Source organism: Lotus japonicus, chromosome 4, assembly GCF_012489685.1.
Source record: "Lotus japonicus ecotype B-129 chromosome 4, LjGifu_v1.2".
In the NCBI taxonomy this organism is placed as follows: Eukaryota; Viridiplantae; Streptophyta; class Magnoliopsida; order Fabales; family Fabaceae; genus Lotus; species Lotus japonicus.
Genome location: NC_080044.1, coordinates 63,767,200 through 63,839,288, shown reverse-complemented (window position 1 = coordinate 63,839,288; position 72,089 = coordinate 63,767,200). Strand labels below are relative to the sequence as shown.

General features: G+C 40.4%; 3 protein-coding genes and 1 non-coding gene across 6 annotated transcripts; 1 reads left to right on the top strand and 3 right to left on the bottom strand.

Moving 5' to 3' along the window:
• Positions 1–513: 513 nt before the first annotated feature.
• Positions 514–4,417, bottom strand: LOC130715293 (uncharacterized). 3 transcript variants are annotated; one of them, XM_057565371.1, is made up of 5 exons: positions 4,098–4,417; positions 1,861–2,122; positions 1,420–1,510; positions 906–972; positions 514–813 (listed from the first exon to the last, which is right to left on the bottom strand). In XM_057565371.1, the coding sequence occupies exons 2-5, from the start codon at positions 2,096–2,098 to the stop codon at positions 760–762; spliced, it is 450 nt and encodes a 149-aa protein (XP_057421354.1). In that variant the 5' UTR covers positions 2,099–2,122; positions 4,098–4,417; the 3' UTR covers positions 514–759. The 3 variants fall into 3 exon arrangements, with proteins under 3 accessions (XP_057421354.1, XP_057421353.1, XP_057421352.1); XM_057565370.1 differs by having other exon boundaries at positions 4,117–4,417; XM_057565369.1 differs by having other exon boundaries at positions 1,861–2,117; positions 4,117–4,414.
• A 7,783-nt stretch (positions 4,418–12,200) lies between these two features.
• On the bottom strand, positions 12,201–15,961 carry LOC130716197 (uncharacterized). The gene is made up of 4 exons (XM_057566397.1): positions 14,907–15,961; positions 14,717–14,810; positions 12,991–13,625; positions 12,201–12,885 (listed from the first exon to the last, which is right to left on the bottom strand). Exons 1-4 carry the CDS (start codon positions 15,897–15,899, stop codon positions 12,373–12,375), a joined length of 2,235 nt encoding a protein of 744 aa, XP_057422380.1. The 5' UTR covers positions 15,900–15,961; the 3' UTR covers positions 12,201–12,372.
• A 32,261-nt stretch (positions 15,962–48,222) lies between these two features.
• Positions 48,223–48,329, bottom strand: LOC130716324 (small nucleolar RNA R71). Its single transcript, XR_009011943.1, has one exon. It is a non-coding gene; the product is annotated as a small nucleolar RNA R71 (small nucleolar RNA).
• A 6,978-nt stretch (positions 48,330–55,307) lies between these two features.
• On the top strand, positions 55,308–55,781 carry LOC130713139 (uncharacterized). Its single transcript, XM_057562935.1, has one exon. The coding sequence runs from the start codon at positions 55,308–55,310 to the stop codon at positions 55,779–55,781; it is 474 nt and encodes a 157-aa protein (XP_057418918.1).
• Positions 55,782–72,089: the final 16,308 nt, after the last annotated feature.

Below are 72,089 nucleotides of genomic sequence, written 5' to 3'. Positions count from 1 at the left end.
GGAAGTCCATTAAATAGGTTTTTTACATAGTTGGGCCAACATTAGGTCCATTAGTACATGGCCAAAACTTCCTTGCTTCTCCACTAAAAGGAGTAGCGTGGTGCCAATTCAGCCACTCCCTCTCCACCTTTTGATGTTTCTTCACTCTTTTTTTGTGACTTCTACATCAAGCAAGCTAGATCCAAAACAGTTCATGAAGATTCAAGACTTGGATGACCATGGATCTCCATTATAATGAAATTGATAAAAAGACAATTTTACAACCGGCACACCCAGCCTACATGGTATTGTTGAAACATAAATCCACCATGGTCCTGGTTAAAGTGCTTGTAAGAGGAAGCCAAATTTTGGAATAAATTAAAGAACATGGAAGTCTTCAAGTGTTAACACCATGTGGAAACATATTCAAAAGGAAAAAATAACAGGTCTCTTATTAGTTATTACCTCCAGCACCATGGAGGGGCCTGGGGAAGTGACACAAGGGCCTGACTCATATAAATGCATAAATACAAGTAACAGTAATAACTTCTGCATTCAGTCATTCAGATTTTAGTTTGAAAATGGTATAGAATCATATACATTAGGGAAAAAACAAAAGGATTGCCTTTATGTTTAAAATAACAATGGGAGAACAAACTTTTGTTTGATCTTTCAATCTTCTCTGCACAACTATACATTCAAAGCCTTTCATCAGTTAAATACAGCATTCAAACGTAAGCAAACTTAAAAGACATATTCAGCATTTTAGCCTCTCAAGTCTCAACCATACATCCCTTCGCGCTCCCAAACATCAACGAGGAATTCGACCATTTCCTATTAATTGAAAATCAAATTGTCAATTAGTAATTTTGCATTCTCACCTCAAAATCCCAGCAAATAAATACAAATATACACAGGACACTTACGGATAAAGGTACGGACTTGGGGAATGGTTGTCTGGTCCCAATCAAACTTTCATAAGATGTGTTCCAACTACAACAAACACAATGACTAGTTAGTCATCTACAGGATAGGAACTGAGAATGGCAAAGGTAAAACACAAGTGCTGGAGATTTGAGCCTTGTATAAAGCAATGTAAACAGAATAGATATCAATAAAATATTTTGATTAAGATAAGTATGTGCTTCAAGAGCTAAAAAAATATGCCTTGTGCTTTCAACCATTGTGAAATTGCAGAGACAAGAACTGAAGAAAGAAAAACTAGAATACAAAAAAGGAAACAAAAAAGAAAGAACATTGAAAAATACAAGCAAATGGAAAAACTTTTGATGATTGTTAACTAATAATTACTCTTTCCACCAATGACTCAACAAAGAAAAATAAGAGAATTCAGCTATCTAAGTTTATGCTCCTAATTGTATGAACAGTTAGTTAAAGAGTATTTAATGAATTGAGCCATAAGTAAAGCAGTTGACATACTTTAGTTTGGGATCTCGTTTTTGTTGGGTTTGCTTCTTAGATCTTCCACTTCCAACCCACTGAAGCCTGCTCTCATTCCAGAGAAGAAGACCTGCAATGAACAGCATGCATGTGGGATATAAATTAACCATCATTTACCCTTTAAAGCACAGAAATCAAATCTTACAAATAACAAACAACAGTAAACAAGTAAACTGAACTAGAATGTTGTTTGTAGTTTGAACTATGTTGTATCGAAAATTCGTAATTTAATATAATAAGGAAAATCAAACCAAGCAAAAAATATCATATGTGAACTTCCCCGCTTCCTATATTGACCCCTTAAGGCTTCATTATATTACCAAAAAATAATCTCATATCCTATGCTAAGAAAAGATATGACCTTATGAGTATTCTGGTATCAATCACAAGGAAGAAAACAAAAGTGAACTTAAAACTTGCCTTCGTTTACAAATTCAGCAGTGGTGCCAGCAGATGAAGTTCCATTGCTATGATAGAGAATGTTATTTAATGTGCTGACTGATGAGATACTTTTTTGAGATTGAATGGTGCTGTTATCCAAATCACAAGTACTCGAACTCCAGAACCCATCTGATATGGTTGGTTTTCTCACTGACTGGCCCTGAATTCTTAGTCCCTTTGCTGGCTCATCCACAGCAATAATTGGTGTTGGTTTCATACAGCATCCAAAACAACCACTGCACTGTTATAAAACAAGTTAAATAACAGCAAAAGATATAAGGCCAATGTAAAGTCTACAAATGCATGTTTCCCTCACTGTGGTTTCTCTTTTCCAAGATTATTTACTTATAAAGCACTACTACAAAAAGCATTATTGAAAAGAAAGATCTTTCTTCAATTCCTTATTCTTTCTTACACCACTTTCTTGCTTCTGTTTGATAGCAAATCTTCTGCTTTTGTTGATTTAAAAGAATTTTCTACTTTGGCCAACACCTCAAAAGTTTTCCCAAACTAAAAAGCTGTTTCTGTAGAATTCACATAACAGTCAAATCCTCTAAATCCAGAAGAAATTGTTACAAAATCAACACTGTTGATCTTGATCGTTTAACAACCTTGTAACACATGAATGTCACCACTTCCTTTGTTTGCTCTATCCACAATAGTTGAATGCTGAAAGATATTGTTGTCTCTTGATAGGTTCCCGCATATAGTTGGTTAGTTAGCAGTTGGTATTAGTCAAGTTCTGTAAGTTAAGAGAGAGTGGAGCCTCTCGAATGCTCTACTGATTCTGTATCTTTCTCTGACTCCCTAATTGGGGAATCAGGGTTCTTGTGAATACAACACAGTTTCCTTCTTCTTCTTGGCTGATTCTATCATCTATATAAGCCCACAATGTTTCATCTTTACCAACTTAGCAGTATATTGAGGTTAGCTCTTTACAATGCTATTCCAAGGCAACTAGTGGTTAATTATGTGCGATACAAAAATTAACTCTCTTTAAGAAGCTTCAATAAAAAAAATCATGTAGGAAATGATTATGTAAGGAACCTAGGGAAGAGAAACGGGAAATAATCAAAAGAAGTGAACAACTTATATTGAATAATGAGAATAGGAGAAATAATTTTCCTTCAAGAGTTTCACCTTACAACAGAGTTGTTGCTAAGCTCTCTCATTTATTGTCCTGAACGCCTCTCTTCTATGTTGCTCCTGCTATTAAAACCCCTCTATCTATTTCATAACTTACGTATCCCCTTTGCTAGATTCTAACTGTCTAATTAAATTTAACAGACATCCAAATGTCTAACAAACTCTAACCCTGCTCCCATTTATTCATGAAGCCGCTTTTTTTTAAGCAATTGTGATTAAATAAACCTCATCCTATATTGGTACTTAGAGCTATTCCATTAAATCAGAAAAATTAAAGTGGAAGACAAGGTTTCTGCTTACAGCTCTCTTGGAGTCTGAAATAGCAAATACTACAACGCTGGAATTGGATATACAGCTAAGCAATGCTGGAGGTAGAAATTCACTCTTCTATCAAAGTTGTTAACTTATTAAGTGCATGTTTGGAAATCCTTCTACAATTAATACTACCAGAATCAATTTTGGGGAGGAGCTTCTATGAGCAGCTTCTGGGTTCCCGAAATGATTCCGAGTAAAGATAACTTAATCCAAACATGCTATAAGTTATCATTCAACAGTTACATCGACTATTCATTGAGACTTCTTAGAGTCTAATGTTCAGCACCTGTCAATAAAGAAAAGCATGTTCTCTTCTTCCATCCCTCATTTAATCATTCATTGAGAAACAGCATAACTTTAAACCACTCAGGAATTTATTTTTTTCAATAGACAAAGCATATGATTATGATTAGTCAACGAATCATAAGCGAACTCCTCACAGTTTACCTCAATTTATTAAGCCAAATTGGATTGCTCTGAGAAAAAACCAGAAAACACCAAATTGGACTTCTCAAGATGACTTGGCTACTTTAATATGAAATCACAATCTATTATAACACAAGTCCACACTTGAAATAACAAGGCAAAAAAGTCCTGAATTGATACCAGACAACAAGTATTTAGTAATTAACACAAATGTTGGCTTATTCAGCAGTGATTCACCAGAAATGGAAAGTCATGCATTGAATTCAATAAAGCAAGCAAAAATGAAAATGAAATAGCAATAAATCTAAAATTGTATGTAAGAGGTATACTGGGAAAGGAGGGGCTCACCCCATGCAAGCGAAGAGGTCAGTGATCCAAGCAGTACGAATCATCATCACCATCACCAAAAATCAACAACCCCACAACAATAACAACAACAACAACAACATGGGTTTGATTTTCCCCCACCAACACTACAAACAAGAAGAAGCTGGAAAGCAAAAACGAAAGGAAAGGAGAGAAGAAAAAGAAGAAGAAGATGAAGAAGAAAGTAAACCACAGGAAGGAAGAAGAAAGGAACAAGGGCAAGTTTCGCAGCGACCGAGGTGCTTGGCTTTTATCGTGTGTTGTTGCTGCACTACTGTCACTGTCTCCTTCCACTGTCGTTTAATATCACTTAGCTCTCTTTCTTTTCTTTTTTCTTTTTCCTTTTTATGTTTTATATTTAGGCTTTGCTCCCTGAAATATAGAAAATGTTCATTTTAGCCCTTGCTCATTTGCTCTCCCTATTAAGTTTTGCTTACCTGACTCGTAAAATGATGACTAACCCTTCCTACTTTTTGGTGTTTTTTAAATCTAATTTGGCACTGTGAGACCCATCAAAATGCACAACTCACTCATTGTCGTTAGATTTTTTTTACGTGAGGTACATGTGTTTCTCACGCAAAATCTGGTGACACCGATGATTGATTCTCATGATGCCAAATCAGATAGAAACACAAGCATGCAATGTAGGAGTACCAATAATTAATGTTCTCTTTATTGGCTCTTTTTTAATCTAACCAATACCAAGACCATGAAAATGCCAACTGGCACCTGATTTAATTTAATGTGATAATTTAATGGTTGAATTTTTTTCATAATAATTCATGAATAATATATTGTTTATAGAAAAATAATTCCATTTAACATAATTTTATCATTTCTCGTGTCCATCTATGGCGTTGCTTTTCAAATGCTCGTTTCTTTCCTCTTTACCAATTTTGTCCCATGCACGTTATGTCAACTAATACACTTTCAGGGCATTCATGCGCAAAGGCTTTTATCCTTTCTACTTTTCTTACAAAAATATTGTTTTTGCTTTAATTTTATCCCAAAAAAATAAATTGTTAAAATAAATTTAAAAAATGCTATGCTTTTTTTTTAAAGAGGCATGAATAGCATTTGACTTCTTAAATAATCAAATCACATTTGAGTTACAAGAGGAAAAAAAATTCACATTTGAATTATTGAGTACCACACATTTTTTGCTCTATGAACAGCTCAGTGTGCAGTTTGTTCTTCTCTTGTGCTTATTTTTTCTTGGTCAAAAGACAGACTTTAAGTTCCATAAATTTCAACATAAGTGACGTTTTTATGTCTTTCTATTTCTTTTTTTTTGCTAATGTGGAGGGCTAAAAGCCCAAGAGAACTAAAGAAGCCTAGAGGTACCAACACCTCTTACATCTTTCCTTAAGCAAGGAATGAGCCAAGGAGGGGCATTGTCACAATCAAAAACAAAATCAGTAGCACTATGTCTTTCTATTTCTGTATGGTTTGTTTCGATATGATTGGGTTCAGCCCAAAGAAAATCCACAGCCACATACTAGTTGGACATAGTGGTTTAGTCAATAGGATTCCCCAGCAATGAGACAATAACGACTCCAATTTTCTTGTCTGCTAGGGTTTGCAACTGAACAGTGTTGTTTCTCCCCTTTGGGGGCTCCTCCCCCTTTGGGGGGCTTCTCCTCCTCTAGGGAGGCTCTTTTCCTACTTTAGGTAGGTCTTTCTCCCACAACAGGTGGGTGTTTCTCCACATTAGGTGGATTTGCTTACCCAAATAAGTGGGTTTTTGCTTAGTTTTTGTTTGGATCCTCTTGGCCACCATAGCCTCCGCCCTTGCCATCCCTCCCTCCACCTTGGCCGCCTCTCCCACCTCCATCTGCCAACGTTTGCCTTGCTGCAGATCCAGTGCTGAGAAGGTTCGACCACCACCTCAATGTCTCAGATGCCGTAAGAGCCACTGCAACACAGGCTGCCGCCGCAACCCAGATCTGAGGCCATCCTCTTCTTCGTTTTTTCAAGCAGAGATCTAGGCAGAAAGGTGAAAGCTTGGGTTGAAAGGTGATAGCTTTGGTTTTGTTTTGTTTTGAAGAGGAAGTGGAAGTAGGGTTTGGGTCGTCCTCTGCGTGCTCTTCCTTTACTCCACCGGTTGGCTTGTTATTATCACACTCTTGTTGTTGGCTCCATCAACTCCCTGTTCCAGATCTACAAAAGCTTCCCTATTATCCCCTCACTTCTCAGAGATGCTGGATTGTCCCCCTGTTGGTGCCGCTGAAGCCGTTCTTGGGCTTTCCCGATAGCGGACTATTTGCAACTACGGCAGAGCCGAGTGAGTTGTGTTTGGGGAGCGCCGGTTAAAACTGAAGATTGATACTTCTCCGCTCAGAAGTCAACCAGGCTCTTTGGTATTTTGGGGTTTAGGGGCTTTTGAATGGCCCTTAGGGTTTTTACATCATGTTTCATGCGGATGTTTCAGCTTTATGTTTGAGTGTGCATGCTTCTTGTACTTAAATTGCTCATGTTTTGCATTGCGATATCGCTCGTTGAGATTTATTCTCGCATGTTGTAAGTGTCGTTAGGCAACCCTTGGGTTATGAATGAACTTTGAACATTTGACCAAAAAAAAATAAAATAGGATTCCCCATATCAGATGTACCCAATCAAAAAATAATCAACACACCAGTCAACTATTAATAATTTGTCTGGATTTCACCCACAATCATAAAGAATCAAATCACAAGCAAAAGCCAAACATGTTCTCCCTTCCAATGGAAAATTCCTTTACACTATGGCAGTAATGTTCATAGGTAATCCTCAGGATTCCTCTTGCAAGGAAAATTCTACCCTTAAATGCTAGTAGGCCTCGCTAAACACTGATAAATAAAAACAGATTGAAATGCTCTCCTCAGTCCACACCTCCTTGGCTATAAGTTTAAACACTTTGTCAGGGAGGGAGAATAAGAGCACCAATACTCTTACTCCCTCAATCAAACAACAAGTAACAAAGAATGCAGGATATGTAGATAACAAAACATTACAAAATCTCGTTTTTTGGTTCAAGCGATAATAAGGCATATAAATTGTGTTCCACTAATTCACTGAAAACCCAAACATGCTACAAGTGTACATTTTGTTGACCATCTTCTTAGTGGAGAAACAAATCCATGAGGTACAACAAAAATGGCGCAGGAAAAAAGTTAAGTACAAGTAGATAACTTCATCAACCAATACAAAGAAAGAAGAGAGGGAGATAGAGGCTTTAGTCCAGTACCGTTGACGATATCAACTTCTTCACATTTATTGCTTGTGATATTTGGATAGAAACTTGCTAATCTCCTTTCCTACTTCCTGAAGAGAATAGAGGACAGGCCCACCCTCCATCCATACAACATGGACAAGCTGTGCCTCTGTGGAAAAATAGAGGCTGGACCTGGTCGCAAAGTAAGAGGTAGCCTAATTTCCTGCTTGGCTGAGCTTATCTCCAAGGACCTGAATTGATTTCAAATTTAAGAAGTCACATTGATAGAATTCAACAACAGATTAAGAGTGAGTGCATGAAACAGAAATGTAAGAAAAAGAAAGAGTGCACGAAACAGAAACAAGTAGAGCAGCATTTGGATATTCACAAGCTAATATGATATGGTTATCAAAATAAATCAATCATCTCTGTGATCTTGTGAAAAAAAGCAAAGTAGAAGAAAACTCATGCTGAACAGCTACATCATTTCCATTAGTGTTGTATGCAACCTAAATGGAATTCGGGCAAGAAAAATGCAAACATTAGTCACTGTTGGTTACTTGGTTTGAATCTAAACATGCCCCGCCAAGTAATAAGTAATAACTAATAACCTAAAAGTTACGCATACCACACAGCAGTTCAAAACCAGGAAAAAAGAACACATACACCGGATTGGATGGCCCTTCATTTGCAAATGTTGACATGCCTTGTCTTTGTTTGTGCTTAGGATTGGCTGAGCATATCACATAGACACGTCCGCGACGTTTAACCGTCTTACAAAATTCACACATCTTCTTCACAGATGACCGCACCTTCATGACTTCTGAATAAGTAAAATCAACAAGCTATTACTAAAAAATAATAATACAACACAATCATCAACAACCAAAACAACAACATGATAACTGATAGGAACTAGATATATTGAATGTAGAAAAGTAAAAGTTGCTGAGTAATTGGCGAGACTCGATCACTCTCCCTAATTCCCAACCCCCAAAAGATCCAAAAGATACCAATACTCACCCTAAACTCTCTATTTATAGGCAACAAGCCTCACACACTAACCCTCCCAGTAATTAACAAACTCTAACTAACTGAGTGTGTCTAACATAAACAAATACTTATGAGCCCCAAATGGAGCTTTTCATACTACACTAGACCTTGCAAGGGTATAGAAACCTTTAGAAGCATAAAATTCTCCATGTAGCATATGATTATGAACATATATTATCTAGCAATTGAATTAAGCACATAGCTAGAAAATCAAAGCATATATTATTCCAGGCCACGTTGTTCTATACATCCAGTACATTGATTTTCAATGTAAATTATGCTAAGCAAGAATCATAAACAAGAAGAAATAGAAATGAGATTGAAATTGAAAAGATGTGAAGGAGATGAATCGTGCGATCACAGACCTTGTATGCGAGAGAGCGAAGGGTAACAGTGAAACGGCGGTGCTCAACCTCCAGAAGCGGCGTCGGCGGCGTCAAGATGAGGGTGATGTGTAGATGTGGAGACTGGAGAGTGAAGGAGGAGAGCGAGGACTTGGAGGAACATGGGAAACTGGGCTTTTTTGTTTGTCAAAAAGTCATAGTATGTATGGGCCTACACACATCAACCTATGTGAGAGTGAATTAAGATTTGGCCCATCTACATTTTATGTTTTAACATGAGACGATTTCCACGTGAGAGTATCAAAGATCGATATTTTGAATTCTTATTTTAAAAATTGAGGAGGAACATATTATTGTAATTAAAAGCAGGACATAAAGGTCACAAATTGATTTATTTTGTGTAAGGATCTTAGATGAGATGGCGTGCAAGGATGATAATGTAATTTCGGGAGAGCGCTTCACTACATAACATTGATTCTTTTTTTTGGTACATCGAAAAATCCATAACATTGATTCTTATACTTGATGTTTGATTTAAGAGTTGTAGATAAAAAAAATGACAAGTTGTGAACGACAAGTTGTGAACTCAAGAAGTACGTGGTGACTGGCAACTGAAGGGTGAGAAACTTTTGACTTTAAAGAGAAAATTAATTGGGAAGCACAAGGTATAATGCTAATTTCATTTCTGATGATATGTCTCAAAAGGTTAGGAGGGTTGCAAAATAAGCTTCGGACATATCTAAAGGTTTTGGATTGAGAGATAAAGGATTTTAGGTAGTGCAATGAAAGTGTGCAAGAAAATGTAAAATGTAAAACGGGGTGTTTTAAGTTGGATATGAGCAAGGCCTATGATAGGCTAGAATGAGACTTTCTGGGAAAATTTCTCCAGGCCTATGTTTTCTCTACAAATTGGGTAAAGATGGTTATAACACTTGTGAGGGGAGTATCCTATAGATATAAGGTGAATGGTTTCCTGACCAAGAGGCTAATTCCTCAACGGGGTCTGAGGTAAGGAGACCCACTCTCCCCATACCTCTTTGTACTAGCCATGGACACACTCTCCCACATGCTACTAAAAGCACTTAGGGATGGCTCTCTCCAGGGAATTAAGCTTGCACCAATAGCTCCGACACCCACTCATCTTTTCTTTGTCGATGACTCCCTCATCCTAGCTAAGGCCTCCCTTCAAGAGCTTTACCAGATTATGCAAATCCTGAATATCTTTTCTCAAGCTTCGGGCCAGAGAATAAACCTCAAGAAATCTGGTATCATTTGCCACAAAGCGCTGGACATTGTGACTAAACAGAGTATGGCAGCCATCTTACAAATGCAAATATGGTCTAACCCGAGCTTTTATCTGGGGACACTATATATTTGGGGAAGATCCAAAGTGGAAGCTCTTCAATGGGTTAACGAACGAGTTCAAAAGAACATAGAAGGATGGAAAGACGCCTTGCTTAATTAGGTTGTAAAAGAAATTCTCATCAAAGCAGTCATTCAAGCAGTGCCCTCGTATGCAATGGCGGTAATTCAATTTCCTAAAACCTTCTGTGCTTCCTTATGCTCAATGGTGGCTAAATTTTGGTGGCGCAGCAGAGGAAAGAACAAGGGAATTCACTGGAAAATATGGAGCACACTAACTACTAGCAAGGGCAACAGAGAAATGGGCTTTAGAGAATTCTCTAGTCAAAATCTTTCCTACCTGGGTAAGCAAGCGTGGAGAGCTTATACAAACCCTCAAGCCCTGTGGGTTCAAGTTCTAAAGGCCATATATTACCCAAACCAAGACATCCTAGATACTCCAAGCAATTCTAAGGGCTCATGGATGTGGAAGAGCTTATTACATGGCCGGGATTCCCTTAAGAGACAAGGAAGATGTGCAATTAGCAATGGCCAAACAGTCTCAGTTTGGTCTGACAAATGGCTTTGTGATGGACAAAAAATAAACCATCAGGGTAGTGATCCATTGTTACGCGTGAAAGACCTGCTAAGGAATGTATCGGGGTCCTGGTCTTACACTGAGCTACGAGCCAAACTACCCCTACCTTGGTCGAAATCGCACTTCAGACCCCAGTAAGGATCACTGAAGGGGAAGATGAGCTCGTATGGCAACACTCAAAGGATGGGACATTCACCGTTAAATCTGGTTACCATGTAGCGAATGAGGAAGCCACTTCCCAAAGGGTTCAGACTTCAGACTGCCAACCCAGGACCCTCATTCATACAACCAAAGGAGCTATGGAACATGATTTGGATCCTCCAAGTCCCCCAAAAGGTAAAACATTTTGTCTGGAAAATCTTCCACAATGCAATTCCAGTAAGAGAAAACCTTACAGAAAAGAGAATCTTAACATGCCCAACTTGCACCATCTGCAACCAAGAACCTGAATCAGCTGAGCACCACTCCTAAAGTGCCCCTGGACCCGCTCGATCTGGTTTGGATCCCCCCTGAACTGGATTTGGAGGGATGTAAATAGAATTGACCTCTGGATCTTAGATAGAGCCTCCATGCTAAAGAAGGATTCAGATAGTATGAGCCACATTTCCCTCATGGCTTGCATCTTCTGGCAGATTTGGAAATCCAGGAATGAGACCTTATTGGAAGGCAAGGCACCAAAGCCGATGCAGACCATCCTCAAGCACCCTCCACCAGCTAACCATCTCAAATTGAATGTTGATGCAGCCTGGTCTAAAGAGAATCTCATAAGTACCATAGCTGGTTTAGTAAGGGGCAGAGGAGGAGTGGTGGTGAGTGGTTTTGCCAAAAGAGTCCATGCTCCTTCTCCGCTTACTGCTGATGCACTAGCTGTTAGAGAAGCCATATTGCTTGCAAGCAACCGGGAGCTAAAACACATAACCATTGAATCAGACAATCTACAAGTAATTAAGGCTTACAGAGAAAATGGAAGCATTGGACAGATCTAGAATATCTTACATGATATCCACTCCTTGAGGAGAGGTTTTGAGGAGTGTACCTTTTCCTGGACACCGCGAGATGGTAATCAAGCAGCCCATGAATTAGCTGCAGCCACAGCCACGAACTCCCTGCCTCCAAACTGGTTTTGCCATAGACCACCAAGTCTCAACCGGACTCTCAATAGAGATATTCAAGGACTTAGAACTCAGCACCAATATAACACAGATCCAAGTGGAGCTCACATTACCCGAAGTGATCTCGTGAAACTTAGGGTCAGGCCACCATGAGACCATGTACAATGGTTTAAACAAAAATTTTCCATTCAACACCACTTTTTCTCTTCCCAACACTCCACATCATCTTCTCTCTCCAATTCAACACACTTTCAACAAATACCCACTCCAATGGTTTTCTCTCTCAACACCCTACCCCACCACTCACCCTACCCCACCACTTTTTATTTCATATTTTTATTTAATTTTATGTTTTTGTTTTTTTTATTTACATAAAATTACAATTATTATTTTAAATTAAATTAAATAATAAACACTTAACGAATTAATTTTTTTTAATATAGATAATAATTTATTTTATTTCCTTAACTAAAAAATGGAAGACGATAAACGAAGCACACAATAATATATTTTATTTTCTTAACTTAAAATGCAAGACAACAAACTAAGCACACAACACACAAATAACGTAATTAGTACGATACAAATCATCTTCCATCACGAAGCATTTGCAAACTTTGTCCATATGTGCTTCACTAGATCTGCTTGCAGTTCGTGATGAACGTTCGAATCACGCAACTCGGATCTAGCACGCACATGATTTGCAAAAGCGGGTAACACCTCGGTCGAGTATGGTTGCAGTGTACTAGATCCACCTTCCCCAGATTGCTCAAAATCGGTCCAACGTTGAGCAAATGTATCTCGTTCATCCTCAACAATCATATTATGTAATATGATGCATGACCTCATAATGATACCCAAATCAGCTATGTCCCACAAACGAGCTGGTTCACGGATGATTTTAAAACGAGCTTGAAGAACTCCAAATGCACGTTCGATGTCCTTCCGACATCTCTCCTGAACTTGTGCAAACAACTTATCCGGTTCACTTTGAGGAAGTCTGATCGATTTGACGAAAGTTGGATAAGAAGGGTAGATACCATCAGCTAGATAGTATGCCATATTATAGGGACGTTGATTCACAATGAAACTCACAGTTGGAGCCTTTCCCTGTTCCACATCATCAAACACTGGTGATCGATCTAGAACGTTTATGTCGTTCAACGTTCCCGGACATCCAAAAAAGGCATGCCAGATCCATAGATCATGAGATGCAACTGCTTCAAGAATAACTGTAGTGGTTCCCTTATCCCCTCTAGTAAATTGACCTTCCCATGCTTTAGGACAATTTTTCCACTCCCAGTGCATGCAGTCAATACTCCCGATCATGCCTGGGAACCCCCTTTGTTCACTAACCTGTAGTATTCTTTGCAGGTCCTCTTGAGTTGGTGCTCTCAGGTACTCGTGCTCATACAATCGTATGATTCCATTACAGAATCTACGTAAACACTCCAGTGCTGTAGTACCTCCTATTTTGATGTACTCATCGACTGCATCTGCTGCCACACCATATGCTAACATTCGCATTGCTGTGGTACATTTTGCTAAGGGTGATATACCTTCTTTCTTGGCTGCATCAACTCGCTGGGTGAAGTAGTTATCACTACTTGAAAGGTCCGCAACGATTCGAAGGAAAACGTGTTTTTGCATCCGGTACCGACGACGAAACATTGAATCGTCATATGTAGGCTCATTGGCAAAGTAGTCGTCAATTAGCCTTCGGTTTGCTGCTGCATGATCTCTACGGACATACTTTCTACGAGGTGCACTATCTTCCAAATTTTGGTTTGGACCCAACCCTAATTGGTTGAGTATAAAAGCTTCTTCAAGTTGAGAATTTTGAAGGTATGTTGCAATATCAAAAGGATTTTCACAAGGATTCTCAAAAGGATCAAAAGGATCCATTTGTTGTGAAATTCGAAGTAGAAAGTAAGAGGTTTTGGATATTGGTACATAAATTGATCTATGAATCCATATATATAAGTAAATTGAATGGTGGACACTGACGGATTCAAAACAAGTTACCCACTAGAGTTAATAATCGGAAAAGGACTAGATTCGAATTGAGTGGAGCATATTCAAACCCAATAACCCATACACTAAAGCCGAACACTGCAGACTTGACACCACTGGCAAATTATTAAAGCAAACCCCACCGACTTGACACCACTGACAGATTCGAAACAAGTTACCCACTAGAGTTAATAATCGGAAAAGGACTAGATTCGAATTGAGTGGAGCATATTCAAACCCAATAACCCATACACTAAAGCCGAACACTGCAGACTTGACACCACTGGCAAATTATTAAAGCAAACCCCACCGACTTGACACCACTGACAGATTCGAAACAAGTTACCCACTAGAGTTAATAATCGGAAAAGGACTAGATTCGAATTGAGTGGAGCATATTCAAACCCAATAACCCATACACTAAAGCCGAACACTGCAGACTTGACACCACTGTCAAATTATTAAAGCAAACCCCACCGACTTGACACCACTGACAGATTCGAAACAAGTTACCCACTAGAGTTAATAATCGGAAAAGGAGTAGATTCGAATTGAGTGGACCATATTCAAACCCAATAACCCATACACTAAAGCCGAACACTGCAGACTTGACACCACTGGCAAATTATTAAAGCAAACCCCACCGACTTGACACCACTAACAGATTGGAAACAAGTTACCCACTAGAGTTAATAATCGGAAAAGGAGTAGATTCGAATTGAGTGGAACATATTCAAACACAATAACTCATACATTAAAGCCGAACATTACAGACTTGCCATCACTGACAAATTATTAAAGCAAACACAACATACTTGACGACAACACTGACAAATGGTTAAAGCAAACACCACAGACTTGACACCACTGGCGGGTTTGACCGAATACAGACAAATACTCGATTGAAATTAATTACCAAATAGGTCTTGGGCCAACTTACTCAACAGCTCTTTCTTACGGTCATCGAGATCCTCTTCAGAACTTAGCTTGAGATACAAATTGGTTTTCATCAATTGGTTAGTCTGTTCTTGCACCATTGTTAGCTTATCAATTCGTGCAATCTCTTGAGCCTTCAAATCTTTGTATTCAACCCAAACTTTCCCCTTCTCCTCAACGACAGGTTCTTTACTTTTCTTTTTATTCTTTCTTTTAACTGCCTCCCTACCCATTGGACGAGGAATTGATCCTATAGTGGTTGAGCCACATGCATCACTGTCGTGAGATCTCTTAGATCCACTACTTGCTGAGCCACCATTTCCTCCTACTTGACTACAAAAACGTGGTAGATCACGGAGAGCGATCCATTCTTCCATCAAAGTAAATTGAACATTCTTCCCACATGCGAATAATTCCTGCGCTTTTGCCAAAACATCATTATCCGACCAACCGCTTCCTTGTTGACGCTTAGCGGCATCATAAGCGCCAATCCATTTACCCAGTATTTTGTTCATATAATTCCAACGGTTTCGACATGCAATTCCATCACGCGGAGGATCGAATGAGCAATGCTCATTACAATACTCAGCAATATCTCTCCAAAATGTTTCTCCTTTCTGGTTTTTCCCCACAACACTGCTTGTTCCACAGTTAATCCACCCACTAATTAGCACCAAATTTTGTGCAGTGTTCCATGCGGGTGCATGCGTTTTTTTGCTCTTAGGAGTGACTTCATTGACTTCATTATCAGCTGACCCGTCACCAAGATTGACTTGTGTTGAAAATTCCGGAAATTCCGGTCCATCAACACTAGGAAAATTTTCACGAACCATTGGCATATAACCACTAGACTGGGGTGTTTGAGATGGATATCTCACAGATCCATAAGATGGATGAAAGTTTGGAACAAATGATGACTGGTTCGAATATTGATTTGGATCTGGATAATAGTTTGGATTTTGAGGATGTTGGTTGGAGAATTGATGTGGGACTTGAAAATAGTTTGGATTTTGAGGACGTTGGTTGGAGAATTGATGTGGGACCTGATAATTGGTGGGATTTTGAGGACGTGGGTAAGAAAATTGATTTGGATCTTCATAGTTGTTGGGATTTTGGTTGGAAATTGGGTAGCTTGAAGAATTCTGGGTGTTGTAATGATGATTGTTGGGATCCATTTCAAAACAAATGCTAATAGAAGGATAATAAGATGGTGAGAGAGATAATAAGATGGGGAAAAACTTGGTTTTTTTTTTCTGTGTCCAAATCTAACAAACCAAGTCTCTATTTATAGAGAAAAAAAAGTTATGAATTTTGGTAAAAAAAAAAAATTAAAATTATTTTTTTTCAACAAGATAATTCAGTTTAAAGTTTTTAAAAAAAAAAAAATCCGGTCCGCCAATGGGACGCTGCCACGCGTCCCATCCTATCCTCTCTGTCCTCTCTCTCCTCTCCAACTGACACGACACGCGCCTTGTCGGCGCGTGTCGTGCACGCGCCCAACGTGCTCCAATCCGGAGCTGCCACGTGGCTCCGGATGGCTCTCTCAACAATGTTGAAACCATTCAACATTTTCCCTCCTTCAACAATATTCAACAGACCATTGTAAGTATTAAACAAGTTTCAACAACATTAAACAAGAGAAAAAACAGACCATTGTAAGTGGTCTGATTAAAGAAGACCAGTAGAGTACAGGAAGTTGGCTACCTACTCCCCTATCCTTTCTTTAAGATCTTTTCTAGATTGCTTTTCCGACCCATGTGTAGTTAGGCACATGCCTTCCTAGAAGGCTTTGTCTCTCCTGAAAGATTAGGCTATGTTAGCTAATCTATTGTCCGGTATAGGCTCTTATTCTTCATGTATTTGTTGTGAGTCTTGTCGTAGGACATTTTGTTTCTCAGACCGGTTATTGGGCCGTATTTACTCTAAATACAATGAAGCTTTGACAAAAAAAGGGTTTACACGATGGCAACAACACAAAATGAAATTCAGGTTCCCTGAGAACAAATGTCCTACGCGATATTGGGTCAACAGGTTCGACAATCGACTAACAGTAATAGCAGTAACTAAAACACAAGTAAACAAGACACAAGAATTGTTAACCCAGTTTAGTGGATTTGGATCCTCTCCATCCTCTCTCCATCCAAATCTGAGCTATTGATTTTGAAATTTAAAGGTGAGGATTAATTCATGTTTTTTCTCTCTTCTTAAATTGATCCAAGCCTTTAAATACAATATATTTTTTTCTCTCTTCTTAAATTGATCCAAGCCTTTAAATTTCAAAGTCAATGACTCATATTTGGATGGAGAGAGGATGGAGAGAACCTGGATGGAGAGGATCCAAATCCCAGTTCAGTGAAAAACTTCACCTACGTCTGGAGGGTTTGCACCCAAAGAAAGAAAATCCACTATCTCAAGATTCAGGAATTACAGACACTCATGAACACCACAATTCATAGTTCACTTCCTAATCTACCCAGTGTATTTCTACTTAGTATCTCAACCTAAGTATGAGAGCCCCTCTCACTTTCTCTCAATCACTGCCACAATGATTGGTAACTAACAATCAACAATCAGAGTTTGAAGAATCAAACAACACAGATCACTACTTTGCTTTATAGAATCAGGGAGCAAAGTATGATCACAAGTAACAAGGAACAATAAACAATCCTAAAACACTTGATCTCTCTATTAGCTTCGGTGGTCTTCATGCTTTAGGTCTTCATTCTTATATACACTTCAGCAGCGACAACATAGGCATTAAGGTTTGGATGGACTGAAGTAACAGATTGTAACAACAAACAAATTAAAACTGAATCTCCAAGATATTGTTGCGTTTTTCCCAAGTAAAGATAGAAACAAATCTTTTATCAAAGATTGTTTCAACAAATAACAACCCACAATTAAAACCCTTATGGAAAAGCTACTTGAACCGCAAGTAACTTATTAAAACATATCTACATAAGATCTTCAAGGGCCCACAATCACATACCAAGAATAGGACTGATGTCCTAGCTACACATAGGCAGATGCCACGACATCGGCTTCGACATCCAGTTGTTTTTGACAAAATGCAAGACAACAAAGTAACAACACAAAATATTGGGAAAAAGTAAGGGAAGGCTAGAAATGAAGCAAGGAAAGCTATGAGTGAGTCACGAGGCAAGCATTGTGAAGACTTGCCAAAAATAGATAATGAAAATTAAGAGATTTGGACAAATTGAGATGTATTAAAATTTAAAAATAGGAAACAAAAGGTGTTCAATTTGGATGAGAGAGAGAGTAGAGATAGAAGCTATGGATGGCAACTGCCGGCACGGTGGTTCCGACCATGGCAAGAGGTCGAAAAGGGACGCGATCAACGTTACCGGGGAGATCGCTCTTCTTGGCAATGGTAACGACAACGTGAATGGGTCTCCCAACGTACTTGAATTGGTAGCAGATCAACAGAGAAAATCAGTGGCCTGGAGTGTGTCGTGATCAGCTTGGTAGAAGGAATCAACAATGGAAGATTCCGACGACGGTGCACACACAAGGGGACAATCTGAAATCTGCTCCATCAAGGTATCATGATCAACGAAACCAGAATCAAGGAAATAAACAGCAAAATTCAAATCAGCAAACAAGGTCCTTTTCAATTTTTGTTGATGGTTTGGGGAATAGGATCACTCATGCTAAACTAAGAGCAATTTTTGGGAAGCCAGGGTGAATATGGGATGTCTTTATTTAGCAAAAAAAAGCATCATCGCCACTTTAGATTCAGTTTTGTGCGATTTATAAGTGATGATGAGGCCAGGACAACGATACGTAAGTTTCACGGCTTGCGACTTGAAGGAAATTATCCGGTGGTACAGAAAGCAAGATTCCAGAGGCCTTCCCAAGCTGCTACGGTTCTATCCCCAGGGAGACATCAATCTGAAATTCGAGGAAGGACATGGAAACCAAAGGAAGCAAATTTAGTAAATAAATAGGAAACGGTACCTCAAAAACAGCAAGATACATTTGGGAATTCTGGTAAACATGAGACAACTCAATTGCAATTTGCTGCAACAAATATGGATGAAAGTGGGTTCAACGGTGTGCTCAGGCTCGAACACTTACAATCAAGCCGGTTGGAATTTTACAGGAAGAGTTTAGTCAAATTGGTCTATTCAATTTCAGATGTTCTATCCAAGAACATAGAGATGAAGTACGGTACCCATAGTGAGAGGATCGTGATGTGAGAATCTAGAGAGAGTTTAGAGCGTAACCTCTTAGAGAGAGAGAATAACTGAATTTCAAGCTTGTATTTCTCCAATGAGCTAAGAGTCCCTTACAATTGGTAACCGTCCCCTATTTATAGATTTGGGGGTTGGGCTTGGCGCCCCTAACTTCTCTTAATGGGCCAGTTGGGCCTCCCGGGAGAAGACCCAATTTCCTGGCCTGTATGTCGCCCCGGGCTGGCACGCCTGGGCGAGGGACCCTGGGTCTCGCCCAGTCCACAAGACACCAAGCTCGAAGCATGAGAGCTGAGTGTGTCTTTTAAGAAGAAACACAAGGCGACGATCATGAGTAAGCTACCTAAAGCCGAAATCTAATGGCTTAAAACAATTGTCAACATGGATTGATAACTAGAGCCTATGACTAATTTTTTGATTTTCCTAACAAGCTTCTTCGGTCTTTTGAGTCCAAAAGTGAGCTAGTGGCGACAGTCATCATCTACACTTGGTCTTCTCGCCCAGTTGCAGTCATGCATGCGTCATGAGTCGTGGTGGCTTGACGCGCATTAGGCCTATGCCACGTGGCAGGAGAGGTCAGCAGAATTCCAACTGCCTTCCTTGAAATGTCCCCTCAAAATCCCCACAAAAGCCTGTCAGTTTGAATTTGAACCAATTAGCTTCGGTTGTTGCAGTTTCCATTTATTGCGACATTCCCACTCCCCGAAATCCCGCAACTGCAATCATTTCTCCGTCGGTATGGTGCACGATTTTCCACCTTTCCCCCACGTTTCCCAACTGCCCACAACACTCCCCCACACGTTTCCCCTCGATCATCATCATCCCCCTCCTATAAAGACACTTCTTCCCCATCCCTTACTCCTTTCACAACCCCAACTCATGGCCACCCTTTTTACGAGCGAAAACCCTTCAACACACCATTGCCTCAGTTCACACAGCGTCCCACGCGCCGCCTTCTCTCCCGGTGAGTCTTTACAGCTTCAGAGTATTTTCCATTTCTTGTGCCTTTTCCTTTAATGGCTTCGAGACGACGAACCAAGAACTCCAACCGCAATGTCACTGTTGCCACCCCCTTACGGTATGTTCCCCCTGTCAACTCTTCCCCACCCGGGGGAGTTTCGCTTGATAAAAAAGACATTGCCGTTTTCCGAGCTAAGTCTTCGGAATCCTTGCCAGTTCCTATGGCAAGGGGCCTACCGGCCGGGACAATTCCTAACCAGTCGTCCAGCCGTCCAGCTTAGAGTCTGGTGGGTTTTGTCATGAGAAACCCCTTGACAACATTCTGTACTACGATGGTTGTTCTGCCTCTGAGCGCCCCTGGCTCCGCCTCCCTGATCACCTCGTGAATCAGCCTCACTTCTTCTACGTGTACGAGTACATGTTCACAAGTTTGGGAATCAGGTTTCCCTTTTCTCCGTTTGTTTGCTCCGTGTTGCGTAGTATCAACGTCGCCCCGTGTCAGCTTCATCCCAACAGCTGGGCTTTCTTACGATGCTTTGAAATCTTCTGCGACGCAATCCAGTAAGATCCCGATCCCGAGCCCTCTCACTTTTTTTACTTCTATGGGGCGTCCGCCCAACCTTCACCACCACGCAGCTGGGTTTCCCTGTAAGCTAGACCCAACTGCCAACGCTTCAACCCCTTTTGGCCCACAATCACCACCGACCTCGCCCGGAGGTATTTCAAGATCGTGGTATCTCACGAATACCCCGAGATTTTTACCCTGAGGGACGGAAGCGCCCGATTCCCCTTCTACTGGACCCAAGAGGTATCCTCAGTAATCGACCTACCTGAGGATTCCCTAACTCCTGAGGACAAAGTTGTTATCAGCTTCCTAGCTAAACTCCCGGTTTTAGACTGCTCTCACGTGATCGGTAAAGCCAAGATTTCATCAACTCCAGCTTACTTAGATTTTCTTGTTCTTTCTCTGCTTCGACCTTTATCCCTTGCTTATTCTTTTGTTGCCTTTCGTTTCAGGGAGGATGAATTTCGCCAGTGCGGACCTTCTGGCCGCCTTTGAAAAGAAAAAGAACATCCCGTTCCCCCCCGGGTAAACCTGAAGGGCGATAAGATATCTTCCACAACGGCCTTGACAGGTGAGGGTGGAAAACGAGCTCTCGGCGAGGGGGCCCCCCGTCTGCCCCCCAAGAAGCCACACCTCTTGATCAGTACCTCTTCCTCTGGTGGGGAAAACGTCCTTGTTACCGTCACGACTTCTCCTGGTTTGAAGGAGACTCTTAAGGCGGCTCAGCTCAGTGGACCCCCCAAGGTGACTCCAGCTTCCTCGCTCAACGCCCGGAGCGATCCTGTTGGTGAATCGCCCCCTGAGGGGACGATTATTCCGCCACTCTCCGGTCAAAGCTCGACACCATATGCTATTTTGCCGCCACCGCCACCCATGGGACACAATTTGCCTCCGCCCCCAAGTTCTGCAAACCGGAGATTGCCATGTTCCCTATCCTTGACATCGGCGCAAGTCGTGAGGATGGACGAAGTGGTTCAACAACAGGGCCTAGATAGAGTGTCCGAGGGTGCTTTGGCGACGGTGCTCCATGCATTCCATCGTTATAAGTGGTCAACCAAAGACGCCGAGGCGCTATGGTCGGAGGTGATCCGTCTTCGCGCCCTCAACGCCGGATTCCTTGAGGAAAGGAAGGCGCTTCTTGCTAAGCTAGCCTCCCAAGAAGCCTCCTTTTCCAAAGGGTTGGCCGAGAAGATTAGCAGTTCTGAGGTTAGTTTGGAGTTTCGAGACAAGAAGATTTCGGAACTGGAAGGAGCCCTTGCAAAACTCCAGCAGGAGGTGAAGTTGGAGTTCGACGCGAAGGAAGATTTGGTGGCCTCCAAGGATCAAACCATTTCTTCAATGGGCGAGGAACTTGAAACCCTCCATGCCGAACTGGCGAAGAAAAATGAGGCTCTGTCTGCAGCAAAGGCCCAGGCCCAGTCTGACGCGAAGGCCTTAGAGAAGAAGATGAGGTCAGATGCCGTTGCAGCCGCTGTCTTCGAGCATGGACGTGGCTTCTTCCTTGCCAAAACCCAAGTTCAACGCCTCCACCCCCAAATTGACCTCAGCCAAATGGGGGCATTCAAGAAGGTGACTCCCGTCGGATTGGTCGGTCTGGGCGATCCTCCCGGCTTCGTCGCTGAGCGTTTCCTGAACGAAGAAGTTGTAGAGCAAGATAAAAATGTTAATGATCCCTAAATCAGTTATGTAACAACAATTAATTTTTCTGCCCTCTTTTAATGAAGATTCTGAGCTCTTCCTTTGTTTTGCTTCGTCATGTTTTACCCCCTTCTTTTTTAAAAAAAATAACTGAATAAGTCGGCCGCAACAAAGTTCGGGTCCCCGCCCCTCCACGTTGGAGTCATGCATCCTTTAATCCTAGCAGAGGACCATCGTTTACCACCGGTCAAGTGAATTTAAGACATTCAAAGATGACCTCGGTAATAGAGTCTCGGGAAGGTGTTTCAATGTTAAATGCTAGCAAGCGTTCCATGAATATAAATAGCAAGGTTATCTGCGGGAGAGAAACAAACTTGAAAAGAATCATCTATGGCAAACTATGAGAGAGCTCTGAACGAATTGAGAGAAAGAGCTTTCGAGCAGAACCTGTATGCCGCATTGTATTACCGGAGGACGTCCGTAGGAAACATCCGTCAATTAGTCTGCCGGTTGCTGGCAATGGAGTTGAACCCGGTTCTGGATGCGGCCATTCGCATTTTTCTGGAGTATGTGGAGGAGCTAGGCGGGCTCCTCCAAGAGGAGGCTGAAACCACCAGGCAGATTGGTGGTTGGGAATGGGAACTGGAGCTCCGTGAAAACGACACATAGGAACGAAAGGAAGAGTGCAAGAATGAGATGGCGCAGCTGATATTTCAGAGGCTTATCTTAGATAGGCAGCTAGCAGTAATGCTAGATCGATATCATGTAATGAGGATGAATCCTCCGTTTTGAATGTACTCAATTGGTTTTAACGAATAAAATAATTTTCCTTTTCTTTACGATTGCCTGTCTTTAATGAATGAACGAGCAAATATATAATGAATGGACAAATGAATGAACGAATGAATGAATATATGAATGAACGAGCGAGTTTGGCAACTCGCTACGTTATGTCGCCCTTTCGCCCATGACTCCAGTGCTTGAATCTGAGTTTCGCGTGAATAACTTTGAGAGTGTGCTGGGTATAACTAGGACTTTTGCTCAGTCTTTGACCGAGGCTTTGTTCGCACCCTTTTCCCGTAAGATCAGGTGTGGCCCCACCAGCCTTATTAGGTGGGGACTTATGGTTGCTTGGGACCCAATGGCCATGTGGGTTGCCCAAGGCTTGGCCTAGTTAAAAATGCTCGCCCGCGTTTCGGGGAGACTTGACTCGCCCATATTTCGGGGAGGTTCTTGGGATAAGAAGCTTATCCGCACACGTCGCCAACGGGTGGCTACGGCTAGAGCCGGACTTTCCAGAGCGATCCCCAGACATCAAGGTCGTGTTGGGATCACCACCTTCAGGGAATTTTTCCCACCAGGCTCCCGTCTCAATTCAGTTGAGGGTTAGGAGTATTGCTGAGAATATCCTTGTATGCTTGATTTGTAAAAAGGTTTTACATTCGAGGGATGCCTCGTTTAAAAACTCCCGTGGTGGAGAAAAATGGTGCATCTTTATTTTTGTCCTATTTCTTCAGTCTCCCCGCCGCGCCCTTGTTCTGTCGCCGACTCCCTTGATCAGAGTGCCACACCTAACACCCCATCTTTCAACTCGTCACCCTGCCCGACGACCTTATGGTAGAAAGGAGGCTTCCCAATCTCGTTCTCTAGCCCGACGCGCTGGTTCGCTTCTGTTGGCACCATATCCGCGGCCTCCACTGGGTTCTTGCACTTCATATTATTCCTTTTCTTATCCTGATGGCATCGCGACTGACCCACTTCCTCCTCCGTCTTCCAGTTACCCTGATCCAGACCAACCTCCCTGCTTGCCCCCTGAAGCATCGCCTTTTTCACCTTCTTTCCCGTCAACTGTACTAGCCTGTTAAATGTGTTCAACCTTCGGAGCGTTGCCTCGTCTTGTTCCCAGCTAAAGAGGTCCACGTTGTCCTCTACCAACCTATCCAGGCGCCCTTCCTGTTTGGCGGTAAGCCTGGGCTCAATTGCCAGCACACCCCTACTGGATGCGTCCATATCCCAATTCTCCCAACGCCCCTCGTCAATGGTGTAAGTAGGTTGTCCATTCTGCCCTGTCTCTCGGCTTTCTTTGTCCTGACTTCGATATTTCCTTGATCTTTTTATGCTCTCGCCGATCGGCTGCTCCCGCCTTCTCGCGGCGACTTCAATTTCATGACACATGTGCCCATTATTAACTCCCTTCTTACCGTATAAACTAAGGCAGTTGGTGTAGCATTCTCTCGCCCCTCGCTGATCTACTTCGATTTTCCCAACTTTGCCGCAAATCAGGGGGTATTTTACTGCCAGGTGGGCCGTTGAAATCACTGTGTAGAGACGATTCAATGTGTTCTGCCCTATGATGACATTGTACGCCGCCACAACCTGCAAGACCAAATACCTCACGCGTAGAAGCTCAGCGTTTTTGCCAACCCCAAAGACCGTAAACAAATCTACGTAGCCGCGCACCCGGACCTGCTTCCCAGAGAAACCTACTAGGACCCCCGCGTACGACCTTAAATCCTTGTATGTTAATCCCAACTGATCAAACGCATCTTCGTAAATGATATCTACGGAACTACCCTGGTCCATAAGCACTCTTTGCACGTGAAAGCCATTGATTCTCACCATTACCACCACTGGATCGTCTTTGTGCGTCTTAATCCCCTCAAAATCTGCTGACAATATCACTATATCTGGGTGTTAACAACCAAACGGGGCCGGATACTCTTGTACCGATGCTACCGCCTTCGCGTGCTTTCGTCTCACCGTGAACCTGCCGCCGCCCTCGTCGAAACCTCCTGCGATTGTGTTGATCATTTCGACTGATGATTTTACATTGCTGTTGAAAGTTTTTTCAGCCCCTTTCTTCTCTGCCACCTTTGTTCTCCTCCTGCCCGCTGCTGGTGCTCGCCGACGGTCGCCCTGTTGTTCCTTGTCTGATTCGCGGTCTATCACTTGTGATCGCCTCGCCCTAATCAGCCTTCCGACTTTGCCTTTCAACGTGAAACAATCACTGGTGTCATGACCCTCTAAGTGGTGATATTCGCACCATTTTGTCCGGCCTTCCACCCCTCGCCATGAATCATTTCCGTTTCTTCTGCTCTCGACTGCTTGCATCACCTCCACCTCCTGGAGCAACTTTGCCAATTCTTCATTCGAGCATCTCTTTGGCTTCCCACGCCGGCAAGGGCTGGTTGTTCGCCGCGGGCGCGGACGCTCGACGTCCTCCTCTCGCGTTGTATTTGCTTTCTTTCTCCGTATCCATTTTCCCGCTAGCGACATATTTCTTTGGCTGCTTATTTTTTCCGCCCTTATCTGTTTTCTCTTAAATGCGTCGTCCTCCTCTTCTAGGATGTAGGCACTCGCCCGGGCGCAAGCCTCTGTCATCGAGCGCGCTGGTTTTTGACTCAGCTTGCTGTTTAGCTTTCCCGACAACAATCCATTTTTGAAAGCGCGCGCGCATGCCTGAGGCTCCAACTCCTCGATCTTCCTGGACGCATCACTGTACCGCTTCACGTATTGCTTCAAAGTTTCTCGTTCCGTCTGTCGAACGTCATACAGATCTGCAATTGTTACCGGCTCGATCTTGCTTGCAGAGAGAACTGAATTAGGAATTGCGACGAGAGGTCACGAAACTTTGCTGTAGATCCTCTTGGTAAATCCATAAACCAAGCCATCACCGCGCTCTTAAACGTGGATGGGAACATCCTGCACTTCACCGCATCGGAAGCTACGCTTGTTGCCATCTTCATATTGAAATAAAGCAAATGATCCTTTGGATCATTTTGCCCGTTGTATGCCACCAACCCAAGGCTCCTCATATCATCCGATATAGCCACCTCTCTCACTGCCGCTGAGAACGGCTCGACCTTCGCGACGACCTCGGCTTCCCTCACTTCTTCACCCCACTACTTGAGGCGATAATACTCTAACTCTTCTTGTAAACAATCGTTTTGCAGCCTGACGACATCACCCCGTGCACGGTGCACCTCTTCACGGCGCAACCTACTTCTTACGCGGCGCGGTTGGGAGCCATGCCTCTGCTCCAGCTCTTCACGGTGCCGTCGGCGACGCGATTCCATCAAGTTCCGTCGGGTAACTAGAATTCCACCTAAAGTCCAAAATCCAAATAAAATTGCACAAAAAATTAGATTTCTCTTGAACAAATCACAATCCACATAGTCTGGGAATCGAAGTCTACCGATCCCCACAGACAGCGCCAAATGTTCTATCCAAGAACATAGAGATGAGGTACGGTACCCATAATGAGAGGATCGTGATGTAAGAATCTAGAGAGAGTTTAGAGCGTAACCGCTTAGAGAGAGAGAATAACTGAATTTCAAGCTTGTATTTCTCCAATGAGCTAAGAGTCCCTTACAATTGGTAACCGTCCCCTATTTATAGATTTGGGGGTTGGGCTTGGCGCCCCTAACTTCTCTTAATGGGCCAGTTAGGCCTCCCAGGAGAAGGCCCGATTTCCTGGCTTGTATGTCGCCCCGGGCTGGCACGCCTGGGCGAGGGACCCTAGGGTCTCGCCCAGTCCATCAGACTAATCCCGCTTGGTGCGAATGAGGTGCTATTGGAGTTCGAGAATAAGGAAGAGATGGAAAACACTCTTACGGAATGTGCATTTTTTCTGGAGCAGTTGCTTACTGACATAAAACATGCTCCGTGTTCACTTTCAGCACGTCGCACTTTGTCTGGATTCGCTTATGGCATGTTTCGATGGGTTTATGGAACGAAGCCTTCTTTGCTACTATAGGAAATAAATTGGGAAGTTATGTTTTGTCTGATACCCCAAGTGTGTTGCGACATCAGGCTAATTTCGCACGAATATTAGTTCGCATGAATCATCCGCTCTTACACTGCTTTACTATGTCTGTTGATGTCTTGTGTAATTTTGGTTGAGAAGGATGTGGAAGCCCATGAATATGGCGTTGTTGAGCATATGCCGTCCACGCCGGTAGAAATTTATAACTCTAAGGAGGAGGAAGATGAAACAAATGATGAGGTTAATGAGGATGAAGCAAATGATGATGAGTTTTTGCCTGAGGATGATGGTATTAATCGTGAGCTTCCACTTGAAAAGGACCATGATTCGGCCACTGATATTGATCCAGATGAAGAGGATAAGACTTTTAGGGATGGCAGTTTGGAGGACCTGCAGTGTTGCAGAGAGGAGGGAATTAATCCAGTGGTGCTAGACGGCGGCGAAAAGTCACCGGAGGAGGAAGTTGCGAAGGTTACACCGCCGGTGAAGGAGGAACTTTTTGGGCCAATTTCAAATTCAAACATGTTAATGGCAGCTTTCAATTCTATGGAGGAACAGAAGGAGTAGTTACGTTATATCATTGATTATGGCTATTCTTTGGAGGAGATTGAGGGATGGAAGAAGAGTTTAAAAGCTGAAGGACTGTTGAGTAAAGAAAAACAAATCTTGGATAAAAAATTCAAAATCAAGAGAAAAGATATTCAGTTACAGGTTTTTGTTTTAATTCCCAAGATTTGTTTCAAAATAAAAATATTTTTTGGCCTATTAATTCTGTATGCAGGGGCCCACCATTTAATAATCAGCTTCCAGGGACAAGGGCGTGTTTGCCTCTTCAATTTAGTAACAAAAACGAGTTTTTGGGCTTTCTGACAACTTCTCCAACTACAACAACGTTTCAAAAACGTGAAAACATAGATGTGTTCGTTCATACTTCACCAAACCAAATAATCAAAAAGCACGTTTTAATCTCTTCTCTAGTGTGTGATGAATCTTCTCCTGTGACGCCAAACCAGAACCGTTTACAAACTGCGAGCTCCCCTGATCGTGAAATTTCAACCGCTTTTGTGTCGCCGGGTTTGGAACAATCTCCAAACACAAATTCTTCACAAAAAATTTCGCAGCGTGGACGACCAAAATGTAGCAAGAATAAGCCAAAACCTTTGCCTGCTGATTTCCTAGAACCAGTACAGGGAGAAGATGGAGTGACGACACGGGCTCAAAGAACTTGGTTACTTGGAAATCAGTTGGGTTTGAAACCTCGAGGCTGAGAAGCGCTGATGCTCCGTGGCTTAGAAGCTCAAATTCGACAAAACCACCCTCATCTGAATTGACATGTCAGGACCATGGCTAACTTGGAATGTCCGCTACCTTGGTGGATCGACCAAAATAGAAGTTGTGAAAAGAGCAGTGTTGCAATTGAAACCAGAAATTTTGTTGTTACAGGAGACGAAACTGAATGAGCAGCGACAGCGTACAGTTTATTCCTGGACTCAGAGTTTGCAAATGAGGCATGTTGAGGTTCAATCAGTGGGAACCGCGGGAGGCTTAATGTGTTTGTGGCATGAAAATTCTTTTACTGGTTCAGATAGTGGTTATGGATGCATGGTTTATTCTACTGACTGTAAAAATTCCTAATTACGACAACAACATGTTAGTAGGAAATATTTATGGACCTCAGGAGCGTCGGGTATGCTTCGATACTTTGAAAGCACAGGTTTTGGGACATGGCAAACTGGTATTTCTTGGTGGTGATTTTAATGTTGTCTCGTTGGGACCGGAACGCTCATCCAGAGGTGCTCTGGATGCGGATGACTTAAAATTTCAACAGTTTGTGCAAGATAATAGCTTAATTGATTTACCATTAAATAATGGTGAATATACTTGGTTTTCTAATCGCGAGGATGGCTTGTGGAGTCGTCTGGATCGCTGGATGGTATTTGATGAGGTGCTGTTATCTTTCTCTAATATTACTCAATCTGTTTATGCCTGGAATATATCTGATCATAGAGCTGTGGGTCTGTTGTTTGGTGTACCTGATGCTAGACCTAAACCTTTTTATTATTTTAATCATTGGGTTGAGGATGAGGGGTTTAAAGAGTTAGTGGAGACTTATTGGAAATCAACAGTTTATCAAGGGTGGTCATGTTATGTCTTGCAACAAAAATTAAAAGGGTTGAGGGGGAAAATAAGGGAGTGGCGTAAGGGGAAGGGAGTGTGGGGGGTAGAAAAAATTGTGAGTTTAGAGAGGAGTTTACAGGAGGTGATGGGGCTTTAGAGAGTCAAGGGGGATGAAGATACTGAATAAGGATAGGAGGGATATTTTGGAAGCATTATGGCGGGCTGATAGAGAGGAGGAGAGAACATGGCGCCAAAAGTCAAGGGTGCGGTGGTTAAAGGAGGGTGATAGAAATACTAGTACTTTCATCGTGTGTGTAAGGTGCGTACGATAAAGAAAAATATCACACAGATAAAATATGGGGGAAGCTGCTAACTAAACCAAAGGATATAAAAGGAGTTGTGCGGAATCACTTCCAGAACTTTTTCCTTGTAGCTGGTGTTTCTAGGCTATGGTCCACAAATATAAAATTAGAAAAGGTGTCTGCAGCACAGCATCACTTACTAGAAGCATCTTTTTCAATTGAAGAAATTTGGGATGTCGTAAAATTTTTTGATGGAAATAAAGCTCCAGGACCTGATGGTTTTAGCATGGATTTTTTTAAAAAACTCTGGAATTTAGTGAAGGATGATTCACCTTCAATGATTTATACTGTACTGGGCGTTTGGTAAAAGGATTAAACTCAACTTTTATTGCGCTCATCCCTAAAGGTGGACAACAGGAAGAGATATCAGATTACATGCCTATTAGCTTTATTGACAGTGTGTATAAATTATTATCTAAGGTCCTATAAGTTCTTCAGAGTATGGTCCTTCCAGGTCAGCTAAGTCAGAATCAATTCGCCTTCACAGCAAGTCGCCAGATTGCATATTGCTCTTTGATAGCAAGTGAAGTCGTTCATACCATGGCTTCTAGACCAGAAGGAGGTTTGCTATTTAAAATTGATTTTGCAAAGGCATATGATAATGTTGAATGGGGTTTCATGTTAGAGCTTATGCAGGATATAGACTTTGGGGGGAGATGGATCAGATGGATGCAAAGTTGTGTTTCTACAGCTTCTTTGGCGGTCCTGATTAATGGGTCGCCTTCTGATTTCTTTTCTATTCAGAAGGGCTTGCAACAGGGTGATCCTTTATCGCCTCTTCTCTTCAATATTGTGGTGAATGGGATGTCGTGTATGCTAAATCAGTTATTAGAGGGGGACACACACTATGCTGTGGAAGTGGCACCTGAGCTCCGTTTAAATCACTTACAGTTTGCTGATGACTATTTATTTTTTACAGATTGTGATACAGATCAGTTTCAGAGAATGGCCATGGGAGTAGAAGCTTATCTATTCGTTTCAGGCTTAAAGGTTAATTTTAGCAAGTCAGCAGTGTATGGGGTAAATGCCCCCCTTCAATGGTACAGGATGCAGCAAATTGGTGTAATTTCAAGGTGGGCTTACTACCTTTTATATATCTTGGATCTCCACTAGGGGGTAACCCAAGAAGGTTATCCTTTTGGAATCTGGTTTTGCATACATTGACAGCAAAATTGGGTTCATGGAGCTCCCGCTTTCTGTCCTTAAGCGGGCGCTTAGTTCTTACTAAATCAGTCCTAAATGCAGTATCATTGTATTATATGGCCCTTTATAGAGCCCCAAAAGGGATAATCTTGCGTATGGAAAAGATCATGCGTCGTTTTTTTTGGGGAGGCTCCTCTGGTGAAAACAAAATTAGGTGGGTTGCATGGGAGGATTTATGCAAAGGCTCTCGGTTTGGGGGTTTAGGTGTTGGTTTTCTTGAATGGAAAAATAAAGCTATACTTCTGAAATGGGTATGGCGATTTGGGCGTGAGAGGAATGCCTTGTGGAGGGAGGTGATTTGCAAAAAATATGGGTTATATATGCAGTTGATTTTTTTTTAACTTAGATCCGTCGGCTATTAAAAAATTGTCAAAGCCATTGGCGGATGTGTATGCTGCTTGGCATGAGAGTGGGCTTGTTGGGTATGTGTTCAGGGACGGTTTGACTTGCCAGGTTTAGAGGGGGGCTGGTGTGTTGTTTTGGCTAGATCATTGGGCTGGTTCTGCTCCTTGTTGGTAAATCCGCAAGTGTACCAATTCATCCGGTTTTAAATATCGAACCACAAGGATTGTGAGTGAATGAATTCAGTTCAAGCCTTGAGTATGAAGGTTTGTTTTATTGAAAAAGAGATATGTCGAAGTAGTAATAAGGAAAAAGGAAAATAAAAAGACAATTTAGAAAATAACATGCTTTGGGTTCTTGCTCAACTAGTCAATTCAAGCACATCATTCTATGCACATGTTCTCATGAATCTCTCCTTGATGCTATAGCCTAAGCAACTACCTATTGATGCCTCGCATAGATAATTCTTTAAAACCAAAAGATAAGTCCAATTCCTTGTGTACTTAAACATTTGTTTGAAGCATAAAGATTACAAAGTTCAGGCCAACAAACCCCAACCCTTCCTCTATTCCTAGTAGCCAAGATAGAAGGGGTAATCCCAAATCGGTTCCCTAATCTAAAACAAACTTCCGTTCTGATTATAGAAAAACATAAAGCAAGCATGCATACAAGCTTAGATTGAAATTCAGAAAATGGGATCCAAGGAAAGAAGAACAGCATGTGGAAAAGAACTTAAGATTATAACTCAAATATGAAAAGTATTACAAGAAAACCAAAGCAATAGAAGAGAGATTAGCCATGCTTTGCTAAGAACCTGAATTACAAGCTTGGAAGTCCTCTCTCAATCACCTAGATGCTCTTGAAGGTGCGAAAAAAACTAGAAAAGGGGGGGGGGGGGGGGGGGGGTTTGAATATAGTTTTTAAACAAAAGATCCCCTTTTGAACTTTTTACAAACTCAAGGATAAGAACTAGGTGCTGAAGAATATGAAGTAAACCACGCAAGTATTTTATCCTGGTTCACTTGAGATAAAAGCTCAAGTTAATCCAGTCCACCCGTCAAGGTGATTTCTTCCTTTTTCTGATACAGGCAATCCACTAAAATCAATGAGTGTTACAACTGCACTTGCAACCTGCTAAGTGACTAACAATACACTGATTTTCTCACTAGTATACTCTCAAGAAGCTGATCTACCGATCCTCTCAAGACTAGCTAAACACTGAATCAAACTTGATTCAGTCTACTTAAGATCCGACCAACCTTGGTCTCTTAAGGAACTTTACAAAGTGTTTGTAAAAGGTTTTGAGTTTACAAGAAGTGCTTCTGAAAAGCTATTGGTAAACTCAGATGTTTAAGAACAGTGAAGAAATATTGTTAAGAGATCGGCTAGAATGAATTCAAGAATATCAGCAAAGTTTCTTAACTTCTTTCTTCTATCTTCAGCCCTTATATACTCCAAGGCATATGATGTAGCCATTGCTAGGGTTTTTGCCCGTTGGAGTGGCAATCTTGTAATATCAGACTGCTAGGCTGAACGAGGTAGGTGTCGGACAAGCTGTGATTGTACGATGTGTACTATGACAGCGACCTGTCCTTCCACCAGCTGACTTATGATCTTGAATGCTTCAGATGGGCGTTGGTGAAGCTTCTGATCAGAGTCAGACGGAAGCTTGGATCCTCTGACCTTGCAACTTCTGCTTCTGGACAGGTTTTTCAGACATTCTAAACTCCAGAGCTAGAATAGCTTGGATCTTCAGAGCCAACTTCTTGCAGGTCTTCAGAACTTGAGTCTTCTACTTCAGAACCGTTCCTTCTGGAACGTCTGGTCTTCAGAACTTCTGACTCCGGTTCTTCAGTACCTCTTGAGAGCTTCTATCTTCAGAACTTCTGAAGGATTTGCCACTGTTCTGAACGAACATGGTGAGCTTTAGAACTCTCTTTTGGTTACTCTTGGGTCTTCGTCTTCTGATTGAATTGGCTTGGGTCAGAATCAGAACTTGTTTGTCACAACTGTAAAAGACAAACGTTAGAGTACCATAATTGTTCATCCTCAAAAACCTTAAGTGTAATCATCAAAATATAGAGATGCAACTACTGATCAAATCTTGATCTTACAGCTCCTCTACCTCTGAACTTATGTAAAAATGGAATGAATACAAAATAAAACAGCTAAACACCTATTTATAGGCAAAATGGGCGAATCGGAGCGCTCAAGCACTGACAAAGCATGCTTGAGCGCCCTGAAAACAGAAGCTATCAGCCAAAGGAGCGCTCAAGCACTAGACCAAGGCTCTCAAGCGCCAGCTTCAGAGTTGGCTTCTGCCTCATTGGCGCTCAGGCGCCAGATAGGGGCGCCTGAGCGCCCTTGCTCGCCCAAAAACCCCTTAAACTTCATTTTATCTCCACTTTAATGCCCTCTTCATGTCTCCAAGCCTCTAGACCTTCCATCTTCAGCTGTTACAACCTGAAAACTTGATGACAAAGCTAGGGAAATATCTAGAAACTTAAAGGTCTGTTTTGCACAAAGGCCCTCAAAACAAGTGGAACTTTCAATGAACTCTTAAACTAACCTAAAATGCAACTAATGTCCTCATAAAACTAAGAAATTACCAAAACGAACCAAAAACACAAATAAAGATAAAAATGCATTAGAATGCATGAAACACTACATGGGACACAAGAAAAAGACTCAAAACTAACAAAGAAATGACCCTAAAAACAAGACTCAATCTCAATCATCACTCCTCTTAGCCTTGTTTTTCTTCGCGTGATCGCTTTGGAAGCACATAAGAGGGCAACAATTAAGGAATGGAGAATGGTTGCTGTAACACCCCGATTTCGGTGGCGTCACTTTAGTAACCAAAAAGAAACTTAAAGCGGAAAAACGTGAATATATTTTTTTTACGTCGATAATAGAACCAAAACTGAAAGAAATAAAACTAGACGACAAAAGATAATAGAACTAATATGCATTAATTATTACAGCCCCCGCTGTAAGTACCCAACCTCGTCACGAGTAACCTCCAGTGACGGAAAGTAAAAGAGAGTAACGCCCGTAGGCAAAAAGTACAGACCAAAGTAGAGGTGAAGTTTCCGCAACACAAACCTCAAAAAACGAGAATAAGTTAGCCCAATCAGCCTGAAACAAGACCTCCTAAGTCCAACCAACTCTCTGTGATTCCCGTAAAGAAACCACACAAAAAGCTATAGGTGGGAAACTACCCTGTCCCCAAAGAAACAAATGATGTTCAGAGCTAAGACTCTACTCCTACACTAATCACATCTCGAGGAGCTCACACCAGCACTAAAACCTACATACTGGCATGATCGTCGTCCGAATTCGAAATCCAGAACGACCTAGTCTATGTACACCATCCGTCCTCCTCTCGCTACCGCGATGCGCTCCTGTTCCAGCATCTCCAACCTAGTTCCCCCCGAAGGGTGAACCATCATGAACTAGTCCGCCATGGACATCTGACAAAGGGCGTAGTCCGCCAAAGCACACACAGAAGACGCGAGGGTCAACTCCAAAGAATTATGTAAATAATAGCACCGATAGATACAGATAATAGAATAGCCACTTAGGCTTATAGCTAGGGATAACATCCTAGGGTTGCATATTCCATAATGAATGTAACAACAGTAATAACAATTAGCATGCTCCAAGTAAGATTAACAAGTAACAATCACACTCAACAACTAAGTTAGTATGCATGTTGCATGAAATGCAAATGACGGTTAACCCAGTTAACCAAATGCATTCCGGAACGGATGGGCATCAAACGGATCAATCCTAGCACCAGCAACGGTGAGACCATTTCTGCCTGCGTGCCTCTTACTCCAACAACAACGGTAGTCAGATCAGCAGTAAACCCGAAGGTCTGCCATTTCGGTCTGCTACTAAGAGTCGTCTACAAACGCTCTTTCGCGGAAATCCGGGTCTTATGACCATTTTGGAATCCACCGAGGTCCGATAATCACGCCGTGTATTAACCTCCTATGTGTGCATGAATGCAATGTAATTAGCCAAACAACGTCTCCGACCTCACTCGACACGTCGCCACGTGTTCTAGCTAAATTAATGTCTCTAAAAGCCTACCCTAAGGTAACAGTCGATTCTGCGACAAAATACAATAATCATAAAATGAGTGCAAACACTCACGATAACTCTTCGGGTCATCAATGCTCTCACGAAGTCTCACGCTTCAGTGGAGTCTCACACATTCACAAAGTCTCACGCTTCGGTGAAGTTTTATGCTTTCACGGGGTCTCACGCCCCAGTGAATTTACACACTTGCACGAAGTCTCACGCTTCAGTGAAGTTCCATGCTATTCACGAGGTCTCACGCCTCAGTGAAGATCCATGCTTTCCACGAGGTCTCACGCCTCAATGAAGTATCACGCATTCACAAGGTCTCACGCGTCAGTGAAGCTTCTCGGCTCATCCCTTGGATGGCTAAACAAACTGCTCCCAGAGTATCAACATACTCAAAACTTCTTAACATTCTCAACACTTGGGATCCGACGACACTTCTCGCTTTCCAAAACTAAGATTTGCATCCTAAGCTTCCTTTCGAGATTAATATCATTACTTAAAGATTTAGAGGTTGTTTAATGTCTTATGAGTTTTCTTTACAAAATAATATCCTTTTAGTCTTATCGCAAATCTTATAAGTTCTCGGGATCTCCTAATCCCCAAATGACTCCAGAGAATGTCTCGATCCCTGAAACACCATAACAAGGCCCGAATCTCATTCGTCCTATCAAACTTTCTCAAAACTCTCAAAATAAAATCGGCATGACCTGCCCGCTATTCTCACTACTCAGAATCACAGATATCAGCGAAAGTCATAATTAAATCATCACAGTCAACAACCATGTCATATATCGATACATCTCAGAATAAACACGTAGCACTTAGCATATAAAGCATGCACCATGTAACGCCCCGATTTCTCGGACGTCACGAAAAACCAAAAATCATGATTTTCACAAAGAATTTTCGCCGTCCATTTATTAATCTTCATTAAATGACAAAGATCCAATTATTACGAAAGTTCTCAGCGTTAAATATAAATCAAATAAACAAACGTGCGAGTAAGGAAAACGAACGATTGATATAAATCCAATAACTGAAATAATGTACGGTGGCCACACCCATGTGTGTAAACAAAACCACCCTGGTAATCTGACAAAATTGTTTACATTTGAAAATCAACTACAAGTACTTCAAAGTAAAATAAAAGCTCCAAAAATAAAACAGCGCTCTCAACCCATTCAAGGCCACTCGTTGCAGTCTGCATCTTCTCTGGCCCACATGTTGGAAGGCTCCGGCGTCTCCTCTCCTGGCTTCGGAAGCTCAACTTTCATGTCCAGGTTCCACTGCCTCAATGCCTCCAAGCTCCACCCAAACCCTAATGGTACGGGATCCATGAGTCCCTGATTCAGCTCTTGCTCGGGTGGTGCAATGGGGCTCACCGGCTCCTCCTTCGGCACCAAAAGTCCCTCTGTCGGATTCCGGTACTCGGAAGTCACTGAAGGCTCGCTCCCCTCGCCTGACTCGTAGCCTGGCCCCTCACTAGGGTCCGACTCCGAACCGCTGAGGAAATCCATCCCTAAGGGGAGTCCAAAACGGAAGGGTGCGTGAGGAAATCGAATCTTCCCTCTGATAGGCTGAGTCTCAACAATCTGCCCAGCTTGGTCTCTTTTGAAGATGGTCGCGCCGCCGACGTACACGTTCTTCTCCTGGCGGTAGTCGACACCCCAGGCCGTGTCCTCATCAAAACTATGGAGATAAATCTCCCAGTCCTGATCCACTAGCTCCTTCCGGATCACCATCTGTTGGCGTTAAGCGCCCAAACAACAAATAGCAAATAGAGAGGGTCAACTTCTGACTCTCAAATATCTCTAGTCTCTAGCATGTTATAGACAATATAATATCATCATTAATCAACAGAACATAACTAAAAGGTTAATCACATAGCCTAAGTTTCAGTTAGTCTATGCGTCCTCACTTTTCACACAACCACCTTTCACCATGGATCCAACACCATTCGTCCAGCAGACGAACAACACCATGAGCAAAGCTCACAACATCATGGCGTTCCTTGGAACGACCACAGCACACCATGGGTCAGACACCCACAAGTCATAACATCACGGTTCAAACCGCATTCACCCTCGCGTGCAAGTTATCCGTTTTGTCTCTAACGGAACCACTGTTCTCATGGTTCATAGTCCTAACCAGACCTATGTTCCACTAATCATAATTTACTTGCATGCGAGTAAACATCATAAAATCCTAGTCTCATGTTACTACTTCAAGTAAATAGACAAGCATTTTATCTCATGTTATTGAAATTAAATAACATCATGCATAATTTCACTTAGCAAATAAGGCATACTTGAACTAGCATACATCAACTAACTAGTTCTATAGCATACTAAGAATTTATCATATTAACTTAGTAATAAATCATACATCATATCATCACTTAGCATAATATTGAATACTAATACTAAGCATGTTATCAACCACACTCGCATACAACTTCACATGCAGGAAAGCAGTAAGACTTCTCTAGACGAAAGTGCCCTCACCTTGGCTACGCTTTCCACGCGAGATCGAGTACGTTCGATCTAACCTTTCCGTGCGCGAACCTGCACGGACCAACAAACTAGGGTTAGAATTTGAAGGAAAAAGGAGCATCATTTCCCCCCTTCAAATATTCGAACCCCATCCCCTAAAACCAAACAATATTTCATCTTCTTCTTGTAAACAAGAAGAAAAAATACTTGAGTTCACTACTTCCCGAAGGAAGCAGAGCTTAGTTACTATAGGAATTATTTCCTATAGAGGTCAAGAAGAACTCTGGAGAGGGAGAGATAGAGACTCACAAAAATTTGGAGAGCTCTGAGTTGTGATTTTCCCTTCACTAGAGACTCCTATTTATAGTGGAGGGTGTGGAGGTGAAAATACAATAAAACCCTTATTTTCAGCCCAAGCCCAGGGTTAAAATATAATTTTAATAAACTTTAATTCAAATTAATTACTTAATCACCAAGAAAAATCAAAATATCCCAAGATCCCCTTCAAGATGCCTTGGCCGCCCCCCTCATCTAGGTAGTTAGGATATTTTTCTGATTTTCTCTTCAATTAAACCCTCAAATCAAGGAAAATTGGTTTAAATTTCAAAATAAAGCCCTAAACCCTTGCAACTAGAGTTTTCGGCCACTCTCTCTCTCCTTAACCAATTTTCAAAAATTAAAAACCTTCCATATTAGTTTAAATAAAATCTGAATTTATTTATTATTTTTTTTTTAAATAAAGATGACCCAAAGCATTTATTTCATTATAAAATATCTCCAATATCTTTGCCCTTTTTAAACCAAATTTTCGGCCAACATAAAAAAAGTATATCTCCAATTTTCAAATCCTATCTTCTCAAAATAAATTAATTCAAAATAAAAATCTGATTTAAATAAATTCCCATAACACTTTATATTTATTTAATAAATAAATAAAACTCCTCCTCCAATATAATAGATATGAGTCTCGAAAATTCCCTTTTTGCATATATTATGCACTACCCAAAATTATGCATGTGCATGCATGCATATCGACTACTCGCGCTTTACGTAATAATTAATTACGTAATAAATTACTATACAAGCGTTATAGTAACAATTAATCAGTATTTTCTCCTTACTGAAAATAAAACATCGTACTTTATATTATTCTTCAATAATACAAAACATAAATAAATCCCCGGGTCTTACACACCACACATCCTAGATTACCCACATAGCACATAGCATGTAAGTCAATCTCAAAAATAGTCAGTAGATGAATCATCTACATTGTCAGCCGAAGCCTCAGAAAACATTTTTCCAATCAACCACAAACAAGTGCATAAACAGTAAATCAATGTCGAAAGCATCGACCCTAAGCATTAACTAAAGATTCAGTGAGTAGCCCTCACCTTAGCCAATTTCCATACTAAGGTGCAACTCCGATCCGATTACATCTTTATTTGCATATGTTGGCTCGATTCCTCCCATTGTGTAGCTTCGATGCAAGGTGCTTCCGTTCATCGTACGAAAATCAAGTTTCTGAAACTTGTCGGCGAAGAGTCGCCAGAGAAAGTTGCAGCTCACGGGGTTGACGAAGGAACTGTCGCCGGAGACACAAAGGAAGGTTGTTCCTTCATCCTTTCGCGGCCACAAACTCAACGGCGCTGTCCGTTTCCCCAAAGAGTCGACGGTTTGCCCAGAAAGTTCTGCCGAAGGTTGACTGTGGTTATCGGGGTCGTCGAATAAAATGACCCAAATACGAAATTGAAGATAGGGTTTTGCTCTCCTCACGGAAAGGATCGTAGCAGTATCCTCTGTTTTTCCATCGGTCGCCGGAGTTGACCGGAAAGAGCTCCCGAAGGCGGCAGCGACGGCGGTCGACGGCGGCGAAACGACGATCCGGAATATGGGTTTTGTTGTGGACGCCGCAAGGGTTCCAACGGTACTAACCTCGCTGTGAACGGAGGTCCGAGTACACCGGAATCGAAGGTCGAAGTTTGCGACGCCGGCGGCGGTGGCGTTTTCACGTCGTTCTCCCCTGTTTTCTTTCATGGTTCCTTTGTCGTTTCTCTTTGCTTGCTTCGTGGCCATGGAGGTGGTGCTCTCGGCTGGAAAGAGAGACCCATGGTGGTGGTTCATGTGGTGTGTCCATGATGGTGTTGTGGGTGGCCATCGGTGGTGGCTTCGTGAGGAAGAAAGAAGAAGAAGAACATGTTGATGATGGGGTGCTGCCATGGTTGATAGAGGAAGAAGAAACATGGTGTGCGTGTACAGCAAAGGAGAGGAAAATGGTGATGGTGTCTCCTTGTGGTGCTGGCCTTCTTGTGGTGGCCATGGAGAGAAAGAAAAGGAACGTGGTGGCTGCCATGGTGGCTTTCTTGCGTGAAGAAGGAGGGGCAGAACAAGAACATGTTTGTGGTGATGGTTTTCATGGTGGAAAGGAGAAGAAGAACGTGATTATGGTGGCCTCTTGGCTGGACATAACAGCCATGGTGAGGAGGAGGGGCGGTGGTGGCTTGTGTTGCCACGCTTGGAGAAGAGAAAGGAAGAATGAAGAAACTGCTGCAGCAAAAGAAAGAATTGAAAATGGAAAGAAAGGAGAAGAGGACATAATATATATATAAAAGAAGAAGTAGGAAATGGGTCAAGTAAGAAAAATGAAGAAAAAGTGTAATGAGAGAGAGAGAGAGATGTCGACAGAGTGAGTGAGGGAGGATAAGGATGTTTAGATATTTAGGAAAGATATTTGTAAACTAGTATAAATTGATTTAGACACTGAAGAATTTAGCTCACAAAGTTAAGAGAAAAATATATAATGGATATATAACTATACTAAAAATTATGAGGAACTTTATGAAATAGTAAAATATAAATTATGATCACTTTGAGCAAATTAAAATGATCCATTAACCAAGAAATGAGTAGATATATATCAAAGATCGGATAAGGATGAATAGATATTTATCAAAGATTGGATAAGGATGAACAGATATTTTGTAAAGATATTTTCAAAAGATATTTTGTAAACCGGTACAGTTTTGTTTAGATATCGGAGGATTTAACTCATAGAGTTAAAAAATATAAGAGTGATTCCTATTTTTCCGGCTTCATTCTCCGTGAATCCTAAGATAGGTTCTGACGACAGAATCCAAAACTCAAAAGAGGTTTCCTGGTATTTTAGGTGACTAATGCAAAGTCGGTGTAAAACTATTTTAACCCGATAAGTTACTTTTTGCATCGAATGTCGGAATAGAAAACTTCCTTCTGAAGAAAGATTGAAATCATCAAGAGAAATGGGTGTACGCGTGTGGAATCTTCATTTGAAGCTCCGAATAGAAAAAGTCTTCATCGTCGGTTGATTCTAGGGTTTTGAACTACCAGGGTTTTAGTTTCGGCAAACTTCCGATGATTGGAATCGGACGTTCGTACATCCTAGAGTTTCTCCTTGAAACGCTTGTCAAGGAAAGGAATAAGAGAAAGTCTTATATTCCTCTTGCAGATTTTTGGAATTATTCCTATAGTGTTCCAAGGGTGGAACTTAGTCTTTTCCTAAGGTTCTTGTCCTAGGTTTAAGCGAATCGATCGTGCTATACCTTTTATCGATTTTGATGAAATCCTTAGACTTTTCCTGAACTTTCTCCTTCACAAATTTATTTCATTTAGTAAACTCTTGTTCAGGTTTCCCTTCACGATACATCAACCCTAATCGCGAATAAGAATTTTATTCACTTAGCATAAGCTTAAAAACTTGGGTCTTACATTACTACCCTCCAAAAAGAAAGTTTCGACCTCGAAACTTAAGGGTCAGTAAAAGTTCTGAATATTGTTCTTGATCTTTTCCTCTAATACCCATATAGCACTGTCCGTGTCCTTGTTCCAAATAACTTTCACTAAAGCACTCTGCTTTCCCTTCGATTGTTTCACTCTTCTAGTCCCAATGTTGACCGACGGCGTCTCAACAGACATATCATCTTCAACTTTCCGAGATTTAACTACAATCGTAAATGCTAACACCACTAAATCTCTTATTCGGTTGCAGTCCAAAAGACAATGATGGTGGGACAACCAATCCATTCCTAGGATAACATCTAGGTTCTGTTAAGTCAATCAAACAGTTAGTACTCATCATGAGATAGCATCTAACATGCTATACAATATGATTAAGCACTAACTTCAATCAATTCTAAGCTAAAAATCGCTTGCAGACAATCAATTTTCACTCTTTGCAGAGTCACACAACCTAGCACAGAAGACCTATTCCCCAAAGACTCCCGAAAGACTCGACAAGCTCTGATACCACAATGTAACACCCCGATTTCGGTGGCGTCACTTTAGTAACCAAAAAGAAACTTAAAGCGGAAAAACGTGAATATATTTTTTTTCGTCGATAATAGAACCAAAACTGAAAGAAATAAAACTAGACGACAAAAGATAATAGAACTAATATGCATTAATAATTACAGCCCCCGCCGTAAGTACCCAACCTCGTCACGAGTAACCTCCAGTGACGGAAAGTAAAAGAGAGTAACACAGGGCTATGAAACTATTTTCCTGCTGTTTTGATTTGGTTGCAGGGTGTTGGAAGGGCTGGTTACCATTGCTGCTGCTGTTGCTGTACGAATTTGGTTGTTGTTGCTGTTTATTGTTGTTGTTGTTGTTGATTGCTGTTGATGTACGAATTTGGCTGTTGTTGATGTTGTTGTTTACTGCTGATGCTGTTAATGTTTGCTGTTGCTGTTGTTGCTGTTGCTGTCATGAGCTAGTGTAAATAATTTGCTTCAAGGATTTTACTTATTCTGTGCAGAATGACTTCCCCAAGATTGTGGTACTCTTTTTCCTTGCTTGGTTTTTATCCCATTGAGTTTTTGAAAGTAAGGTTTTAATGAGGCTCTTTCTTGGGGTTCCGTCTTAGTCATTATGTGGGTTGGTGGTGGGTTTTTAGCACAACTCAGGATGTATTTTGATGCTTTAGTTTTGTCAGATCAGATTGTACTTGTTTCAGTCCTTGAGTCGTTTTTGGCTCAGGCTTTTATTAATAATATACATTTCATTTTCAAAAAAAAAAAAATTAAGGCTTAAATGCACTTTTGGACCCCCGAGTTTATATTTTTTGCGATTGTTGACCCTGATCTTATTTTTCTACGAATGGAGACCCTAATCTTTCAAAATGTTGCACCGCTTACCCTTCTGTCCAAATCCGTCAAAAACTTGACGGAACCCACTTACCTAGCCTTCCGACGGAAGGGTAAACGGTGCAACGTTTTGAAAGATTAGGGTCTCCATTCAAACTAAAAATAAGATCAGGGTCAACAATCGCAAAAAAATGTAAACTTGAGGATCCAAAAGTGCATTTAAGCCATTTTTTTTAATCCCCCTTTTATCCACATGGAAGGTCATATCAGCGTGTTCCGTCAAGTTTTTGACGGATTTGGACGGAAGGGTAAACAGTGCAGCGTTTTGAAAGAATAAGGTTCCCATTCGTAGAAAAAAAAGATAAGGGTTGACAATCGCAAAAAGTTAAAACATGAGGGTCCAAAAATGCATTTAAGCCTATATTAACATTTAAAAATGAAAATGTCAGGGTTCAATCTATTATTGGATAAAAACGGAAAAATTAATTCAACAAAGCCATCACAAAATTTGAGTCGTAGAGTATTACATTCAAAATACACTCACACGAGTGGGTATACTTTGAAGGATCACGCGCTTACCACTACGCCAAAACCAATTGGTGTTAGTGAGGGCGCAACGTTATATCCTTATAGCATAGCAGACAGCGCCCCGTTTCGAACGCTACCTAGCAGGCAGGATGCTGGCCCACCTGGACCCAACAATCCCCCCAGCACCTGCCAGCCAAACTAGCTGCACAGCATGCCTTCCGTGGGATTCAAACACGGGACCTGGCTCTGATACCAATTGAAGGATCACGCGCTTACCACTACGCCAAAACCAATTGGTGTTAGTGAGGGCGCAACGTTATATCCTTATAGCGTAGCAGACAGCGCCCCGTTTCGAACGCTACCTAGCAGGCAGGATGCTGGCCCACCTGGACCCAACAATCCCCCCCCCCAGCACCTGCCAGCCAAACTAGCTGCACAGCATGCCTTCCGTGGCGTCTTGACACCCATGAGTCTATGCTGATTGAAATGAAGCAAATGATGATGGAACTTCTGCGTCGATCTGATAAACCCTAGCTTCAGGATCTCTTCGTTTTTATTTTTCTTTACCTTTGTTTTATTTCGTTAAACTCTGGTTCTTTCTTGTTAATCTTTACTTTGCTCGTTTGTGATTATCTATGCATATATATATATATATATCTGACATTATGTTTGCAAAATTTTTTTTATTCATAATAAACTGCGTTTACATCATACATTTTTTTTTCTTTTTCCTAAAATCCTAGAATGGAGGATCCCTCCTCATTCTTCTGCACTCCTGGCGCTGCTCTGACCTCTCCTTCTCCAGACGATCCAGTGAATACTGGATGTTGTTGAGATTGACAATCTGCTCATCCCTCTCCAGAATTTCTTCTGAAGTCCTGAGCTTCTTCTCTATAATTTCCTTTTCTTCCAGCAGCTTTAGTTCAAGCTGGCTGAGTTCTTGTACTTCCTCCACGAAGGCAAGGAATTTCCTCATGTCTTTCTTCAACTCTGGACGCAGGTCCTCCTCCAGCAGTGTCCGTGTTAGCTCTGAGATGGTTGTTGTACCCTCTGGATGCCTAATGTTGAGGAACAAGTCCTCTTCGAAGGATCTCTTTCTCAGCTCCTCTAATGCGATCATGTATGATGCCATTTTTTTTGGTATTATTCGAGTTGTGAAGCTTACCCCATTCTCCATCGCTTTATATAGGCTTCACCTTCTCTCTGAAAGTTAATGCTCCTACGGTTTCTCGAGGTTAAGTTCTTGGTAACTGACCCTTTTCTTTACTCCCTTGGCCGGTGGTAAACGTTCCTCTTGTGCATTAACTCTTCTATTTACTTCGCCTAACTCTGATTCATGCATCGTTTTAATTTTCTTTAAACTTAGACCTTCTCTAAGGGGGAGTATCTTGTACTTCAAGCTAAGTTTTTCACACCCCAAGCTTTTTGCTTATGACAAAAAGGGGGAGTACAAACCAGTTTTTGATGTGTAAGATGTGTTAGTGTGACTTATTTTTCTTTTGGAGAATTTAAGAGTCCCACCTTTATGACCATAGATGTGTCACTGGGCAAATACAAGGAATACATTTCACTTCTTCTGAAGTGATTTTAGTTTGACTCTGATACCCAAGGCTCTGATACCAATTGAAGGATCACGCGCTTACCACTACGCCAAAACCAATTGGTGTTAGTGAGGGCGCAACATTATATCCTTATAGCGTAGCAGACAGCGCCCCGTTTCGAACGCTACCTAGCAGGCAGGATGCTGGCCCACCTGGACCCAACATACTTTATCGCGAAAGTGTATGGGAGGAATTTCCTTTACGAACGCTAATTTTAAGAGATTGATTCATTGATTAGCAGAATAAGGATTTGTTTGAAAGTTGTTTGTGAACATAAGAAAATATTGAAGAATATAAAGTAAAAAATTGAAGAGAGAAAGTTAAAAATAAAGGCTTAATTGCAACTTTGGTCCCTGACGTTTACCAATTCCATGATTTTAGTCACCCACCTAATTTAATTACACAGATGGTCCCTGACTTTGCTGGCAGTCTGCAACGTTGGTCCTACCGTTTGTTAGTTAATGGAAGAGGTTTACGTGGATGGTCACTTAGCTGATGCGGAAGTTGAATTGGAGAGAGAAAGAGACCAGCAACTGATTCAACCTTCTTCCTCGCCTCTAGGGACTCGTTCGTTCTTTATCTCTTCCCTATTCGCTCAATCTCAAGCTTCGAAATATCTTCCTCACGGTGCTCTGTTTTTAAGGAGGAAGAGGGTAGAAGATGTCTCACGTGCAACTCACGTGCTTCCCTCTCACTTCAGTCCTTCTTTCTCTCTCCAATTGGACATCCATGTAAGCCTCCTCCGTTAACAAATAAACGACAGGACCAACATTGCAGACGAGCAGCAAAGTCAGGGACCATCAGTGTAATTAAATTAAGTGGGGGACTAAAATTATGGAATTGGTAAACGTTATGGACTAAAGTTGCAATTAAGCCAAAAATAAGGGTAGGATTGACTCTTATCCTATTTTGTGTCTAAGGTGAACTGAATAAAAATTGAAATCTTATTTCTCCAAATGGAAATAAATCCTCTCAGTTTGGAAAAGTATCATCAAAGCTTGTGATCAACTCAAAGCCGGTTTTCAGTTCAGATTAGGATCAGGAAACACCTTTATTTGGTTCACAAATTGGTCGGGACATGGGTATCTGGGAGAACAACTTCCATTCGTGCATATATCAGATACACATCTGTGCATGAGGTATTTGATAAATAATAACCTGTGGAATTTTGACAGACTTAACACATTATTTCCTGATGATACTAAAGCTCATTTCATGCGTGTGAAGCCTTCCTTGAGGCTTAATGGTGCTGACACATGGACCTAGAATGATACCACAGAGGGTCGATACACGGTTAGGGAGGGATATCATTGGCTTCGCGACCGTGAACCTGCTACAATAGATGGTCAGAACTGGGCGTGGATTTGGAAGCTAGCCGCGCCTGAAAAAGTGCGAGTCTTTGTATGGCTGTGTATCCATGACGCTTGATGACCCTATTTTAATAGTGTTTTTAGGGTCATTTCTTTGTTTGTTTTGAGTCTTTTTGTTGAGTCTCATGTAGTGTTTCATGCATTCTCATGCATTTTTATCTTTCTTTGAGTCTTTACTTTGTTTTGTTAATTTTGTAGTTTTATAGGGACTTTTCTTGCATTTTAAGTAAAGTTTAGGACTTGCATGATTTTCTTATGTTATTTGAGGGTCCTTTTTGCTAACAAAGCTCTTTGAGCCTCTAGATATTTGCCTTGACTTGTTGGTTAGGTTTTGAGATAAAAAATTGAAGGAAAAAGAAGGCCAATGAGCATGGAATTGAAGGAGGACTTAAAGAGGCTTGAATAGGAGTTACAAGAAGCCAAAAAGTCTTTTCCAGCGAGCTTGAGCGCCTAGGCGCTAGTTGAATTTCTTGAAGCTTTTGAAATTGGCGCCCAGGCGCTGGGAATTGGGGCCTAGGCGCCAATTGCCTTCCAGAGGCAGGTTTCTGCCATGGAATTGGCGCTCAGGCGCTCAGAATTGGCGCCTGAGCGCCCAGACTCGTTTATTTTGTGTATAAATAAGGCTTAGGCCAATTTCTTTGAGGAGTTAGTCATTTTTACTCATTTTGGGTCAAGTTTGAGAGCTGAGGAGAACCTTGGGGTTGTAGGAAGGCTTCCAACTTGTATTTTTCTCAGTTTCTTATTACATTTTCTGTATGAATTCACTAGCCATGAGTGGTTAGTTCCCTTTTTTGCTTTGGGTTAAGAGATTCTATGAAGTTTTAGTTTGTTAAATCCTATCTCTATGCATGAGTTCTTGATTTACCTTGTATATCAATTCCATTATGCATGTTTAGCTTTGGTGCACCCTTGCTATAGACTAGATTATAATCAAATGGAAGTTTGTTATGATTTAGGGACATGAATTTGAATAGGTCCTTCTATGCTTGCTCCTAGGAATAGAATGGGGGTAGGATTTTGTTGGCCTGAATATGTATGCTTAAAAACCTCTTATGAATGATTAAGTACACAAGGAATTGGGCTTAACTTTCAATTTGAGAGAATTACTTTTGTGAGGAATCAACTAGTAAGTACATAGGCTAAAGCAACAAGAGAGAAATCAAGATGTCACATGCATAGGATAGGTGGACTAAAGTGGATTAGATGATCAACAACCCAAGAAAATTTTCCATCAATTGTTAATTTCAACATTTTCAACATTGCTCTTTTGCAAAACCTTTGTTACCAACAACCAAAACCAATTTCAGAATTTTACTGTTTTATGAACTTGCAAACTTTAAGCTTAAATCCACAATTCTCACTCACAATCCCTATGGTTCGATATTTTAAAACCCGGAGGTTTCTGTACACTTGCAGATTTACCAACAAGTTTTTGGCGCCGTTGCCGGGGATTGTTTGTGGTTTTCGGTTTAAGTTGAAGAGTTTTTTTGTTTGTGTTACTAAGCATTGCATTGAATAGGTGTTACTAACCTTTTCTCTGTTTTTGTGATTTCAGTTTATGCAAGGTAGACTTGGAACGGATCCATTGGTGTTTGATCCGGAGCTAGAGCGTACTCTCCACCGTTGTCGAGCTCAGCAAAGAGCTGCTGAGATAGCCGCCATGGCTGTCCATATGACGGAGGAGGAATTGCAAGCTCACATTGAAGAAAGAGTGCAAGAGGCTATTTCTCAAAGACTTCAAGAGCAAGAAGCGGAGAATGTCAATCGTTCTCTTAGAGACCTCACCTCGGCTGCCATGAGCTACTATTATCCGGGCAGCATAGTTTCCCCCGATGGCACGGGAAACTTTGAGCTAAGGCCGACATTCATCAACTTGGTGAGCCAAAATCAGTATGGTGGAGGTTCTCTTGAAGATCCTCATGCACACATGGAGCGGTTCATCCGCAATTGCAACACTTATCGAGTTCAAAATGTTTCAGCGGACACCATCCGCTTGAGTTTGTTTCCTTTCTCTTTGAGGGACACTGCTGAAGAGTGGTTGAATTCACAGCCCCAAGGTAGCATTACATCTTGGGAAGATCTAGCCGAGAAATTCACCACAAGATTTGTTCCAAGAGCCCTCTTGAGAAAACTTAAGAATGACATCATGACGTTTGCTCAATCCACCGATGAAAATCTCTATGAAGCTTGGGAGAGGTTCAAAAAGCTCTTGAGGAGGTGTCCTCAACATAACCTCACCCAAGCTGAACAAGTGGCAAAGTTCTATGATGGTCTTCAATATTCTTCGAGGTTTGGCTTGGATGCGGCCTCAAATGGAGAGTTCGATGCCCTACTTCCACAAGTTGGGTACGAGTTAATTGAAAAAATGGCTATAAGAGCCATGAACTCTAGTAATGAGCACCAAGCCCGAAGAGGAGTCCTTGAGGTTGAAGCTTATGATCAACTCATGGCCTCCAACAAGCAACTCTCCAAGCAAATGAATGAAATTCAAAATCAAATGAAGACGACCAAGGTGATTGGTGGTCGAGTTGCCAAAGTGGAGTGTGTGACTTGTGGAGGGCCACATGACAGTGAAGAATGCACCGAGACTAGACCGGAGGAGGAAGTGAAGGTCATGGGTCAAGCTCGGAATGACCCGTTTTCAAATACTTACAATCCAGGATGGAGGAACCACCCTAATTTCTCTTGGAGGCAAGTAATAATGGGCAAGGAAGTAGCTTTCAAAGGAAATTTCCTAGTCAAGGGTTCCAAGGCCAAAGCTCAAGACAACCTCAAGAGCGAGGAGAAGTTGAAGGTGGTGGTAGCAAGAAAAGCTTAGAGGAGTTGGTGGAAACTTTCATCAACCGAACGGAGAACAATTACAAGAACCAAGAGGCGGCTATCAAGAATCTTGAGAATCAATTTGGCCAGCTGGCCAAGCAAATAGCCGAGAGACCTCCAGGTAAGTTTCCTTCCGACACTATCCCCAATCCTAAGCAAGAAAATGCCTCTGTTGTGACCACTAGAAGTGGGAGAGTGATGAATGAATTGAAGAAAAAAACTGAGGGAGAAAAGAGAGAGGAGATAGTTGAGGGGGAAGTAGTTGTGCCTATCAAGGCGAGAGAGATAACTGACCTTACTCCTGAAACTAGCAAGGTTCCATTTCCTAAAGCCTTGGCTAAGAAGAGCTTAGATAAAAAGTTTTCAAAATTTGTTGATGTTTTCAAAAAGCTCCACATTAGTATTCCTTTTGCCGATGCTTTGGAACAAATGCTTATATATGATAAGTTTATGAATGATATTCTGAATAAGAGAAGAAGGTTGAAGGGAGTAGATGAGACAGTGTTGATGACGGAGGAATGTAGTGCCATTTTACAGCGGAAAATGCCAAAGAAAAGAAGAGACCCCGAGAGTTTCACTATTCCGGTGGAAATTGAAGGCATGGCGGATGTGGAAGCCTTGTGTGACCTCGGAGCGAGCATCAATTTGATGCCGCTCACCATGTTTGAGAGGCTAAGCCTAGGAGAAGTTACTCCAACCATGCTCTCCTTGCAAATGGCGGATCGATCCCTCAAGACTCCATATTGGATTGTGGAGGATGTCATGGTGAGGGTGGACAAGTATGTGTTCCCCGTGGATTTTGTTGTGCTTGATATGGAGGAGGATGAGAAGATTCCTCTCATTCTTGGTCGACCTTTCTTAGCTACTGGTAGAGCTAAGATTGACGTTGACAAGGGTCACCTCATTCTCCGTGTTGGTAAGGAAAAGGTACGATTTTCTGTTTTTAATCCTATGATTGAGACTAACCATGATAACGATTTTGTCTGTGATGTGATTAGAAGCAAATTGAAGGTTCCAGAAGAGACCCCCAAAGCTAATGAAAAAGCTGATGAGTTTCATCCGGCTCTCATCAAGCTTGTTAGTGGTAACAAGTATGGGGGGTCTAAGTACGAGAACTTACATGCTCACATGGTGAAGTTTACCCAAGCTAGTTCCCTTGCTAAGATTGAGGGTGTTTCAAGTGATGAAGTGAAGATTAAACTCTTCCCTCATTCTTTGACAAGGGAAGCTAGAGCTTGGTTTGATGAGCAGAAGGACATAGTCTCATGGGAAGATCTACTTCAAAGGTTTTGTGCAAGGTTTCTTCCTTGCACTTGTGGTAAGTTAATCAATGGAAATGAATTTCCTTCCTAACACCATAGGAAGGAGAGTCCACCTAGGACTATAACCTAGGGCTAAATGGGAGACAACCCATTCTTTTTCTTTTTCTCTTTTCCTCTTTTATTAGTGTAGCATTTTAGGTGCTTAAATTAAAATAAAAAAAAAGAAAGGGAATTTTTTTTTGAAAAAACTGGGCTGAGCGCCTAGGCGCCAATTCACCAGCGCCTAGGCGCCAATTAGATACAGAGGTACTGCCTTTGGAACTGGCACGAGCGCCTGAGCGCTCCCCTCGAGCGCTCTTGTGCGTGTTTTTTGCCCAGATTTTGAGTTTTAAAACCCCAAATTTTCATTTTCCCACTCTTAACTCTCATTTCTTCATAAAAATCGCACCCACTCTCTTCATACCCCATTTCTACTCTTCATTTCTCACTTGCACACAAATTGGCTCTCCCATTTGCTTCAAAGTTTTGCATTGCATCAAGCTCATTCCACTTGCACCCACTCACTATCAAGTCAAGGTAAGTTCTATCTTTCACTTTCCTTCATCATAGTTCATGGGTTTTGCAATGCATGCTTCTTTTGGGTTAGGGTGAGTGATTTCTTCTTAATGCAAGTTGGGTGTGGGTTGTTTATGTTCATAGTGGGTTGATTTTGTGCTTAATTAGAAAGGGGTTGTGAATTTGTGAGAGTTGGGTAGTTAGGATTTTGTGGTTTAGTGTAGTTTAGTTTTTGCTTACCAAGTGTTTGTTATAATGCCTCAGTGAGTTCTTTTAGTCGATTTTTGGCAATTGCTTCTGTGGTTGTCTATTTCTCTTTGCCAAAATCACTATGAGGCTTGTTGGGTGTTCTTAGGTAGTTTAATTTTTACTTTTGTACAAAGTTTCTCCTCTTAATTTCTTTTTATTTTTGAACTAACGTTTCTAACGTTTGTGGCTTGTGTATGTGCTAACAATTGTGCAGATGCCTGCAAAAAGAGCAAGGACCAACACAAGAGCTGCAGCTTCTTCCTCCACCTCCCGGAGCTTTGATCGCCCCCGCTTCCTATCATTGATTATGGAAGAGTTTTACCGCTCTCACCTAGCACACAATGAGTGGGGAGTTCTTTATCGGGAGGGAAGGAGAGACCTCTTGGGCATGCAAGAAGCCATGGAGAAAAGGAGGTGGAAAAATTGGGTCAACCCCATTCCCTTTGCTTGTGAGGTCATGGTGAGGGAGTTCTATGCGAACACCTACTCTGACAATCAAGAGGATAGGTCCAGGCCACCGGTGAACTCATCTTGGTTTAGGGGGGATGTGATTGAGTACCATCCTTCAATCATCCGAGAGCATCTTGGTCTCCTCACGGAGGACCAAGAGAAGGAGCGCTTCCTCGAGAAGGCCACCTATCATGAGCTCTTAAAGGAGAAGTCACCGGAGATCTTAGAAGACATGAAGGCAGTGCTTGTTAGGCCTGGGCGGGAATGAGAAGCAGTTGATGATGAGATTATTTTTGTGAGGAGGAAGGATATGACACCGCTGGCCAGAGTTTGGGCTGAATTTTTGCAGGATTCCCTCTTTCCTAGCTCTAACAAATCTGAAGTTAGAGAGGTTGCCATGGTTGCCATCTACTGCATTGTGAAAGGCCATCCTATGGACGTGGCTACAATCATTGTTGCTAGGATTTATTCCCTCTACAATGGGAGTAAAGATAAGCATCGTCCCTTTTTCCTCATTTGATTTGTTCCCTAATTCATGCAGTGAGGGACAAGGCTAGGAGGCCAGTCTTTGTTATTGAGAAGAGGTTGTCGGTTGCACCTCAACTCAGTAAGGAGAGGATCACTCAGCTTTATCAAGAGTGGATGGCAAGAATGCCTCTAGAGGAGGAAGAGGAAGAGGACCCTAAGGAGCCAGCGGAAGAAGAAGAAGATGAAGTAGAAGAAGAAGAAGAGGAGGAAGAAGAAGAAGAAAATGTTGAGGTGGTGAATGAGATGGTTACTCCACCACGTGCTGACCCTTCTCCGGCTTGGATGGAGGCCGCTTTCGGGCGGATGTTTTTTAGGAAAGATCGCCTACACAGGGATCTTGACCTCCATTGGAGGGGAGGTAGCACATCAGACCCCAGGTACAATGGCCCCATGGATTTCAATACCTTGGAGCAGGGGATGATATATTTGAGCTTAATGCATGATGCCGGTGTTCATCCGGATAATGGTGATGGAATGGGTGACCATGACCCCATGGAGTGACTATGTGGAGGTATTCCTACTCTTAGTTTAGGTCATGCGTCTTTAGAATATTTTTCATTTGTAGATTTTGTTTTTCTTTTTATCATGCATTGTTTAGTTAGTTTTATTTTTCTTGGGTCTTTTACTTCCCTATACTCACATGCTTTTAGCTATAGTTTTGCTTCCCTACTTGTGCTGTTGTCGAAAATGCTTTTGTGAATACTTGTTGTTGTTTGTGGGGATGAGTGATTGCATGTTTGGGGAAGAGAGGAGGAGACTTCGGTCTTCCGAGTGTTTCTTAAGAAAGGAGTCGGTGTGAGTCCATTAAGGGTCTATCTTTGACCCTTCACTTTAAAAATTCTCTAGAGGATCCTGACTCACTAGCAATTCTTGGTTCTGCATTAATTTCACTCATAGCATGCTTTGTGATTCTTGCTTTATTCTTGAGACTTGTAGGATTTCTTGAGATTCTGAATTTGTTGGTTGAACATTACCCTTAGTTGTCCCATTGGAGCTTAATTGAAGAATTTATTGTAGCCAAGTGATTGGGACGGGTGTTAGGTTGGAATATTGGGGAGTGTTGGTCCTTGTTACATTTGAATGGAGCTGAAAAAATTGTGAAATGGTCTCTTGCCCCAAATAAAAATCATTGAAAAAAAGTAGAAAAAGAACTCCTAAACAAAAGTTGGAGTTGGAAAAGAAAGAAAAAAAAGAAAGAAAAATTGAAAAGGGGGTGCAAGAGGCTTGTGTTGAAAAAGTTGTTGTGAAAAGCTCCGGGGTTTTAGAATTGGACCACACTCAATGTGCTTGTAAGCCTAGAATTCTCTTAGGGACTAACCACCATCGTGTTTTACCAAGCCAATGTTTCAACCCTTTTGAAAGTCTCTTTGAATATTCGCATGTTTGATCTTTGTTGCTATTGAGTGAATGACATTCAGAACCTATGAACTTGCTTGTGTGCTTAGTGCACTAAATTAACATCTCATCCTAGGATTTGTAGATCTAAATGCTTCCCATGAATGGACTCTACACTCTTCTCTTTTCAATAGATGCATGAAGTAGGTTGTTGGGTCTTTCTCTTGGAACTAGCTGTGATTACTTTGTCCCCCTGTTTTTGTGAAGTATTCCTTGTTGAAAGCACTTGTTTGGGAGCATTTCTTGCGCTTGAGGGCAAGCGAGTATTATTTACGCTCGAGGGCGAGCTTCCGTTGAGTATAGTGGTGTGATGACCCTATTTTAGTAGTGTTTTTAGGGTCATTTCTTTGTTTGTTTTGAGTCTTTTTGTTGAGTCTCATGTAGTGTTTCATGAATTTTTATCTTTCTTTGAGTCTTTACTTTGTTTTGTTAATTTTGTAGTTTTATAGGGACTTTTCTTACATTTTAAGTAAAGTTTAGGACTTGCATGATTTTCTTATGTTATTTGAGGGTCCTTTTTGCTAACAAAGCTCTTTGAGCCTCTGGATATTTGCCTTGACTTGTTGGTTAGGTTTTGAGATCATAAACTGAAGGAAAAAGAAGGCCAAGGAGCATGGAATTGAAGGAGGACTTAAAGAGGCTTGAAGAGGAGTTACAAGAAGCCAAAAAGTCTTTTCCAGCGAGCTTGAGCGCCTAGGTGCTGAGAATTGGCGCCTAGGCGCTAGTTGAATTTCCTGAAGCTTTTGGAATTGGCGCCCAGGCGCTGGGAATTGGCGCCTAGGCGCCAATTGCCTTCCAGAGGCAGGTTTCTGCCATGGAATTAGCGCTCAGGCGCTCTGAATTGGCGCCCAGCCCAGACTCGTTTATTTTGTGTATAAATAAGGCTTAGGCCAATTTCTTTGAGGAATTAGTCATTTTTACTCATTTTAGGTCAAGTTTGAGAGCTGAGGAGAACCTTGGGGCTGTAGGAAGGCTTCCAACTTGTATTTTTCTCAGGTTCTTATTACATTTTATGTATGAATTCACTAGCCATGAGTGGTTAGTTCCCTTTTTTGCTTTGGGTTAAGAGATTCTATGAAGTTTTAGTTTGTTAAATCCTATCTCTATGCATGAGTTCTTGATTTACCTTGTATTTCAATTCCATTATGCATGTTTAGCTTTGGTGCACCCTTGCTATAGGTTAGATTATAATCAAATGGAAGTTTGTTATGATTTAGGGACATGAATTGGAATAGGTCCTTCTATGCTTGCTCCTAGGAATAGATTGAGGGTAGGATTTTGTTGGCCTGAATATGTATGCTTAAAAACCTCTTATGAATGATTAAGTACACAAGGAATTGGGCTTACCTTTCAATTTAAGAGAATTACTTTTGTGAGGAATCAACTAGTAAGTACATAGGCTAAAGCAACAAGAGAGAAATCAAGATGTCACATGCATAGGATAGGTGGACTAAAGTGGATTAGATCATCAACAACCCAAGGCAATTTTCCATCAATTGTTAATTTCAACATTTTTAACATTGCTCTTTTGCAAAACCTTTGTTACCAACAACCAAAACCAATTTCAGAATTTTACTGTTTTAAGAACTTGCAAACTTTAAGCTTAAATCCACAATTCTCACTCACAATCCCTGTGGTTCGATATTTTAAAACCCGAAGGTTTTTGTACACTTGCAGATTTACCAACAACGCTCTGCCTGTTAACTCGCACCGCTTCGGCTGCAACTTAGCCTCTTCTGAAGCTTGCTCCCGGTGTTCTGCGCCACGGGAGGATGGGATTCATGGCCTGCGGGACTGTCCGCTTTCAAAGAAATTATGGGGAAAACTAAGAGCTTGGAGTTGGAGGAATTTTTTGACCTTTGACTTGGCGGAATGGATCAAATTCCATGCCATAGGGAGAAATGCAACCCGTTTTCTGGTTGGATTGTGGAATGTTTGGAAGTGACGCTGTAACATGATTTTAGATTCATATACTTGGTCGTTGGAGACTGCTTGGCGGAAGTTGTGCCAGGAACATGATGAGTGTATTCGAATCCTTGAACCAGACCTCATGCACGATGATAATCACCAGCTCATGGCTCGGTGGCGGCCCCCTTCTGCTGGATTCTTAAAACTGAACAGTGATGGTAGCTATAAAGAAGACGCACAAGTCATGGGTGGAGTAGGACTGATTAGAGATTCTTTAGGTAAATGGATTTGTGGATTCATATCTACCTATAGGGAGGCAACCAACAGTCCATTCCTTGCAGAAGCTTTGGCTATGAGAGATGGTCTTATACTAGCTTGGGAGCGAGGTGTCCGGAATATAATTTGCAATTCAGACTGTCAAGAGCTTATGCAGATAGCAAGGGACTCAGCACGAGCAATTCACCATGTTCATGGGTGGGTTCTAACAGAGATCCAAAACTTGTTGTCAAGAAGTTGGTGAGTGGAGTTGTATTAGTGTTGTCGCGACGTGAACGCAACATCAGACTTGTTGGCAAAACAAGGCTCGTTACTCCCCATGGCAGATTCAAGGTTACTGGAGACACCATCTCAGGAGCTAGAAGTTCTTCTTCTGAAGGACGTTATTTGGATTAGTTAATTTCTTGTTCTGTTAATTTTCCGATGTATCAAAAAAAAGTTGATCATATTTTTTCATCATCTTATCCTTGATTTTTGTGCATTTAATAATTAAAGAGTAAACTAATAATATATCGTTGAAACATGACATAGTCAATTTTTTTTACAACTAATAGGATGCATTCCCATCTAGGAACCTTCACATCATAATTTTGACATCTCAATTAAAAACCTATTTTTTTCATTGTTCTGGTCATGTTTTTTTTTGTGTCATATTTTTATTGGTGGAACTTGGAATTAAGACGTGAATTTAAGGACAAAATATCTCAATCAAGGATAATAGGTAGGATAAGATGTAAAATATCTAAAATTTCCAATAAAAACATATTTTATTGTTATAGTTTATCCATAACAAATTGCAAGAGGCCCTTAGCAGAATTTATTTTTCATTCTCAATACTCAGAATCTGGCACTGGGAAAATAAGACATGTACCAAGATAAGGACTTGTTTATGAATTTATCACTCTAACCTGAGAGGAAGTAATGAAAATTAAATAAAACAATAACTCAGCAAAGATACGAACAGACGCATAAGTCCTTGTAACAATCATATTTAATATTGTTGGCGAACATTGCACAGCTTGAAATGCATGGACTTGGAGAAATATCAGTCTTGCAATTTCCATGTACAGCCAAGCATGTCCGATAGCCTCGAGAGGGCGGCGAACATTCGTAAACACAGGTGCATAACCCGTTTTCACAAACCTGAGCTGATACCCTCTTATCATGTTTGGCACCGCAAAAATTATGACATTTTACATCGCCATCTGAACAAGTATAAACTTGTGAGCATAATTGACCTTCCACCATTTTCAATCGCGCTACGCTCCCAGTGATTCAGAAAGAAGGAAGAGATTAGTGATATAACATGACACATATCATTTGTACTAATTGTACTTTAACTCATATTATCACATTATTAAATAAGATACTTACCTGCGGTAACCAAAGCTAGGAAGACAAAAGAATGAAATAAGTGTAAGGTACTGGGTGCCATTAGAGAAATCGTTTTTTGAGTTTATCAATCTTTCTTTTGTGAATTGAAATCTTAGTTCATTTTTATGTGCTATTTATAAGTCCATAATACGCTGCCATTGATGTAGCAATGATGATAGGAGCTGATATCATGGAGATCCGATCATGGGAGAATGAAGGAAGGAATCTGAACGCATTGGGAGAGGAATTGAAGAGATGACCATTTCGGGTGCATTTAAAGAAATTAAGGTGCCAGTAATAAATGAGATTAAAGCGCCTGCCAATCAGTTGTAAGACTGAATTTCGAATTCAACTATGAGGGACTCTATTTCATTATTTATGGAGTTACTTACTGGGAAATTTTACCGTACCCGAGGCTATTATGCTGGTATGATACTGTATCGAGGTGGTCCAATGTGGACGTTGCACGTGTCACGTCTTATAATTTCCATACATGTTTTAATAATAAACTCTGAAGGACCGGAAAAAGAGGATTAGGGTGGTTAAGATTCGAGTAACCATTTAAAAATATGTAATCTTGAGGGATTTAATGTGTGAAAACATATTTTTTACCCCAAATCAAACCAGGGTTAGTTTATGAGTATGGGTGATTAGGGTTTTTGGAAGTGTGATTTTTCTCATTACTGTTTTGCAATTATTTTTTAGTTGTTAGAATCTTATACTATAAATATTTTCGTAACTAAGAAATAGTAACTTCTATAAGTGTCATCCCTCATGCTTTGTCTTCCTTGACATTTCTTCCTTTCTCATACTATTCTTTATAAGTACATGATGTCATATTTTATTTTCTAAAGTTTTTAGAATTTCAAATTTTTCCTCGTTATTAATTTTTAATTTCTCTACATTATTTACTCTCATAATTAATAAAGGAATTTGAAATTACTTTTTTAAATCATGGTGCAAATTGTTACAACCAATAAATAATTGATCTAAATCTTTACTATTATAGAAAAATATTAATTTTATGTATCAAAAAGAAAAAAAAATTAATTTTTCACCTGAAATCTTGACATTTTATTTATTAACATTAATATCAATTAAGTGAGATTTTTTTTAAAGTCAAATTTATATTTTGATTAATTTCACACGTATATTTTTTAGATCAAAAGGCAACAAATTAATAATGCCTTTATGGCTTTTGTATTAAATATAATATAATTAAAATGTCATATTTTATTTTCTAATTTTTTGGAATTTAAATATTCAATTTTATCCTCATTATTATTTTTTATTTTCCAAATATTATTTATTCTCATAATTCATAATGAAATTCAAAATTAATTTCGTTAAATCATGGTAAAAAATTGTTACAACCAATAAATAATTGATCTAAATATTTACTATCATAGAAAATTATTAAATTTTCACAAAACTCCGGGCATTTTATTTATTAACTTTAATATCAATTAAGTGAGAAAAAAATTAAAAAAGTCCAAGCTTATATTTTAATCAATGTCACAAGTATGTTTTTGAGATCAAAAAAATTAATGCCTTAATGACTTTTCTCATGAATTTCGAAATATAATAATGGCACAAGTTAATATAATTACAGAATAATTAAAATATATTATTTTTTTAGAAAGGAAAAATTATATTAGCAAAAGCTTGAAAGCTACACTCAGGCAGGGATTACAAACAACCCAGATACAACAACAACAAAAAGACCATTAGAGGCCGCAAAGCGACACAAAGAAACCCAAAACACTACAACCCCAACAAAAACATCATAGAAAGCCATAAGCAACTAGAGAATGCCAAACGGAAACACAGACAACTCCAGCAAAAACCCTAGAAACAAACACCCAAGGAAAGCAAAAGAAAAGCCCCGAAAGAAAAGCCTAAACAAACAACCCCGCTAAGGATCTCCATAGCGTCTCGGGTGGTTAGCAATGAGGTGGCTGCAAGGCCCCTAATGGCTTCCTCATCAGACCCAACAGGGACAGCCCCTAGCTGCTTGACAAAAAGAAAATCCCTACGAGCTCTCTTCAAAGCTCTATCATAACCACAGGCTTCAGGAAGAATCAAAGAAGAGCCCTCATCTGCCTAAACCTCGACCCTTGGTACCTCAACAACCTCCTCAATCGAGTATCCTAAAGCAAGCTGCTTACCTGTTGCCGGGATTTTCCTTGGCCGTCCTCTTTTCCTCCACTTCGTCACCACGACCTCCTTAGCAACTGCCAAGACCTCGCCAACACCACCACAACCAGAAAGAGGGGGAGAGCAAGGGGCCTCCAAACTGCCAACAAGGGACTGGACAGAGGCCTCTAAAACCAATTCTGGTAACAGTGTCGGGCAACCTCCATCAAATCCAACCGAAGGATCCCACCGTCTTGACACCCAGGGGTGAGGGTCTCTGGATACAGGAAGGCTGGCGGGCAACAAAGAAAAGGAGAGACCCGAGGGAGACCTAAGATCATCCTCTCTCCATCAGTAGAAATAACCTTATCATGGTGAGCCTTCGAAGACCTTCCCGTGCCAAATCCTCCAGCCAAGGCGGACGAAAATGGAGGTATGCCCACAACTTCATTCTAACTAGGCCCACCCGTCCTTGGGAACTTCGCAAGCGCCTCCGACAGAGATGATCGACCCCCTAGAGCACCATTGAACAGGGAGATGGCAAGAGAAGTCAGTTTCAGGGACGAGTAACAAACGAACCCAAAACAAAAATCCCTCCTAATCCTCCTTCGTTTCTGAACAAAGACATTCTTCAGACTTCCGATTTGGCCAAAGAGGCCCTGAATATGATAGTAATTGGCGAATTTAGAAATCCCATCAATGAAGAGTGTAAACGACGGCAAGGCAGACCCATCCCGAACCGCGTCGTCCCTTGCCGCATCCCCATTTTCACCTCCATCATCCTCCAGGTCGACTCGCCGTGACCTAGAGGCAGGGGAAGGAATCCCAGGTAAATTGGAGATTACAAAAGACATCTCGTAGGACCTACAAGGACACCACAACCTCGTACTTGACACAAATATGGAAGGCCACTAAACGAAGGAGAGAAAAAGATCGAAGGTAGAGGAAGCTACGCCGCAAGAACATAGAGCAAAGCCTAGAATCAGAAGGAACGAGTGCCACCGCTAGAAGCCCGCACGCAGAGCCCTAAAATATATTATTTGAATTGTAATTTTGATTTCAAAAAATTATAATGATGTTCAAAAAGTAAAATATTCTATTTTTTTTGCATATTTAAGAATTTTGAAAAAATAAATTCACATAATTATTTTTAATTTTAAAATATTATAATGTCTTCAAATCAATTCAGAAAAATAATTTCTTTAAATAATGGTACAAATTGATAAAATTACAAAATAATTGATATAAATATTTACTAAGATAGATAGTTAATACATTTTTCCCCAAAATTTTAATTATTAACTTTAATATCAATGGAATTCAAAAATTAAAATATATTCTTTTTATTATATTTTTGAATGGCGGAAAAATAACTGTGGAATTAGAAAATTAAAATAAACTATTTTTCAGCACAATTTTGAATATCTAATAAAAAATATTTTTTCTAATAATTATTTTTAATTTCAAAATATTATAATGTCTTATAATTAATTTTAAATTTTAAAATAATTTCCTAAAGTAGTGGTATAAATTGATACAATTGCAAAATAATTAAAAAATATTATAACTGTATTTCCAAATTTCGAAAAAAATATCTATGAAAATCGAAATGTAAAATATACTATTTTTCTGCATATTTTGAAATTACAAAAAAAAATATTGTTTCCCTTAATTATTTTGAATTTTGAAATATTATAACGTCTCATAGTGAATTTTAAATTTCAAAAGCATTGATACAATTACAAAATAATTGATATAAATCTTACTAAGATATTAAATTAATAAATTCAAAATTATTTTTAATATCAATGAAATTTGAAATTGAAAGTACTTTATTTAATTGTATTTTTTAATTTCAAAAAAAAATTATCAATGAAATACAACTAGGGTAAAAAAATCAATCTTTAAAATTATAAATACTCATTTAAATATGATCATCTAACAAGTTTTCTTTCACGTGTTTATTTTTCAGTTGTTCTTTGTTTTCCAAAAAACCTTAACTTCTATGACTTCTCTCGGTGAAAATATCAAAAGCATCAGACGTGGGAAGGATCTGAAACTCATTGTCTGAATCATTCAGCTTTGGTCTGTTCCCGGTTTTAAGGATCATAACGTCCCATATGTTATTTAAAGTGTAGTTGATAAACGTCATTTTTACGTGTATTTGAATATCATTTTAGGCACTTATTTGACTTGTGTGCTTCAATTTATATCATTTTAATCCTCAATTGATTATTTTAGTATTTATTTATGTTTATGATAGTTTTTATGATAATTTCAATTCTAATCCCAACTTTTTGATGCAGATAGTTCAAAGTTTTCCAAGAAAATTGGAATCCCGCATTCTTAATCGTCGGATCGAGCTAAACTTTAAATATGTGGTTCATAACACATGGAACTTCAATTTGAACGGTTAGATCAAGAAAAGATTAATGTTTTGGTGAGAAAATAGAGTTTCAGAAGTGTATAGGCCGTCCGGCGGCCATGGCGGTTTCAAAACCCACCTGTGAAGAAACATGGGGCGTTGGGCGACCATTAGAGGGCGCTGGGAGACCAGAGTGTGACAGCTCACTATAAAAACCTTCTTTACAAATATGGCCAGGAGATTACTTGATCAGAACATAACCCAAACAGAGAAAAACACTAGAGAAATATCGAGAGAGGCTTAAGAGGCTAGATAAGAGGCTTGAGCATCAGATTCGGCGGCGAGACATCGCGACGGTTTCGGTTCTTCTCATTCTTCTTCTTCTTCTTCTTCTTCTTCTTCTTCTTCTCTATTTGTAAAGCTATCCATTAAAATGGAAAGCTAATCTCTCTTTTGTTGGGATTTGATGTATTTGTATGATACTTATGCTCTCTATGTGATTCTCTTTTATATAAAGCATGTTTCTTGTTTATGGTTTAGTGATTGTCTCTTGATCTTCATGCTATATCTTAGGTTGATCACCTAGGTTGCTGTTGTCTGGTGGGTTCCTTTTAGTTTTCAGGGCTGCTGAAGGTCGCTTTTTCCTGGCTGGCAGATGTGATTATATGGAAGTATGATTTAGTCATCTTGAGAATCAAAGTGTTATGCCATAAGTTTCATTCCTTTTTGATCTCTTATGTCTTACATGTGTTTTATTCATTACAGTTCTCCAAGGGCCAGTTGGGAGTTAAGTTTAAGCCATTTTCAAAGGTAACTTCTACATGTGCTTCTATGTGTGTACCCCTGGATTTCTACATTCATTGTCATTGCGCTGAATAGTTCTTGGTTAGGAATATTTTTTATTCTTTAGAATATTTTACTGCAATTTATATTATATTGTCTACATTTCAGTTTCATTCTTGTCAAATGATACTCATCTAATATGTAATGCTGAAGCAAAAGGCATGTAACTAAGCTTACTAGCCCTTTTTTATGTGCAGTCCTTGTGGAATTATGTTCCTACGTCTGCCTGACTGTCTTGTTATTAATCATGGGGAATTTATGTGCAGTCCTTCTCTCTGCTTTACAGTTTCCTCCCTGTTACAAGGACATCAGTTTCTGGATCAATGAATCATTTACAGAGAACAATCTGTGTGAATTTGTCAGAGGAATGGTGCTAACAAAGTCTTCAAATATTAGTCCAAGCAGAGCTCCACGGTTCCATGGCTCATAATAATATGTAAATAGACGTAATTAGTGAGGTAGAGGACATTTTTTCTATTCATTTTTGTTACTTGTGTATTATTTTTTATTTCGTTTAGCTGCTACATTGTTGAGGTTACCTTTTATGAAATTTAATGGATGCAATTAGTCTCAGTTACTTTTTATGAAATTTGGTGGCTGCAATTAGCTGCAATTTGGTAGTTGATTTGTATATTTTTAGTGAAAACAAGTTTTTGATTTTCTTAGATAAACAATTATTTAACATTGTATTTGATTTGTATATTCTTATTTAAGGTACTTATTTGATCATTGTGTGGCTGAAAATTTGTGTGAGAAATTTGCCTTTTTGGGTCCAGGACATGGTGTACGACATATTGCCACGGTTAAAAAACCGTGGCAATAGAAGCCACATATTTCCACGGTTACGTACTTGACCGTGGCAATAGAGGCCACATATTGCCACGGTTACACGCTTGACCGTGACAATATGTGGACTCTATTGCCACGGTTACCTTTTTCGAACTGTGGTAATAGGCGAATCAATTGCCACGGTTCGCCCTTGAATCGTGGCAATTGAGCAATTGCCACGCACGCTATGGCCACGGTTAAACCGTGGCGAAAGGGCGTGTGGAACCGTGGCGAAAAGCCTTTTCTGTAGTAGTGCTTGTGAGTGAATGCTACAACGTTTTGAGTCCTAACTAGAGTTAATCACCTAATAATCATAATTGTTAGACATAGAGTTAAGTTAGTAAGTCACTTAAACACCTAAAATTCATGATAACTATCATTCTTAATCATGTGAGACATCAATGTTTATGATTAGATAGTTATTGTTATCCACTCATGCGAGACATCTATGAAGTAGGGTTGAACTGGCGTAGATGAATCATATTCTTAGGCTTGGTTTATATTTGAATCACTAGAACACACAAAGGTCATTCAATGAAATCTAATCCTAGCAATTCCTCATACTTATTGTTTCTATGTTGTTTTACTTGATTTCATTTACTTTTATGTCCTAGCAATTCCTCATACCTATTGTTCTTAAACCACCCACGAGCAATTCACCATGCTCATGGGTGGGTTCTAACAGAGATCCAATACTTGTTGTCAAGAAGTTAGTGAGTGGAGTTGTATTAGTGTTGTCGCGACGTGAACGCAGCAGCAGACTTGTTGGCAAAACAAGGCTCGTTACTCCCCATGGCAGATTCAAGGTTACTGGAGACACCATCTCAGGAGCTAGAAGTTCTTCTTCTGAAATACGTTATTTGGATTAGTTAATTTCTTGTACTGTTAATTTTCCGATGTATCAAAAAAAAATTGATAGTATTTTTTCAACATCTTATCCTTGATTTTTGTGCATTTAATAATTAAAGAGTAAATTAATAATATATCGTTGAAACATGACATAGTCAATTTTTTTTTACAACTAATAGGATGCATTCCCATCTAGGAACCTTCACATCATAATTTTTACATCTCAATTAAAAACCTATTTTTTTCATTGTACCGCTCATGTTTTTTTTTTGTCATATTTTTATTGGTGGAACTTGGAATTAAGACGTGAATTTAAGGACAAAATATCTCAATCAAGGATAATAGGTAGGATAAGATGTAAAATATCCAAAATTTCCAATAAAAACATATTTTATTGTTATAGTTTATCCATAACAAATTGCAAGAGGCCCTTAGCAGAATTTATTTTTCATTCTCAATACTCAGAATCTGACACTGGGAAAATAAGACATGCACCAAGATAAGGACTTGTTTATGAATTTATCACTCTAACCTGAGAGGAAGTAATGAAAATTAAATAAAACAATAACTCAGCAAAGATACGAACAGACGCATAAGTCCTTGTAACAGTCATATTTAATATTGTTGGCGAACATTGCACAGCTTGAAATGCATGGACTTGGAGAAATATCAGTCTTGCAATTTCCATGTACAGCCAAGCATGTCCGATAGCCTCGAGAGGGCGGCGAACATTCGTAAACACAGGTGCATAACCCGTTTTCACAAACCTGAGCTGATACCCTCTTATCATGTTTGGCACCGCAAAAATTATGACATTTTACATCGCCATCTGAACAAGTATAAACTTGTGAGCATAATTGACCTTCCACCATTTTCAATCGCGCTACGCTCCCAGTGATTCAGAAAGAAGGAAGAGATTAGTGATATACCATGACACATATCATTTGTACTAATTGTACTTTAACTCATATTATCACATTATTAAATAAGATACTTACCTGCGGTAACCAAAGCTAGGAAGACAAAAGAATGAAATAAGTGTAAGATACTGGGTGCCATTAGAGAAATCGTTTTTTGAGTTTATCAATCTTTCTTTTGTGAATTGAAATCTTTGTTCATTTTTATGTGCTATTTATAAGTCCATAATACGCTGCCATTGATGTAGCAATGATGAGAGGAGATGATATCATGGAGATCCGATCGTGGGAGAATGAAGGAAGGAATCCGAATGCATTGGGAGAGGAATTGAAGAGATGACCATTTCGGGTGCATTTAAAGAAATTAAGGTGCCAGTAATAAATGGGATTAAAGTGCCTACCAATCAGTTGTAAGATTGAATTTCGAATTCAACTATGAGGGACTCTATTTCAATATTTATTGAGTTACTTACCGGGAAATTTTACCGCACCCGAGGCTATTATGCTGGTATGATACTGTATCGAGGTGGTCCAATGTGGACGTTGCACGTGTCATGTCTTATAATTTCCATACATGTTTTATTAATAAACTCTGAAGGACTGGAAAAAGAGGATTAGGGTGGTTAAGATTCGAGGAACCATTTAAAAATATGTAATCTTGAGGGATTTAATGTATGAAAACATATTTTTTGCCCCAAATGAAACCTGGGTTAGTTTATGAGTATGGGTGATTAGGGTTTTTGGAAGTGTGATTTTTCTCATTACTGTTTTGCAATTATTTTTTAGTTGTTAGAATCTTATACTATAAACTATTTTCGAAACTAAGAAATAGTAATGGAGAGTTATGTGTAAGTGTGGGTCATGTGGTTCAAGGGAGCATACACTCACTGAATGGGAGCGGCATGCAGGTTGCAGAGCCAGAAAATGGAAATATAGTGTGAAAATAGCAAACACAAAGCAACCACTAATAAAATGGGTTTGTATCTGTTCTTGCTATATTAGAGGCGTGGCAATTTTTTCTGTTGGATTATATTTGTCAGTCTGTGAATTGTGAAACTGTAGTTTAGGTCTGGCTAGAGAGAGAGACTCCGGGTGGTTGCCACCATCACGGTGGCGCCGGTCACGGCGGTGGTCGCCGAGAGCAACGACGGGACAAGACTCGCGTCAGGATGCTGGACATCAATGGTGGAGAAATGAATTCAATTACAGAGGACGGGACCCCGGACAACATTGGTGGAGGAATGTATCCAATTTCAGCGGATCCCGGCGGTATTCAAGGCATTCTTGGTTTGAACACCCTAGGCAGAAACCTGCGGATCCAAGATGGCAATAGCTGGCGAGGGAGCAACCTGTCCATTTTTTCCGGCCAAGGGCTGGTAGCCGTCAATACAATTCCAGAATTTCAGAGAAAAAAGAAGAGAGCGTGCCTCGTGATCAGAAGGTGCGAGGTGAGTCCTTTTCGGTGTTTGTGGACGGCTTGAGTGATCGAATCACTCTTTTGAAACTGCGAACAATCTTCGGCAAGGTGGGGAGGGTGAGCGATGTTTTCATCCAATTCAAAAAGAAGTTTCAGCGCCATTTTCGTTACGGTTTTGTTCGATTTCAAACTGATGAAGAGGCAAGGGAGGCTATACGAAGGTTCAATGGGTCGCGGCTTGAGGGAAATTACCTTGTGGTGAACCGTGCTAAGATAAAGCAAGCCTCCACGAAGGTCAGAGATGCAACTCTGAAACTACAGCAACGGCAGAAACAACGCAAAGTTTGGCGGCCTAAGATGCAGCAAATCAGTATGGATAATGAAGCTCAGGCCAAGAAAGTTGATCTTGGTGAATCACAGGCCAAGAAAGTCGAGTTTGGTGAAACACAGGAGGTTGCACGCACCAAAGAAGGATGCCAATTGCGTGTGTTGGCTGCTGATTTAGAAGACCTGTGGTATCAACGCTGTGCTCATGCTCGTACACTATAAACAAAGCCAATTGACGTTATACAGGATGAACTTGCCCAGATTGGTATGTATAATTTTCGTTTCATTCCGCTTGGAGCCAATGAAGTTCTGTTAGAATTTGAAAACAAGGAAGAGAGGGAGGATACGCTAGCAGAGTGTAGATTCTTCCTTGAACAGAAGTTAAGTGACCTGAAACCATGTACCAAGTTCACTGTTGGTGTGGAACAGATGTTATGGGTTTGTTTATGGCAAGTACCGATGGGGCTATGGTCTGAGACGTTTTTTGCAGCAGTGGGTAATAGATTGGGAACTTACGTTAATCTGGATACAGCAACAAAATTGCATCATAGGGTTGATTTCGCACGTATACTAATCCGAATGCATCACCCGCTACTTCAATGCTTTACTATGACAATAGATGTGGATGGCACTTCGAGTATTATACTGGTAGAGAAAGATGAGTCTGCTTATGATTATGGAATGGTTGAAGGCATGCCGTCTACGCCGGTGAAGATATATAATTCGGAGGATGAATTAGGTTCAGAAGAGGATCCCGAGCATGATGGCGATAGCGACGCTTATGAAGCACTTAGTCCACAACTATCGCCGGAAAAAGCCTTTGAATCTGCTCAAACAGTTGAATCAGATGAAGAAGATGAAGTATATAGGGATGACAAATTGGAAGGGCTTCAAACAAGGCACGCCGAGGCGGTAGCAGATTTGGACGATGAAGAGAAATTTTTACACCATGATGACGGCTTGGAGAAGGGTCACGCTCAAGCCTCTTCACCGGCGGTGGTGGTGGCCGAGCAGCAGCGGCCGGCGACGGAACAGCAAGGAGGGCCAACCTTGATTTCAAATTCAAACGACATCAATGCTCCTTTCAATACATAAGAGAAAGTCAAGGAGGAGTTACAGGTTTTATTAGCATCAGGTTATACGTTGAAAGAGTTAGAGGGATGGAGGAGCAACTTAAATTCCGAAGGAATCTTGATAAAAGAAAATCAAATCTGTATTAAAGATTTTCAACATCCTGTTCCTAATTTTGATAACAAATTTTCTGTTACAGGGTATTCTTTTAACTCCCATGATTTGGCTCAGAATTATAGTTGGCCTTTTTATACAACTTACTGGGACCCACAACATATTCAGTAACAACAAACAACAAAGGCATGTTTGGCTCCCTTCCTGAGCAGTAAAAACGAGTTTGTGAAGCTTGCCCCAAAAAACACAAACACGCTAGCTTCTGCACCAAAGGGAGAAACTCACGTAACACGTGAAACCTTCATCATAACCTCTTCTCATCAAATTGTCCGGCAAATTTCTTCCCTTACATCAAGCACGTTGCTGCCACGTGAGAATAATGATCCCAAGACGCCAAAGAACTCTTTATCAATCATGCTAGTAGTGTCAAGCGCTCTGACACCCCTCAATTCTCAAAATACAAATTCATCTCAAAAAAGCTCACAGAGGGGGGGTCCAAAAGGGAGTAAGAATAAACCCATAGCCTTGCCGGATGATTTTTTAGAACCAGTTCAAGGAGAAGATGGAGTGACAACGCGCGCGCAGAGAGCATGGTTGATCGGAAAGCAGCTGGGACTTAAACCACGCGGATCAGAAGCTTTTGATGCTGAGAGGTTTGGAAGCTCAAATCCGTGAAAATCACCCCCACCTCAATTGATATGTCGGGGCCTGCCTCACATGGCATGTGAGTGGGTTAGGCGAATCTACGAAGAGGGAGGCTGTAAAAAAAAAGCATCTCAGCAATTGAACCCAGAACTGATTCTATTACAAGAAACAAAATTGCATGTGCAGGGACAACGAACAATTGAAAAGTGGGCGCAAAGTTTGCAGATGAATCATGTCGAGGTTCAATCAGCTGGAGCAGCATGAGGACTCATGCGTCACACATTCTAAGGGAAGGGAATGCGGCAGCTAAGGATGAGCTTGCTAAGGATGTTTGCTTCCGTGTCACATAAACAATTGTATTTTTCCTGCTGTTGTTGATTTAATTTCAGGGTGTGAAATAGCTTGTTCTATGGAGAATGTAGTTGCTGTTCTAGCCGTTGCTGTTGTTTTGTTTTGGCTGCTGCTGTTTGCTGTTGAGTTTGCTTTTGCTGTTGCTATTGCTATGGCTATTACTGGCACTGTTGCTGTTTCCTGTTGCTGTTGCTGTTTGCTGGTGTGCTGGATTTTTGCTGGTTTCGCAGTTGTTGTTGTTGCTGGACGAAATTCTTTGTTGCTGCTGTATATTGTTGCTGCTGATGTTGCTGTTTTGGCTGCCTTGTCGTCATTGATGTTATTTTGGTGCTATTGCGGACTTGTTATACCAACTATTGGCTGGGTTTTTGGCTGTTTTAACGATTTTATGTATCCAGGGATTGAGCTGTGTCACATGTTTACTTGCTTAGTATAGAATGATTTCCCCAAGATTGTGGTACTCTTTTTCCTTGCTTGGTTTTTATCCCACTGGGTTTTTCCAAGCAAGGTTTTAATGAGGCTCTCTCTTGGGGTTTCATTTCGTCATTCAGTGGATTGGTGGTGGGTTCTTCGCACAGCTCACGTTGTATTTTCATGCTTCAGGTTTATCAGATTCACTTTGTACTTGGTTCTTGCCTATAGCTCATTTTAGCTTAGGCTCTTATTAATAATATACCTTTCGTTTTAAAAAAAAAAAGAAATAGTAATGGAATTGTTAGACATAGTGTTAAGTTTGTTAGTCACTTAAACACCTAAAATTCATGATAACTATCATTCTTAATCATGTGAGACATCAATGTTTATGATTAGATAGTTATTGTTATCCACTCATGCGAGACATCTATGAAGTAGGGTTGAACTGGCGTAGATGAATCATATTCTTAGGCTTGGTTTGTATTTGAATCACTAGAACACACAGAGGTCATTCAATGAAATCTAATCCTAGCAATTCCTCATACCTATTGTTTCTATGTTGTTTTACTTGATTTCATTTACTTTTATGTCCTAGCAATTCCTCATACCTATTGTTCTTAAACCACCCACGAGCAATTCACCATGCTCATGGGTGGGTTCTAACAGAGATCCAAAACTTGTTGTCAAGAAGTTAGTGAGTGGAGTTGTATTAGTGTTGTCACGACGTGAACGTAGCAGCAGACTTGTTGGCAAAAAGGCTCGTTACTCCCCATGGCAGATTCAAGGTTACTGGAGACGCCATCTCAGGAGCTAGAAGTTCTTCTTCTGAAGGACGTTATTTGGATTAGTTAATTTCTTGTTCTGTTAATTTTCCGATGTATCAAAAAAAATTGATCATATTTTATCATCATCTTATCCTTGATTTTTGTGCATTTAATAATTAAAGAGTAAATTAATAATATATCGTTGAAACATGACATAGTCAATTTTTTTTTACAACTAATAGGATGCATTCCCATCTAGGAACCTTCACATCATAATTTTGACATCTCAATTAAAAACCTATTTTTTTCATTGTTCCGCTCATTTTTTTTTTTAGTCATATTTTTATTGGTGGAACTTGGAATTAAGACGTGAATTTAAGGACAAAATATCTCAATCAAGGATAATAGGTAGGATAAGATGTAAAATATCTAAAATTTCCAATAAAAACATATTTTATTGTTAAAGTTTACCCATAACAAATTGCAAGAGGCCCTTAGCAGAATTTATTTTTCATTCTCAATACTCAGAATCTGACACTGGGAAAATAAGACATGTACCAAGATAAGGACTTGTTTATGAATTTATCACTCTAACCTGAGAGGAAGTAATGAAAATTAAATAAAACAATAACTCAGCAAAGATACGAACAGACGCATAAGTCCTTGTAACAGTCATATTTAATATTGTTGGCGAACATTGCACAGCTTGAAATGCATGGACTTGGAGAAATATCAGTCTTGCAATTTCCATGTACAGCCAAGCATGTCCGATAGCCTCGAGAGGGCGGCGAACATTCGTAAACACAGGTGCATAACCCGTTTTCACAAACCTGAGCTGATACCCTCTTATCATGTTTGGCACCGCAAAAATTATGACATTTTACATCGCCATCTGAACAAGTATAAACTTGTGAGCATAATTGACCTTCCACCATTTTCAATCGCGCTACGCTCCCAGTGATTCAGAAAGAATGAAGAGATTAGTGATATACCATGACACATATCATTTGTACTAATTGTAATTTAACTCATATTATCACATTATTAAATAAGATACTTACCTGTGGTAACCAAAGCTAGGAAGACAAAAGAATGAAATAAGTGTAAGGTACTGGGTGCCATTAGAGAAATCGTTTTTTGAGTTTATCAATCTTTCTTTTGTGAATTGAAATCTTAGTTCATTTTTATGTGCTATTTATAAGTCCATAATACGCTGCCATTGATGTAGCAATGATGAGAGGAGCTGATATCATGGAGATTCGATCATGGGAGAATGAAGGAAGGAATCTGAACGCATTGGGAGAGGAATTGAAGTGTTGACCATTTCGGGTGCATTTAAAGAAATTAAGGTGCCAGTAATAAATGGGATTAAAGCGCCTACCAATCAGTTGTAAGACTGAATTTCGAATTCAACTATGAGGGACTCTATTTCAGTATTTATGGAGTTACTTACCGGGAAATTTTACCGCACCCGAGGCTATTATGCTGGTATGATACTGTATCGAGGTGGTCCAATGTGGACGTTGCACGTGTCACGTCTTATAATTTCCATACATGTTTTAATAATAAACTCTGAAGGACCGGAAAAAGAGGATTAGGGTGGTTAAGATTCGAGGAACCATTTAAAAATATGTAATCTTGAGGGATTTAATGTATGAAAACATATTTTTTACCCCAAATCAAACCAGGGTTAGTTTATGAGTATGGGTGATTAGGATTTTTGGAAGTGTGATTTTTCTCATTACTGTTTTGCAATTATTTTTTAGTTGTTAGAATCTTATACTATAAACTATTTTCGAAACTAAGAAATAGTAACTTCTATAAGTGTCATCCCTCATGCTTTGTCTTCCTTGACATTTCTTCCTTTCTCATACTATTCTTTATAGGTACATGATGTCATATTTTATTTTCAAAATTTTTTAGAATTTCAAATTTTTCCTCGTTATTAATTTTTAATTTCTCAACATTATTTACTCTCATAATTAATAAAGGAATTTGAAATTAATTTTTTAAATCATGGTGCAAATTGTTACAACCAATAAATAATTGATCTAAATCTTTACTATTATAGAAAAATATTAATTTTATGTATCAAAAAGAAAAAAAATTAAGTTTTCACCTGAAATCTTGACATTTT

Excerpts from the sequence above, each read along its gene's own strand:
- LOC130715293 (XM_057565369.1), bottom strand. The coding sequence starts at position 4,169 with ATGGTGATGATGATTCGTACTGCTTGGATCACTGACCTCTTCGCTTGC. Across the intron at positions 2,118-4,116 it reads GACCTCTTCGCTTGCATGGG|TGGTTGTTTTGGATGCTGTA; the intron begins GTGAGCCCCTCC and ends ATAACAGTGCAG. Across the intron at positions 814-905 it reads CCAAGTCCGTACCTTTATCC|GAAATGGTCGAATTCCTCGT; the intron begins GTAAGTGTCCTG and ends TTCAATTAATAG.
- LOC130713139 (XM_057562935.1), top strand. The coding sequence starts at position 55,308 with ATGATTTTAGATTCATATACTTGGTCGTTGGAGACTGCTTGGCGGAAG.
- LOC130716197 (XM_057566397.1), bottom strand. The coding sequence starts at position 15,899 with ATGGATCCCAACAATCATCATTACAACACCCAGAATTCTTCAAGCTAC. Across the intron at positions 14,811-14,906 it reads AAAAGAAAAGTAAAGAACCT|ACTAACCAATTGATGAAAAC; the intron begins GTCGTTGAGGAG and ends GTGCAAGAACAG. Across the intron at positions 13,626-14,716 it reads GCTGTTGAGTAAGTTGGCCC|CATACCTTCAAAATTCTCAA; the intron begins AAGACCTATTTG and ends TTGATATTGCAA.